Here is a 71,758-nt window from a genome sequence, read left to right as displayed (position 1 = left end):
TGACCCTCCAAACGACAGAATTAGCCCAAGCTCATCTCTGACAAACTTATAGCTCTTTTCCTTAGCTTTCTAGGGACTACTCACATACTCCACTTGGATTTCTGTAGCGTCTTGTAGGTCCTACACAAGGAAGGCAGGTCAAGTAAGCATAAAGTCCAAAAATAAGCATCAATTATCAATTAAGCTCAATTATTTTCCTAGGACCAAAAATGTATTAAGGTGAAAATAATAAGAGTCAAATAAAGGTCAAATAAGCTAAAAAGACAAGGAAAATAATAACTAAAAATGCTCTATCACGTGCCCGTTTTCGTTTGGTTCGTACTCGAACCACACTGTTTTGGGAGAGAGGTATGCTCTGATGCCAATTGTAACACTTGATTATTAACATATTGATACCTCACACTCTATAACACTTCATATGATAACACTTCACTCAACTTCCTTGTTGGTCAAAACCCTCTGTAGGTAGTCTTTTCTGAGACCTTGAAAATCTGCTTTGGTTGTTTTCAAGATCAATGACTGTCCCCACAAACCAACATGAGACATTTCAGTGTGCTTTGTCCTCACTCACATGCTTTTTGGGAAACTTCCTAAAAGGTCACCCATCCCAAAACCACTCCAAGCCAAGCATGCTTAATTGTGGAGTTCTTAAGTGATAGGCTATCAAAAAGTAAATACATCTTATTGGTATAGGTAGTACCAATTAATTCCTTTAAGTCATCCTCAACTATACAGTCATATACCAGTACATCCTCTAGATCCCTCTGAAACCAGTATGACTCGCTCGATGTATTACATGCCCACCAACTTCCACGTCCTCAAATAAAACTGTATTAGGAGAGAGGTTTACTTTGATACCATTTGTAATGCCCCAGATTATTGATGTCTTGATGACTTACACTCTACAATACTTCACACGGTGACACTTCACATGGTGACACTTCACTCAATTCCCTTGTTCGTCAAAAACCTCCACCGGTTAGAAACCTCCATAAGTATCCCTTTTGAGACCTTGACAATCTACATCAGCTACTTCCAGGATCAATGCCCCACAAACCAACACGAGATTTTTTTGTTTGCTTTATCCTCACTCACACTTTCTAAGAAACTTCCCAGAAGGTCACCCATCCCATAACCACTCCAATCCAAACACACTCAACTGTGGAGTTTTAAAGTGATAGTCTGCCAAAAAGTAGATGCATCTTGTTGGTATAGATAGTACCAATAAATTCTTTTAAGTCATCCTCAATTATATAGTCTCATACCTACACAACCTTGCATTTCTCTCATTTGGGTGTGATTTGTCTGAGGTATTGCACTCCACACCCTTAGAAGGGTGGATGTCATCATTGTAAGCTTCATCTCCCTAAGCTTCTGCATTCTGGTCTTTAGCTTCTTCATTTTGAGTAAGCTGACCACCTTCATCAGTTGCTAACACCTTATTCTAAGGCTCAGAATGGTCTTCCTCACTGTTCTTCTCTTCCTAAAAAAATTGTTTTGTGCGCCTCATGAAAAGTGCCATAGTCCAATGGCTCCTCAGAAGGATCTTCTTCTTAAACTTCCATTTCATTCTAAGGAAAAAATTCATTTTCTTCCTCATTCTGAGCTCCATGAGAATGGTTTTTAGAAAGTTTTTCCTCCTCAGTATTTTGAGCCTCCTCAAAACTTACCTTCCTTTCAGCAGTAGGCTCTACAATCTTATCAGAGATCTCCTTCTCTGATATAGAGGCATCAATAACTAGAGAGGAAACATCCTTCTCTTCCTCCTTCTTTTTTGAGGACACCCTTACCTCCTAAGACTTAGTTCGAGGGCTTCTTCTAGCCCTAACCTTCAATCTTTTCCCACATTTGATAAAACCAAGGAAAAATTCATTTTATTCCTTATTCTGAGCTCCCTAAGAATGGTCTTCAGAGAGTTTTTTCTCCCCAGTGTTCTTAGTCTCCTCAAAACTCATCTTCCCTTTAGCAGCAAGCTCTTTAATCTGATAAGAGTTCTCCTTCTTTGATATAGAGGCTTCAACAACTGGAAATGAAACATCATTCTCTTCCTCCTTCTTTTCTAAGGTCACCCTTACCTTCTAAGACTTAGTTTGAGGGCTTCTTCTAGCCCCAACCTTCAATCTTTTCTAACCTCTGATAAGATCAATGAGAAGGGGTGAAGATCTCTTTACAGACCTACTTCCTTTCTTTTCTTCCTTTTCCTTCTTCTCCTTTTTCTTCTTCTTATGATTCTCCTTATTCTGAGCATCCTCCTCATCAAAACAGGTGCAAGCTTTCTTCATCTTAGGTTGGGGCTTCAGCTTCAAAATTGCAACATTTTTCTTCCCCCAAGTCAGCATTTCTTTCTAAAAATCAGAGTCATAAGCATCCCATATGGCGCATTGGAGGTTGACTTGATGGTCTTGGTTGCCATGATCATATGGTTTATGATCAAATAGGATAGACTGAAAGGAATCTGAAGTGATCAGACTATCACAAGAAGGGGGTTGAATTATGACTTTGCCAACTTTTCATGAAACTTTAACTTTTTTTAAAATTTTACTCAAGATTACCTTGGTATTCAAAAAGTCTTGACATAAAGGTTCAAGCACTTAGAGAATTCGACTTTCTGAGTGGTTAGTCATAACACTCATTATTAAATGTTCGATATGATTATGAGAACCTAATGTCAATGTGCATTTGCTTATGTGTTAGTTGTCTTATACGACTAACTTTTGTATAGAAAACTTTTTCAAAACATGTATAGTTTCCTCAATTTATAGTTATATTGTAGGAATTTGTAAATAAATCTTGATATGTTTAGATACATATCATTAGAGTATCTTTAATTGGAATTAATGATAAAATTTGTACAATTTCAAGTCAAAAGAGGCTAAAGTCTTCAAGTGCTAAAAGGAGCAGTCGCGCTAAGCAGAACCTTTGGGCTCAGCTCGCATCTACTGCTAAGCGCAGCTACAACATGCTTAGCGTGATGAGAGAATCTAGAAGAGCACAAGAATCGAGGCCACGCCCTAAGCACGAGATCAGCTCGCTAAGCGAGACGTTTGTCTCTTGCCAACCTCAGCGCACGACTGGCGCCAAGCCCAAATCCACGTACTCACGCTAAGCGCGACATCGCGATTTTAGAGCCTATTTAAAGCCTGATTTGTCAGAATTAGGACAATAATTTTACCAGAGCTATATACTTTTGCACAAAATTCGAGAAGAGTGCTCTAGAGGCAGCAGCTAAGCAAGGAAGCTAGGGTTCATCACTTTGAGAGATTAGAGAGTGTTTGAGTGATTGTGAGGTGCCAAGAAGAGGAGGAGGGATCCCCCTTCCTATGTAAGCAATAATTGCTCTGTACTTTCTGCCTCACTTGTATTAGGGTTCCTTTTATGGCTGGCTAAAAACCCTAATTGGGGATTTCTAATGAACAGTTGATGTAGTTACTTCTCATATCTAATTAATTGTGTTTTTTGTGTTCAATGCTTCTTTCAATGCTTAATTACTGCATGCTCTTGGTCTGATCACCCACTTGTGTGTACTGTTAGGTGACTTTAGCATTGGGAAATGTATTGTTGCCTTAGAACTTGATACAAGCAGGGCTAAATAACTACATTACCAAGGATGGATTGCGGGGTTTTAGTTTTCTTATTATGCTGTGATGATAATGTTGTTTAAGTTAAGCCTAGTCCAACAAGAGGGATCTAAGGACGAAGCTTGGGTTAAATTAGTCTAAACTTACGAAGGATTGAGGTTTAGTACTTTAAGATTCAGCATAGAACACAAGAACATGATTAATTAGAGAAATATCTTCATATGCATCAACTCGTTTGTTAGAAAGACCCAACGCTTTTTACCTATTGTTGTTAACTTTTAATTACTTGCATTTACTGCTTTTTAACATAGAATCTAGTTTACTTTTGTTTATATTCTCAATTATCAATGTTGTTCACACAATGCCCTATTTCTGAATAAAACTCTGTCTAATAAGCAAGTTCCCTGAGTTCGATACTCGGATCATTCCATTTTAAATTTAAATACTTGGCGACCCGGTGCATTTGCCAGTATATCACTTTCCCTTTGATATAAGTGTTTGTAAATTTAAGAAAAAGGAACTGTGTGGGGAAGCGAACATTATGTTTAGAAGATCATTACTTAGATAAATGTATCTCTTAGTTGGTAAGAAAAATGTAATAATGATTCAACACTCAAAAAGTTGTTGTGCTGACTATCGTACTCAAAATGTTGCACTCAAAAAGACATTGTTCATAATGTTGTTTCCAGCTTTTCATGCATAAAATTGTTTTCATGTTTTATGAAAGCTTTCAAATTTGATGCATATAATAGAATTTGTTTAAAATAGATCTTGTTATCACAAACATGGTTTAGTTCATATATGCCATTTTACAAAACTGTTAAAAGCTTGTTATGAAAACTTTCTTATGTATGCATTATGATATATGTCATTCTGATGCTCAGAACATTCTAAAGCAAATGCAATATATATGAAAACAAATAAAATAATGTAAAGAGGAAGGGAATGGAGGATTCAACATAGGAATTTTTATATTGGTTCTCCCCAACTTTGGGCTACATCCAGTCCTTAACCAAACTAATAAAATTTCCATTAACACAACCAACAACATGCTGGATTTTTACAATTGTCAACCACTTATTGGACTTCACAACATCTCCCTCACCACAGCACCACACCTAGTCTTGGCTTCGAGATAACCCGCCCAACCACAACAACATGGGAGAGGCATTCCAAAGTATTCTTCACCCGTTCAGGTGGGCTTAACCCATAGAATGATTCTCCTTACTCTTAGGTAGCAAAACTCACTCAACCACGACACCCACATAGTCATGGGAAAGACAATAAAAGTATTTCTTTCACTTCTTTAGGCTATTGTTCGACCAGAATACAAGTATTTCCAAATTGGTATTACTTGCTTTTATATGGGAGTGGTCTTACCGGCAAGCGCACCGGGTCGCCAAGTAAAATAATTAAAACAGAATGAACCGAGTATCGAACACACGGAACTTGTTCATTTAGCAAAGTTTTGTTAAGTAAGCAAGCATTTGCAAACAGAAATTAATGTTTGTGAATTAAAGCAAAAGTATGTTCTATCCTAAGTAAAAGCAATAAACGAGAATAAGTAAGTGTGAAAACAGATATCTAAAGGCGTTGGGTCCTCCTACTGAATAAGTTGATGCAATTAAAGATGTTTTTCTAATTAAAGATGTTCCTGTGTTCTATGCTGAGGACAAAAATAACAAACACCGATTCCTCCAGAGATTGGACTAATTTAAATCAAACTTTGTTCGCAAATCCCTCTTGTTGAACTTATCCTAATTTAAATAGCATTATACTCACAACATAATAAAGAAAACTAAAATCCTGCACACTATCCCTAGCAATGCAGTTATTCAGTCCCTGCGCAATCAAGTTCTAAGGAAACAGTACATTTCCCAATGCTAAAGTTCCTAACAGCACACACAAATTGGTGATCAAGCCACAAGCATGCGTACAATAAGCATAGATAGAAGCAGTGAACACATAAAACAACCTTAATTAGATATGAAAAAAAGTTTACATCAACTACTCAATAAGAATCCCCAACTGAGGGTTTTAGCCTTTCATGGCAAGGAAGCTCCTTTTACAATGAAGAAGAGGAATCGAGAGAAATTGCTTACTTACAAAGGAGTGGGGATGTCTCCTCCACCTCTAGGAATCTCACAATCACTCAAAAACTCACTAATCTCCCTAAAAAATGAAAACGTGGCCCCTTGCTCTGCTTTACGCTCTATGAAATTCACACTCTTCAGGCCTCTGAATAGTGAATAGTTGTCTTCGCTCTCCTCAATTCTGCAAATCAGGCTTAAAAAGGGCTTCCTGATCTTGACATCGTGCTTAGAGTCATTCTCGCGCTTAGGGCGAGTAAGTGAATTTGAGCTTAGCGCCAATCTCGTGCTAAGCCTGGAAAGCGACAGACGACTCGCTTAGCGTGCTGGTGCTGGGCTTAGCCGTTGATGCACGCTAAGCGCATTGAGCTCGCTTAGCGCGATGACTCCTTTGGTACTTCTTCAAAATAGCTCCTTTTTGCCTGAAATTAAAGAAAATTTAACATTAATTCCATGTAAAAAGGCTTCTACTGAGCAGAGATCAAAACAAAGAAATTTTATTTACAATCCTACCAAAAAGAACCATAAATTGGGAGATTTATATATATTTTGGAAAAAATTTCTATACAAAAGTTAGTCGTAAACAACGACTAACAGCTACCCAAGTATTATTTCACTCTAGCCTCTTCAAGCTGCCATCTTAGAGACTCTCTCCATGGTACCCACCTTCCTTGGGTTCTCCCTATCACTTCTCTCACATCCAAACTTAACCCACATGGTTTATTTGGTACTCATACTAATTACATGCAAGGAAAATGTGTTTGAGGGGTTTTTAAAACTTTACAACACTCATTTAGGTGAATCTTCTTTGAAGCTCTAAGCTGTATTCACTTCTGCTGTAACCATTTTGAACTCAGAACACATCTGGAGTGGGGAGAAGAGATGAATCTTGTTCGTGCACGTTGTTGGTTGTCTCCTACCTTTTCTCTCATGTTTGTAATTGTCTTCTATCCTTTTATAGGCCTCCACATGTCAAACTAGTTGTTATCTAGCTGTTATGATAGATAGGTGACTTTTTTTTGAGGTAGACAGACTGCTTTTAACATTATAGTTGACAACTCCTTTCTGATTAATCCATTTTGATGTTTCCATTCTTATGATCAACTTCTAAGCAGCTTTCTGATGGTCACTCATAAATACATTCTGATGTTGTTGAGGAAGGACCGATTTTGATCTCGGTTCCTTTTGATGAAGATAACATGATATGACAATGTAGATAGCTTAGCTCTATCAATCCAAACACTTCATCATAACACAAATCATTCCGAAATAGCATACTTCAGCATAGGTAACTTGTGAAGGTTGTTTTTGTTATTGTGTTAGTGTTATATCCTTGGTTCAGACTTCACAAAGTCTCTTAAGTCTTTATTCTGATGTTTCATACTAGATCTCCTTAAGGACCTTTTCAGCTTTCCACTTGCACATCTTCTAATGCAACTAGCATTCACTTTCTGATGTGCCCTCAATGTGTTTGGTAGCATATGGAAAGTTAGATGCTTTCAACCATAGTCTTCTGATGTGCCCTCTATATGTGTGGCAGCATATGGAAGAACTGATGTTGTCTTTGAAGTATAATCTAAACCATTTTGAACTTCATTTTGAAGTTCAGTCTTCAAAGTCAAGATCTTCATTATTCTAATGTACACTTTGATGCAACTTCATTTTGATGCATAAATACTACATGATCTTGACGTTCTCATTCTCAAAGTCCTCAATTACACCATTTTGATGTTAACTTTGGTACAACTTCATTATGATATTGTCTTCTCGATGTAGCTTTTGATAGATCTTTTGAGTAGGGCCTTCTTGATGTCTTTGCAACATGATAAGATTGAGATCTTCATAAGGAAACACTAACTTCATTAACAAATGAGCTACTTTCAAATCTTTTGAAGCTTTTCACTTGAAAGCATAGTTGAGACATCCATTTTGAGCTTGTTTTGAACTTATCTGAATACTTGCTATGTTCTGCTTTTTGTATATGTATCATTTGCATATATGATGACTTGCATATCTTTCCTACACATGATGTTATGCTTTGAGAGAGTTATCCAATGTAGATGGAAAGTCACTAAATATTCTTCTTATAGGAATACTACGATGAGGTGGCAAGAAAAACTTATATACCATACATTTTGTTGTGAGCTTGTTGTAGCGTGTTATGCTTGCTACTATTTTTTATTTCTCTGACCCTTTGAATGGTCGAACTGGATTTTGATGTATTCATGAAAGTTGTTGAGAATTCTATCCTTGGAATTTAGGCATTGGTCTCATGTCATTGGGACTACTACAACATAAGCAATCTTCAAAGCATTGAAGTTGTTTTATATTGTGAGGACAGAATGACATCTTTATCTAGATCATTAATTTACTCCTAGATACAAGCCATATTAGCTCATGACTTCTTCATGAAAGATGTAGATCTTTCTCTTAGCTTTCCACAGACACTGATATCATCTCAAATTCAGCTCTTTAGCTTATGTTTCCCTCAAATTATTGCTCATATATCAAGTTGTCTAGGCAAATCAGTGTCCACAACTTCAGGTTCAATTTTGTCCATGATCCAGATTGTATCAGACCATGACTTGTCCATGAAAGTTGAAGATCTTTCTTCAAAATTTATGTAGCCACCAAGAACAGCTTAATTTCATATTTTTTTATTACTTCTCATGGCTTGAAAATTTCTCTTCATCTAGTAAACATGTTGACTTCTTCATTGCAGTACACAACCAATGACACTTTAAGTCTTCTTTTGAGCTTTCATGCTTATCATCCTCTCTAAGTAACTCATTTCCAAGTTTTAACAATCAAATAGTTAAAAAAATGATTGAAGTTCCTCCACTCATGACCTTCCATCTATCTTCCAGGGAAACAAATTTGACCATATAATAGCCAAAACCCACATCACATAAGTCAAAACCCTAATTAAGTTCCAGATAGCTTTCAATTTTCAAAGCATCGTCGCATAGCCAACTTTTTGTCCTAGCAATATAATGATGAGGGATTCAAATGAGTGCTCACATAGTTGGTTGAAGTGGGTACCATCTATTGAAATCTTGGGTAACAAAGGGTTTCCAACTTCATAGTCTACCCTTAGAAGGTTACAGGCAACAAGGTCTTTCGGTGCAAGGTGGGGTCTACTAGCCACTTTATCCCTAAAGGAGACATCTTTAGGGCTATTGGTGTCAGGGGGTGATAAACAACAAATTTACCATATTTTTATATGCAATTTGAGGCATTTATTTCATACTTTAGGCCTTGTTTTGAATCAAATTCGTTATGATTTTCAGTTTTTAATATATTTTAGATATGAATTACAATTCTAGAAGTTTTTAATATGATTTTGTGAGTTTTACGGAGAAATAGGGAAATTTTACAAGGAAGCCTCACTCAAGCGAGGTATAGGCCGCTCAAGCTAGCACAAACAGAGGAGAAGATTAAATTTTACAAAAGACGTCTCACTTAAGCAATACTAATTTCGCTTAAGGGAGGAATGTGCCAAACAATGTGTCAAAAAACTAAATTAATTCAAAACAAAGATAATTATGGAGATATAGCTCGAAGATAAATGGAGAAAATCACTTGGAAGATAATTGCAGCAATTAAAACTGATTATATCAGCTGAAGAGACAATTTCCTTGTATAGATTATATTATTATGTAAATTAAGGAGATTATTTGTCTCTATTAAACACATCTATGATTCTATACATAGAGAGGCATAGGCAGCAACAAAAAAATACACCATTCTTCACTGAAAAACCCTATTCTCTTCTCTCTTCTTGTATTTTCATGGGTGACTAGTTTCTTTCTTAGGTAAGAAAGAAAAGGATTGAACCCTATTTGATGTAATTTTCTCACATTAAAATATTTTTTGAGTTCATTATTTACCTTCTATACTTAATGCTTTGTGAGCTTACACACTTCATAGATGATTCTAGGAATTGACATGCATTTTGACAAGTCTCATTGAAATTCGAACTAAATTGGATACTTGGTTGGGGTTATCTCTAGGGATAGAATAATTTTGGTTAAGCCTCACTAATTCTCAAATGATAATGTTGATTGCTTGTGTTGATTTTCCAAAGGATCAAGAATCAAGGCAAATGATTTAGGGTCTATCACCTAAGGGATTAGGGATAGAATACATTATTGAATTGGGGATGAACGATATAACAATGTAGAAGTGTGAGGAATTGCAGCAAATCGGAGGATTTCGAGTACAATTTTACCATCTCAACGCTATTGTTTTTGTCTACAATTATTATCGCGTCAACAAGTAACTTCTTACATTTCTATTAACTTCTGTTATTAAATTTTCAACACATTAATCTCTCTATAAAAGTATATCTTTTATTTTTCTATTTTGATTAGTTTTAGTTTTAGTTTTAGTTTTAGGTAGTTTAAAATATAAAAACATAAAAATATCTTTATATGAAGGGTTTTAATTTGAATATTCGTCCTTGTACTATTTCCTTGGGAGACAACTTGAGTTTCGATTCAGTACTATAATTGGGATTTGATTATATTTGACTGACATAAATCCTAATATAATTAAAACATTAACAAGGGGGTCAACAAGGGGCGGGTGACATTTGGAGGACCATAGAAAACGAATGCCCTAGGGTTTTTCATAACTCCAATTCTCTTCTTCTCTGCCTTGTTCCATTAAAAAGAAAGGTGCATAGTAAACTGATCCAATCTAATAAAAAATGAAAAAATCAATCCAAAAATTAAAAAAATGAAAAAACACCAAAAATCAAACAAGCTAAAAATTAAATAAATTGATTTGTTTTGGATTAGATCAAATTTTGGATTTGAATTAAAAAATAAACTCAATTCAATCCAACTTAACTTATACATAAATGTTTTTTTAATTACAAATTTATAATATAACTCATGTTTATATTTTTTTTGTGTGTGTGTGTAAAGTTATCATATCACTTATACTTATTTATAAAAAAAAAACTTAATTTCTTAGTAGCTAAAGGTACATAAATATATCAATCTAGTTCTATAATTTTATTTTCAATAGTATATATTTTAAGAATATTATAATTAAATAATTACTTATTAATGAGATATTATGATATTTTAAATTATAATTTCTATTATATCTTTTAAAGGTAATGGTATGCTAAGTATCACAACAGGAGACCTACATCCCAACTAGGTTCATGCCTAGATGTCTATCATTCATTTGAAGCATACCAATAATTTATTAAAATATAAAAAAGGAATGAGATGGGATGCATAAACCATGAAACAAAACTAACAAAAATGATAATTAGGTAGACCTAAGCGATTTCTAAAGAAACATTCATGAATGAAAACCGAATTCGTGTCCCTCCAACTAAAGCCAGCATTTTGAACCCTAAAATTTGCAAGTTTATTCGCATAGATATTTTCTTCGCAGGATATGTGGGAAATAAAAAAAAATCAAAAGATTTGGTATGAGCACAACAATTGAACCAACAAAATTGAACATGCCACGGACTAGAGAAGGCTTATGAAAGGCAACTGCTATAAAGGTCGAATCACATTCAACCCAAAGATGCCACCAACCCTTATTATAAGCTATAAATAGAGAGCATTATCGCTTCCAATTATGCTAGAATGGAGAGGTAGACATGCCTAAATAATATGCAAAACAACCAATGACACTCTCCATATTGCATGTCCTCAAAGATTGCTTCGCAAGCAGCCAAACTTGGGCAACCCCTAGCAGCTCAAATTGAGTTGCACTTGACCCAACCACATAAAGGAGGGTGCCACAAAATCTCTTTGATTCTTGGAGCACTACCCACATGACTTCGGACTACAAAACGCTTCTGGCCTTCCAAATGTACCAGTATTTCACTACAAGCTTTTGACTATGAGAGCCACGTAAATTATGAAGAAGCCATTCAATGACATCTTGATCTCATCAAACAACATTAACCAAATCCTCCTCGCCTTTATACATTCATAAAATACATGAAGCGAAGTCTCTTGTGTTGGAACAAAGAAGCTCTTCACACACACTCACACTATGCACTCACTCACTCTATGTTAGAGAATATTAGAGAATAAGAGAAGATGAAAGAATTGATTGAGAAAATAGAGGGAACTTAGAATTCTGAATTAAAACTTCTGCACTCTCATTTATCTCATTCATGATCACTATTATTTTTATACACGCTGCATATGTAACTACAAAACCTTTCATAGCTGTCAAACTAACTAACTCCTAACTACTAACTAACTAACTGAATTACAACATACATCAACATCCCTCCTTAATTCAGATTTGTCAAGGATGTCACTCCTAACTTGTCTCTCAATTCCTTGAACTTGATAGACTTCAATGGCTTAGTTAGTATGTCTGCAACTTGATCTTCAGACCTACAAAACTCTAATTCAAGCTTCTCCTTACTCACTTGATCACGCAGGAAATGAAACTTGGTTTCAATATGTTTACTCCTGCCATGTGCCACAGGATGCTTAGCTAAATCAATTGCTGATTTGTTATCCATCAACAACCTCATTGGACTGCAATTTCTCAAGTTTAGTTCTTCCATTAAAGCTTCCAACCATAGAGCTTGACAGGCTGCCATAGCAGCAGCAATATATTTTGCTTCACATGTTGACAACGCAACTACACTCTGCTTCTTTGAGCACCAAGAGATTGGTGATGTTCCAAATTTGAAAACATAACCAGTAGTGCTTTTCCTATCATCCTTATCACCACACCAATCTGAATCACTATAACCAAACACTTCTCCTTCTATATTCTTCTGACTGTAAGGATATAAAATGTCAAGATTCAATGTTCCTTTCACATACCTTAGAATCCTCTTTGCTGCCAAGAAGTGAGGTGTCTTTGGTTTCTCCATAAACCTGCTTATCAACCCAACACAATAAGCAATGTCAGGTCTAGTGTTACATAGGTACCTCAATGAGCCTACAATTTGCTTGTACAAGGTAGGATCAACTTCTTTCTCATCCCCATCAATTTGCAGCTTAATTCCAGTTTCAGTTAGTGTGATAACAGAATTGCACTCCATCATATTGAACCTCTTCAGAATGTCTTATGCATACTTCTTTTGATGCATGAAAATCCCTTTACTGGTAGAAACAAATTCAATACCCAGGAAGTATGATAGTTCACCAAGATCAGACATCTCAAATTCATCCATTATTCTTCCTTTGAACACTCTTATATCTTCTTTATTAGTGCCAGTCACTAGCAAATCATCTACATAGAGACATATTATCAAAAACTCACCAGAATCTGTGTTTCTGACATAAACTCCATGCTTAGTAGTGCACTTGGTGAAATTCTGTTGGACTAGGAAGCTATCAATTTTCATATTCCAGGCTCTAGGAGCCTGCTTGAGGCCATATAGTGCCTTATTCAACTTGTAGACTTTATCCTCTTGTCCTGAAACTACATAACCAGGTGGTTATGTTATGTAGACTTCTTCTTCAAGTGGCCCATTCAAAAATGCTAACTTCACATCCAATTGATATAAAGACCAATTTCTGTTGCAAGCAGCTACCACAATGAGCCTAACAGTTTCAAGTCTTGCAACTGGAGCAAAAACCTCATTGTAATCCAAGCCATGTTTTTGCAAAAATCCCATTGCTACTAATCTTGCCTTATACTTGGACACATCTCCATTAGGCTTTACTTTAGTCTTATAGACCCACTTCACATCAATTGGTCTTTTTCCTTGAGGTAAATGTACTAACTCCCAAGTCTGATTCTTCTCAATTGATCTCAATTCTTCTTCCATAGCTGCTCTCCAATGTGAACTTTGTGAGGCTTCATCATGACTCATTGGTTCTGATTCAGCAAGTAGAGCAAAGTGCACAAAATCCCCTTCTGCAGTGATTGCTGTATCAGGATACAATTCATACTCTCTAAGTGTTTGTGGTACTTGTCTCTCTCTTTGTGACCTTCTGAGTTGCTCTCCACATGATGGTACATTCTCTTCATTTTGTTTGTCTTCAAGGTTCACAATCACCTTTCTTTCACCATTATCAACAACATTTATTTTCCAATTCTAGCCCTTTGTTTCATCTATCAAGATATCTCTACTAATCACAACCTTCCTCATTCTAGGATCATACAGCTTGTAGGCACCAATTGGATGATATCCAATGAGTATCATTGGTTCAGCCTTGTCATCAAGTTTCTTTTTGTTCTGCTCAAGCACATGCCTAAAACACAGTGAACCAAATATTCTGAAATGACTCACACTAGGCTTCTTTTCTGACCATGCTTCTTCAGGTGTGTATCCCTGCAATCTCTTAGTGGGACACCTGTTCAGAATATACACAGCAGTAGAAGTTGCCTCTCCCCAGAAATAATGAGGCATTCCCTTCCCTTTCATCATGCTCCTGGCCATGTTCAAAATGGTTCTGTTTCTTCTCTCAGCAACACCATTATGTTGAGGTGCATATGGAGATGTCACTTCATGAATTATCCCCTCTTTATCACAAAATACTTGAAATTTCATGTGAGTTATACTCACCACCTCCATCTGTTCTAAGCACTTTGATTACCTTATCACTTTGCTTTTCACTCAACAACTTAAACTTCTTAAAAATGTTAAACACTTCACTTTTCTGCTTAATGAAATAGATCCACATTTTTCTAGTAAATTCATCAATGAATGACACAAATTAATTGTTACCTCCTAGGGATTTCACTTTAAAAGGACCACACACATCAGAATAGATCACTTCAAGCTTTCTTTTGGATCTGATTGGAATTTCTGACTTGAAAGAATTCCTTGGTTGCTTTGACACACAACACTCAACACATAATTGTTTTGGTATCTCAATTTGGGGAAGACCATGAACCATTTTCTTATTTTTCAATTCACTTAAACTCCTGAAATTTAGATGACCAAACCTGTGATGCCACATCCAGCTTTCATCACTTATAGAAGCAGCCAAGCATTGAAATTCTGCAATCTGAATTCCAATCTTTAATGTTCTGTTTCTTGACAAAGAGGCCTTTAGAATCAACCTCCTATTGCTATCAAATATCTTCATTTGACTGTCCTCCATCTGCATTAAGTAGCCCTTTTCTAGCAACTGTCCCAAACTTAGCAAATTATTCTTCATATTGGGAACATATAGCACAACATTGATAAATGAGTGTTGTCCATCCTTCCTCTGAATCATCACCTTTCCAATGCCTTCTGGAGTTACAGAGCTGTTATCTACAAACTTGATCTTGCTCTTCACCTTATCATCAATGTTTACAAACCACTCTCTATGTCCAGTCATGTGATTGGAAAAGCTTGTGTCAAGATACCACAGATTAACATTATCTTCTTCTGAGTTTGTTGTTGCCATTAGCAACACTTTATCAGAGTCAGAATCCTCATCTTGTGTCAATTGAGCCTCATCTGCATTTCTTGGAACCTTTTTATTTTTGCATTCATCTGCAAAATGTCTTCATTTCTGACAGTTATAACACTGAATCCCTTTCTTGGTGAATTTCTTCTTGCCCACTTTGTGATTCCCTCCAATTTTCTTGTCAATTTCTTCATTCTGGTTATGATTTCCAAAACTGTTGGAGCCCTCACCTGACCCCTTCCACTTATTGTTCTTCCACTTTCCCTTTCCCTTCTTATTCTTGCCACCATCATAGTTGTTCCCTTTGGTTGTTTGGGCTTGCATAGCTTGCTCAGCTGATCTTTATGAATTTCTTTCATTGAGCCTCATCTCTTGAGCTTCAAGTATTCAAGATTCTGGCCTTGCTTAACTGCCACCACTATATGATCGAATCTTGGTGTCAAGGTTCTTAATACCTTGCCAATGATCCCCAAGTCTGATTGCTTGTCACCATAAGCATTCATTTGATTTGTAATTGCCAAGATTTGAGAAAATAACTCACCAATGCTTTCTTGATCACTCATCTGTAGAAGTTCATACTGCCTTCTCAAGGTCTGCAACTTCACCTTCTTGAGTTTGCTATCCCCTGCATAGGATTTCTCTAGAGTATCCCATGTCTTCTTTGCGGTATCAGTAGATCTAATTTTCTGAAAATTATTTGCATCTACACACTGATGAATAATGAACAATGCCTTTGCATTTCTTATCATCAAATCACGGTGAGCCACCTTCTGTGCATCAGTTGGGTTCCTGTCAGGTTCTTGAATCCCTTCTTGCACCACTTCTGTCACATCTTGAAATCGAAAGATTACCTTCATCTGAGCACACCAATCATCATAGTTCTTGCCTTTGAGAACAGGCATAGATGCTGGAAAATTTCCATTCGAGGAAGCCATCTCAATTTCAGTATCCAAGGATCTTGAACCTTTGCTCTGGATACCAGTTGTTGGAACTCTTCACACACACTCACACTATGCACTCACTCACTCTATGTTAAAGAATATTAGAGAATAAGAGAAGATGAAAGAATTGATTGAGAAAATAGAGGAAACTTAGAATTTTGAATTAAAACTTCTGCACTCTCATTTATCTCATTCATGATCACTATTATTTTTATACACACTGCATATGTAACTACAACAACTTTCATAGCTGTCAAACTAACTAACTCCTAACTACTAACTAACTAACTGAATTACAGCATGCATCAACCTCTTAAGCGATGCCACTACTATATGAAAAAATCCAAAGAAAAATGACGACTTAAGTGAAGACTATTGGTTGGAATACTTCTATGAGCCAACCACCAAATGAGGTTATAGTATTTTCTAGAATTTTGGATTTCTGGAGACAAGGCTATATTTCATTGTGGGCAAACAAAGTTGTAGGGTTAGGAATAAGTCACTGGTAAGCAAATGCGGTGTTACAAATACACGAAGGACTACCTCCCTAGACCACCTATCAACCTCCATTCTCAGAAATATACTCTCTATCTGCATACGAATATTATATGGGATATTTAGCAAGTTTGTTCCAACACCAAACTCATTCCTCATAAATATCTTTCACCAGCAACTATATATATATATATATATATATATATATATATATATATATATATATATATATATATATATATATATATATATATATATATATATATGAACATAGTCCAATGCTAGCAAACTATTTATATATAATAATAATTGAATATTTTAAAAAATAAATTATTGAAAGTTCAAAACACGAATATTGCTAATTACCTTAATTTGAATATGTTATAATTTAGAGTCAAAATATATATTAATATTAAATATATACTTGTTATTGTGTTCAACACAAGATTTTCGACTTAGGATGATCCTCATGCATTTAGTTGAGGTTTATGTTGAAATAGTTGTCCCCGAACCAATATTATGTATTATAATATATATTAGTACTATCACTCAATTAATTTGAATATATATATATATATATATATATATATATATATATATATATATATATTATACTTGTATTATTAGTTTACAATTATTTATTTTTATGAATTAAAATAAAATAAATTTTTTATGACATTTTAATGAAATAAAGAATTAGCATGGTGTTGCTACATAGCATTTGCTTATGTGGCAAAAGTTTATTTATATTATTAATTTCTTTCAATGTTTAAATCACAAATATACTACTAATAATTTATATAATTACTATAACTTTTACTTTTATGCATTAAAACAAAATTTTGATGATACTTTAGTGAGAGAAAAAAATTAAATATGGTGTTGTCATGTTACATTTGCTTATTTGAAACAACCTTTAATAATAGATAAAAGTAATAGAAGGATAGATAATAGATACTTGATAAAATAAAATATATAATATAGACAATAGCTTATTTGAAGAAGGCATAGCAGTTTTATAAGACTCAACTCGCGCGATCATTCAAATCGATCGGACCAAAAACAGGCCATATGGTTTCCAACAGGGTTTAATCGATTAAACTCACTGTCAAGTGAATAATTTTTTGGATGAGGACAAATGTTGCACGCATAGCCCAAGGCATAAAGCTGTTGTGAATTGAAGAGTGTCTTGGAAGGCTATTATACAATAGCTTATCGTTAGGCTACCATATTAGTTCAATAACTATGTACAAAATATTATATATATATATATATATATATATATATATATATATATATATATATATATATATATATAATATATACTTTATTTTTTTTATTTTACCTACATCATCAGTTCATAGATTCAACTAGAATTATAATTAAGTGCTTTGAATCTTGTTCTCATAACATTGAGGTAAAGAGACAAAAGCGTATCTTTTGTATCTTTATTTATCTAGTCCTAGGTCAACAGTGAAAAGTCCAAGGTTGCATGCAACGTCCTAGTTAAAACTTAAAACCCAAGTCACTGGTTTAGAAAGTGCAAGGTTTTATCTAGGGTGTGAGAGAGACACGTCGACATTTTTCCATGAGCAAGTGTTATAGAACAATGAATTTGGTAGCAGGTACATAGGAAAAGTCCACCAAGGCCTTCACCGTCCACCCTTAATCCCTAACCCTTAATACGAACATGCATGAGCCTATGAATTAGTGTTTGATGGATATATTATAAGTTTTAGACTCGTGAATTTCTATTGAACAGTACTGAATATTTAGTGGTTATTTTATGTCTTTATTTAGTTTCCAAAATCTCATTAAATTGTAAGATCGCATTTTTATGTTATGTTGTATCTATATATTTCTATCTTAATTAATAAATACGAAATAGGCATATATGTAGTTAATTAGTATCTATTAAGAGAGACATAAATAAAATTTGGCCTTCCAAATTGACTCATCATCCAAAGGTAAACAGTATAATATTGAAAGATCTTTCATCCATACCAAATAAAAATATTATTTTTTTATGCAATTAAAAAAATCCTTCCTTTTCTTTTCTACAAAACCTTTACCTTAAACTACAAAAAGTAGGAGGGATTCCGATTAAGAATGGGATTTTTCTTCTTATATTTATTATGCTTCATGTACACACAAACTAAAATGATGTCTCTTGAATCTGTACCTATCTGGCTCAAATTTATAGCTTCCACCTTGACAAGTTGAGCAATTAAAGAATTCTATGAAAATGAAGTGTACTAAAGAGGAAGCAATCAATGGCTAACAATAGATCCATCAACCAAATGTGTAATTTATTAATTTATGTGTCAAATATGTAGCTTCCACCTTGACAAACACTCAGATAAATATATTTCAACATGATAAAAATTCACTAAACCGCAGTGAAAGATGAAAAACATTTTTAATATAAAATTTACAAATAATTATCTAAATTTAAAATCAGTTTTGAAATTAAAAAATGCATTTTGAACCATAATTTGTTTACTTTTTTTATAAGGATAAATACAAAACGTTATTAGCAATGAATAAATTTTGAAAGGGATGAATAATATTTTTTTTAGTACTACCATAATTAGGGCCTTAAACTCCTCAATGGATAATGATACCCAAGGTATTTTAATAAATTTCAATTCTTTGGACTAGTTATAAGACTAATCGTCCATCTAATTACACTTAAAATTTCTCATTCTTCCATTAAAAATGTATTTTCGAGGATCGAATTTAAATTTTTTTTCATAAACTCAGCATGTATTGCCAAGTAACTTACTCCCATTAAGTCAAATAATATTTGATTAGGATTTAGGAGGAAATCAAGGAATTGAGTTATGCAAAATCAAAGAATTTTATATTTAATTTTCTTTATAAAAGAGTTATATGCAAAAGATAATAGTTAATGGAAAAAATTAACTGGATAAACTTATATATAAATCTTTTTTATGTATAAATATATCATATTATATAGTACGTACCAAAAAGATTGTGATACAATAATAGAATCTTTTTAAATTTGTTTATTATCTTATACCAATCAGATTCACTGTTTTTAAAGTAATTATTTGAAATCATCAATTTGAAATCATGCTCACTATTTTTAAAATTTGAAATCATTTTATCATTTATTGGATACCAATCAAATTTATTTAAAACAAAAAACTGAAAAACAAAATATTGAAGTTGAAACATTTAAAATTTAGAATTTTAAGTTTGAATTGTTTGTATTTTGAAAAGAGTATAAAAAAATGAATTTCACCATAAAAAACCATATTTAAAATTTAGTTTTATATTTAAATAGTCAATGTTATTTAAAAACTGGTTTAAACTCAAACTAATTTTAAAAAATTGGTTTTAAACTAAATTGATTTTTAATCAGATTTAAACTGATATTTTTGAAAATAAAAATTCAAATAAAAAATATCCAAGAAAAAATCAATTCGATTAACCGAAATAATTCAACAGTTTTTATAGAAATAATCCACCAAATTATTTTTATAAAATAGTACACTTTTTTTTCTTTAACTAGTTTAAAAAAAAAATCAATTCGATTTAGGTTTAATTTCCATCCGAACCTATTCGTTTCCGTCCACCGCAAACACGCCATCAACGACCTCGCCATCCACCCCTCCGGCGAGGTAGCCCTCACCATCTCACAAGACAAGTGTTTCGCCGTTGTTGATCTCATGCATGGCCTCGTCGTGGACTGCCGGAGCTTCTGCCGCCCGCTCGGCAAGGAAGAGAGTTTGAGTTTGGTGAAGTTCAATGCTGCCGGCGACAGGTTTTTCGTCGCGGCACTGGAGAAGGTCTCCGTCTACGTCACCAAGACTGAGCGGTTTTTGTTAGAATTTGAGTGCTCGAAGCGTGTTCTCTGTGCCGCATCTTCTAGGGTTTGTTTTTCGTTTTTGCTTTCTAGCTAGGAACGCATTATCAATTAGGGTTGTGGACTTATGGAACATCATGCTTTCTTTCTTTATTATTCTCTGTTTCTCAATTGCGTGCTTCTTATTATTTGTCTTGTTAATGATGTATCAGGTTTAATATTTTGATGAATAAAAGAGGAGAAAGGGAAGCATTGTTGCTGAAATTGCTGACTGGTGTTGTTATGTGATTTATTACGATCAGAGTTCTGTTACCAGTTTTTTAGGTAAATTTAGAGGTCTACATGTGTTATATGTTATGTAGCAGAGGCCGGATCCGGAATATATCGTGAACTGTAATCAAACGCTTTTGTCACATGTTTTAGTGATGAGTTAATCATGACCTGCATATGTATAATATAGACACTAGCTGTCTCTTGGAGCACAATTTTATGCTTGTAATGTGAAGGTCACTGTAATTTCTGATCTTCTATTTTGAAAATTTATTGGGATTAGGGAAGTATATGTTATGCTGGTCAATGGGACATGGTGTTTCCACCGGTATACAACTTTTCCTAGATAGCTAGTTTCACTGGTAGAGTGAACTATCTTTGGCAATTGGCATAGATGATCATTGTATGCAATTCTTATTCATAGTTAAACTATTTACTGAAATATGTTTGTTTATGGAAGTTAGGACTAAGAGTGGGAACGTTTCTAATTCAGCAACTAAACAGGGGACTGTAATTTGTGTAGTTATCAAGCAATGAACACAGATTTTTGTATTTTTGTTTTTTGACATTTACAATTGATTCTATGTTGCAGAATGCACTTCTCTACACTGATGGTGAGGACCGGAACATCACAGCATGGAACATAAAGAGTGGAAAAGTTGCATATTGTGTTAGGAAGAAAATGTTCTGCCATGGAAACCTGCCATAGGGGTAGTTATTATTCTAGAAGCAGTTATCATTCAGTTGTAGCAGTTATCATTCAGTTGTAGACATGTAATTGTGTATAAAAGCTCTATGAATCAATGAATAAGGCAGAGAAGAATATTCGATACTTAGCTTTCATAGGAGGCCTTGGTCCTCGAAACCAAGTAGTGTAGTTTTCTCCCTCCCCTCTGCTCCTAACAATTGGTCCGACCTGTCGGAGAAAACTACACTACTTGGTTTCGAGGACCAAGGCCTCCTATGAAAGCTAAGTATCGAATATTCTTCTCTGCCTTATTCATTGATTCATAGAACTTTTATACACAATTGTATGTCTACAACTGAATGATAACTGCTACAACTGAATGATAACTACCCCTATGGCAGGTTTCCATGGCAGAACATCTTCCTAACATATTGCTTGGAAGAAGGGCATAGTACTCGTGTGAAAGGTATCATTGTGACCACAGATAGTGATGGTGATGAGCCTTACCTAATGGCATTTGGGTCATCTGATGGCATTATACGTTTCTGGGATGTTCGAATGGCTGCTAGGGAGAAGCCACTAGTTGAGTGTAATACAAATTCTAGATTGACGTGCCTTGCTGGATCATATCATAAATGTAACCTGTAATTACTTCATCTTTGAACATGCTTTTTAAATAGAGAACAAACTTCTTTTATGATGTCTTCTTTATTTACAATTTCTCATGAAAGTGCACTGAACTTCATTTTTTTAAAACATTTTCATTTTCCTATTGTTCAAGAGTTACTATTTTATCAATATTTATCTTTGGTAATGATAGATGGAAACCCATTTATAATAAAATAATAAACGCCTATTTAATCCTCTTTTTCTTTATCTCTTTTCTTATCGCAAATTTATCACTTCTTTCGTTTATTTCTTCATCTCTCTAGAGGTGATAGGCATCTATATGGATGTCCATCAAACATTTTTCATGCATCTTACTCCATCTATCTCGTATTATATACGAAGCACAAATGTGTAGACTCTGGTAATGTTCAAAATATAGGACACGCGTGTGTGAGTGTGTGCATATATTCATCAACATCTCAAAACTTGTTAAGTATGACATTTTCATATGATAATGAGTCTCTATATTATAATATAATATTAATAGTGTTGTCTTTTTATTATATCAGTAAATATGAAGCAGGGGAATGAAATACAGAGGAATAAGAGGAAGGTTAAAAACTTAGGATTGGAGCCAAACGAAACCTATACCGCAAAATCACAAAGAGTGTGAAATAGAATCAAAGCAAGCCACTGGAAAGCAGTGGAAGTTGAGAAAGAGAAACAAACGAAATTGGGAGCCAAACCTTACACGAAAGACAGAGAGGAAAACAGGGGAAATAAATAAGAAGGGTTCAAATCTTACACCAAAGAAGAAGAGGAAAATAGAGGAAATGAAGAAGAAGGCGTTGGGGCAAGCCACGGGAAAGCAAAGGAAGTTGAGAAAGAGAATCAGACGAAATTGGGGAAATAAAGGGGTAAGCGAGAAGTTTTGTGTGCAACCATGTCTCTTTCTAAAAAATTGAAAGGGAAAATATACTTGGACATCGAAATGTTGTTCAACATTAGTGAGAGAGAAAAACAATGAGTATAATAAATGATATGATGTGATAAAAAGAGAGGTAGAAAGAAAAAAGAAGTGTGAATAAAATATCCAAATATCATTACTTAATTTTAAAATTTGTTTTATGGATTTTTAATATAAAATTTAAAAATTTAGTCCATATATGTGCAGTGCATTCTTAATTTTTTCACGTACTGCAGTGCATTCTTAATTTGGGAGTGCATTCTTAATTCGATCACGTACTGCCCAAATTAAGAATAAATTACAGATATAAAGTTTGAGTGAAGCAATAGATATTTTAGAGATTTTGTGGCAATATACCTGCTGGTCTTGCGCCTATTTTTTTTTTAAAAAAAGAAGGAATTAAACAAACTACTTGTTAATGGTTACAATAAATCAATAAATGGCCAAATGAGCATAGGGAAATTATGTTATCTCTTCATATATGATAATAAATACGACCTAAAAAATATCCAACGAAACCATAAAACAAAGCCTAATAAGTGAAGAGGCATAACCAATACATAATTATGATTTATGAACTTTATGTTAGGTAGATCGGGACTACGACAACTGATAAGTGAAAGTTTGCAATTTATAATTTTCAACTCCCAGGTAAAAATGGAGGTTACATGACAATTACAGTTTCCAGTGAATTTAGTTCATCAGGTATCAGGTTTTAAAGTTGGTTGAGTTGATTCATGTGCAATTCACACCCCTTAATAACAGAAGGGTCAAAGAGTTCAAGATCATCCTCCATATCCCCCGCTTCCAACTCCAGCACTTTTAATATTGAATAAATATCCTCCCATCTTGGATGAGATTGATCTGCAACACGAAACTCATGAACTTGTCCATTTAACTCAAGCCAGCTATAACCTGGTGTTTTCTTTAGACCTCTATCTCTAAGAAAACTCCTCATTTTAGCAACTTTGTCCCACTTTCCTGCTGCAGCATATATATTAGAGAGCAGTACATAGTTTCCAGCATTTTTAGGTTCCATATTTATGAGCTTCTCAGCAGCAAGTTCTGCTACACGGGTCTCTGAGTGTATCTTACAGGCACTCAACAAGGGGCCATAAACCCTGGCATCTGACTCCAATGGAACAGTTTTTATTATTTCATTGGCCTCATCAATTTGGCCAGCGCGCCCTAGTAGATCAACCATACAAGCATGGTGTTCCTGACTAGGTTGGCAACCATATATTTCCACCATTTCCTTGAAAATCTCCTTGCCTTTACTAACAAGGCCCGAGTTAACACAAGCTGTAAGCAGCCCCAGAAATGTTACTTGGTCCAGTTTAACGTTTGATAGTTTCATTTGGCTGTACAACTGAAAACATCTAAACCACTCTCCATGTTTAGAATACGCACTGATCATAGAGTTCCAAGCAATTATATCTCTATGGATACTTTTCTCTTCATCAAAAAGCTTTTTGGCCATTTCTATGCAACCACACTTAGCATAGCTAGTAAGAAACGATGTCTTCAGGGATTTGAGTGAATCAAGGCTGGTTTTCAGTGAGTAACCGTGTAAGTAACTTACATAATGCAATGCCCCTATTTTTGCAAAGGCTGGCAAGATGTTGATGACTATAATGAAGTCAACTCTAGTACCACTCAACTTCATTTTCAAGAATAGAGACAGAGCCTCAAGAGGTTGGTCATGCATTGCACATCCTTTGATCATTGCACTCCATGAAACCACGGTCTTGTCCATTATCAAGCCAAAAATCTTCTGTGCTGAATTCAAGTCATCGCACACAGAATACATGTCAACAAGAGAATTGTGAATCGATACCTGATAATCTGAGCCATTTCTTATCACATGAGCATGCATTTGCTTTCCCCATTCCTTATACTTCAATTGTGTGACCGAAGAAATTGCAGGGATTGCCGTAAACAAGTCAGGTCTAAAACCTAATCTAACCATACAGTATACAAGTTCTAAGGACTCCTTGGGGCATCCATTCCCCGCATATGCTGAAATCATTATGTTCCAGACTACAAGGTCCTTCTCAGGCATTTTCTCAAACAGCATTCTTGCATCTTCAAGACTACCCAACTTTGCATACATTGACAACAGTGCAGTATTCACAGTTAGTTCCTCACACAAGTTGCTCAAAACAACCACAGCATGGAGGGCTTGTCCTATCTTCAATGAGTTCAATTCAGCAGTGGACCTTAACAAGTTAATCACGGTAACAGAATTAGGTTGGACATTCTCTTTTCTCATCCTACAAAAGAGTTGAAAGCTTTCCACCATTTTCCCACTTTCACATGCCTCAAAAATCAAGTTATTCCAATAACTCAATTCCATCACAGACTTTCCTTCGATTGACTCATACCCATTCAGCAAACCATTCATGTCATACAACTCTATCAAAGATTTTCCAACCAAGCCAAATGCATCCAAACCCAGTTTCACTATCTGCCCATGAACCATTTTCCCATGTTCATGAGACACAGAAGAGCCAGATCTCAAAGCAAAAGAGCAACTTTCTTCATCTGGGTACATGGATTTCCCAACCATCTGTTTGTACAGCAAGAGGGTCTTCTCATATTCACCAAACTGATGCAAGTTTCTCAATATTGCACTGTAGAGAACAGAATCTGGGTTTTCAGTGAAGTGGAAAAGTCTCTGGGATGTGTTCAGGAGTCCAAACTTGGCATAGCAATCCATGAGTTTGGAGGAAAGAGATGAGTTTTGGTGGAGGCCATGGAGGAAGAACCTCGCATGGAGCTGTTGAAGGTACTGTGGTTTGGTGCAGAGATCCAATACGGAAGAGGAAGTGGTGAAAAACCTTGTTTGGAAGAGTGGTGGAAAGTTTGGGATTTTGGGAACGTTAAAGAGATGAAACCAATGGTGGTGGGTGTGGAGCATGTCTAGCTGAACCTAACAGCATCCTACGTTCGGCACTTCAGAGTTCAGAATAGACCTAGAGAATTTGAGGAAGGAATATCGTACTATGTCGTTTGAGAGAAATTCTACTAACATCCTCAAAGAATCTTTCATTAAATACACTTGGAATAGGAATACCCATCAAACTCTTACATTTATATTTTTAATTTCTTTCTTTCTTTTAGAATATGAATGATGAACATCCAAATAATAAAAAGGAAATAACATTTAAATTATTTAATTGAGAGAATGAAAAAGTACGAGCTTCAATGTGAAAAAAAAAAATTACGAGTCTTACCATCTGGTTGTATATTCAAATTTATATATTTTAGAAGTTATATTTATAATAAATTAAAAAATTTATATTTAAAATAAATTTCTAATTAGTTCATACTTCAGTGTAAAAATCTTTATATTCATATTATATGTAAATTAAAATCTTCAATGATAAGAGTTTTGAAAAAAATTATATAATATGTTTATTTATAATTTAATTTTTTAAGAATAATATTTTTTTAATTAATTATTATATAAAATTTTAATAACTTTATACTTAATTGTTAGGAAAACGTTTTATTTTCACTTATAAAGTAAGGATATTTTATTCTCAATTATTTATATATTAATAATTTTCAAAAACATGTTTATGAAAAATGTTTATTTTCTTGTATCAAATATAACAAACTTTATTTTTATATCTTTTTTCTAACAATGTTGAAAAATTTATTCTATCAAACGTCATCTAAGTAATTTCTTACTGTAACAAGTTAACTTTTGGCGGAGAATATGACATATTTATAGAAATATTTGTTTTTAGTTTCATTATTGGATAAAAAATATTAATATACAACATATTTAATTATTTTTATAACACCAAGTATATGCATCCACCACCATTACGAAAAGAACGTTCTATGTATCAAAAATGAGTTTCTACATTAGTACGTTCTAGAACTTATGTAGATTTTATCAATGTAAATTTTTACATTGTAGAGGAAGTGAAAGGGTAAAGGAGAAAAGAGTAGGGTTATAGACGAAGCAGCACAAATTGGAGAAAACATTAAAGTTTGGAGAAATGAAAGTTTTGGAAGAGGAAGGCTACAATTTTTACATCAATTCAACTTTTAACCGATGTAAAAATGTTCATATTGTTGAAGCAAAATTTTTAATGACAACAAACTTTTAAAAAACAAACTCTAAGTCATAGACTTGTGCTGCTAATGTTTTATTACCTTGAGTGTATTGAAGCATTAAATCTGAAACATCATGTTCTTTAGAGGACATGAATGATTCTGAAGCACTGAACTTGTTGAGATCATCAAGTCCTAACTAAAATAAGGCAACTAGAAGAAAGAATGATTGCTTAATAAAAGTTGCAACCATCTAGAGAAATAATTGGAATTACATTATGTAGAAGACACAATCCTACAAAGTAGCACCTTATGACAACTAAGTTGGAGAAGGTCATGAGCCACAAACACATAGCAAGCACCAATGAGCTACAAAATTCAAATTTTGAATGATGCAAGTTTTCAACAAGTTAAAGAAGCATAAATAAGCCAATTGTATGACAATGACAACTCACAACGAGTATCCTTGGTCTCCAAGCTTCTCCAGAAGTCAGCAACAGTCATCTTCATGGTCTATAAAAGGGCCATGAGTTGTTGAAGCTCATTAGTAGGTAGGAAAATAGGATAAAGAGGTTCAAATCAACAAGTCGATTGGTACATAGATATCTTTTGCTTCTGATACTAATCTTCCTTAGCTCAAGCACTTTAGGACTTAGAGCCAAATCCATACAATCCTTAGAGTGTTTGTAGACATCTTTACTTGAGAAGCCTTATTGAAAAGACTTCTTGAAGGTGTCATAGGAGTATGTCCTTAAATAAAACCCCTTAGGATCGATATGGAAAACTCAGAAGAGCTATTAGGGGATTGTTGCTTTTGGAGTTTGAGTGAACATAGAAGGTGTTGAGTGAGTCCAATAGTAGTTGTTACTATGGGTATGAAGCTTGGAAAGGCTTTTTGAAAGGATACTTTGGTAGAGCTTATAGAGGCTTAGAGAATATTGGGTGAAGAGTCTGCAAAGGCTTAGAGAATATTGGAGTGAAGCCTAGAGAGACTTTTTGAAAGAATACTGTGGTCAAGTCTAAAAGGCTTTTCAAAAGAATACTCGAGTGAAGCTTAAAGAGGATTTCTGAAAGAATATTTGGGGGAGCCTGCAAAGGCTTAGAGAATACTATGAAAGATCGAGGAGGCTTGAGGAAAAAGAGTACCTTGTTGTTGGTGCTTATGTTAGTGGAAATCCTATAGTTTTAGGGACTAGACATAATCCAAGGTATTGGGAGAACCAACATAAATTGTATGTTGTCTCTTTTCTTTTATGCTTCTCATTCACATGTTTGTAGTATTATTTAATATTTTGATAAGTCTTTAGATTTAAACTAAGCTAACATCTCAAAATAGGACTTTTCAAATAAGTTTTTCACTTCAGAAGCAACATGCTTGTTTAAACATGAAACCCAGATTCTGATGATGAAGCTCAAGTTTTGGATATTTTGAGAAGCAACATTATAACATACTTAGTATACTTTGATTTATGGTTAAGTATTTTTAACTAAAAATGGAGCACCTCCTTTAGATTTAAACTAAGCTAACATCTTAAAATAGGACTTTTCAAATAAGTTTTTCACTTTAGAAGCAACATGCATATTTAGCATAGAAAAACTAGATTTTGATAATAAAGCTCAAATTTTTTGGATATTTTGAGAAGCAACATTATAAGATACTTAGTATACTCTGATTTGTTGTTCAATATTTTTAAGGAGAAATGGAGCACCTCCTTCAAACTTATAGCATTGCCAAAATCAATGATAAAAATGTCATCATGTTTATTTTTACATCAGTTGTTAAACACATGGTGTTTGAGTTCTGATATGCAATTGCGTTAATACTCATGAGGAAAATTTTGTCATTGATAGTAATCTTATTTGATTCAAGCAGGATTGTCTCCAATGAAAATACTTACGATTTATACCAAAAACTTCATCTCACTTATTTTTTATTATATACATATTTAAAAAATACACTCCAAATATAAAAAGCCAACTTTTGTGGTCTTATTTTAATGTTTAAAAAACGTTTTCCTTTTAATTGGTTAAACTCATGAAATGGATTGTTTAAATATTGTATTAATTTGAGCTTATTTTTTCTATCATGTATAAATTATAATACTATTTTTTTATTCTAAAAATTATACTCTTTTTATTTAAGAAATGAAATGTATTAATATTATAATTTATTATAACATATTTTTAATATAAATGAATCTTTTAGTGATGAAATTAATAAGAACAAGTATTTCAAGAATTTTGGAAGACAAAATTTAGCTTTAAATATTACTACAAATTAAAAAATTTACCAAAAAATCTTTATTTCATCTTCTAAATTCTAGTAAAGATTTCAATTTTTTTATTCGTAAGAATTGAAGACAGGTATCAATAAATTTATAATAACTAATGATTATTTTAAATATTTTTTATTTAATTAGAATCCCTTAATTAATAAACGATTTCAATCTTAGGACAAATGTTACAAGCAGAAAAGTTATCCCCCAAGTTTGCTTATTTACATTAAATTGAAGTAATGTTACTAAGTACATATGTAAGAAACATTAAAGAAAAGGGAATGCAGTTTTTATAATTTTAGAAAAATAATATAGTTTAAACATTTATTAAGACAAAAGCATTAGCTTATTTTATATATCAACAACTCAAGTTTGATTTAATATTTGTCATGACACACACACATATATAAATGTCTTCCATGTTATTCCTATGTTACTCAAAATTGAATGTATTCCATTCCTATTTATTTTTTTTCCTTAAACAAAACTAAAGATTTTGATTAAAATAATAAGATAATTTTAAAGCACAAAATATGATCAAAACTTACCTAAAAATATCACATATGTCAAACTATTAAAGCCTTTCAAGTCTCACCAAAAGAAAAGAGTATTTATTCTTACTACTCATCTATGCTCATAGAGTTAATCGATTTCAAATATTAAAATGATTCAAATAGTTAAACTACTAAAATAATTTTATAATTTTGTTAAAATAATTAAATATTATATAGTAATAATAATAATATTTTTATTAAAAATATTATTGCTAAATAGGTCAGTCCCTCTGACTTAATAGATTTTTTAAGACTTATGATTTGACATATTTAATTAAAAAGATTTTTTAAAAAACTCAAACCAACCTATTTTCACCCTTACATGTAAACTAAGTTGGTGTAAGTTGGTTCATAAGTTGACTCAAATTAACACCTCCAATTTTCTATAGAAAGTATCGACTTTAACATAACACAAAATTATTATTTAAAAAATATTATTATTTATCCTTATATAATAAAATTGAGTCATTATTAATTGCATATTTTTCTTATTTTGTAACACATTTTTTTAATTTTTTTATGTCAAATAACAAAAGACAATATTTTTACCTTAAAAAGGGTTATTCAAATGAAATATTTACTTTCCTTAATTTTTAATAAATTTTCAAAAATCTTTAATTGAGATTAGATATAATAAGAAATTGGCTTAAATATAATTTTTGTTTCTCTATTTTACTCATTTCGTAATATTGATCTCTTTATTTTAAAATTGAGACATTTGATCCTCTATTTTAAATAATATGCAATTTTGTCTCCTTGCTTCAAAATACAAACATTTGACCCCTATATTTTAGAAAATCCGCAATATTGGTTCCTGTATTTTAGAAAATCTACAATTTTGGCTTAATATTTAATTTTATATATGTTTTTTTTTTACTTTGTAATAAATTAAATCATTTTTCATGATATCTTAAATGCATATAGTAGGTTTAGGGTTCAATTGAACCAAAAGAAAAGAAATAAAATGTAGATAAAATTAAAAATATGACTAAAATTATAAATTTTCTAAAATAGGAGGACTAAATGTCTCTATTTCAAAATGAAAAAACTAAAACAATGGATTTTTTTTTTAAATAGGAGAACCAAATGTCTTAATTTTAAAATGGAGGGATCAAAATTAGGGATCAAACAAAATAGGGGGACCATAATTACATTTAAGCCTAAGAAATTTATAAATATCATTATAAATTAATACTCTAAAAAATAAATTTATAAATCATTATAGAAACATCATTTTAATAATTAAATTAATTTAAAAATTCTCCAAAATTAAAAAACCAAACAATTTATATTTTTATATTTTAAACTAATGTTTGTTCTAAAAGAATTACTCTTTTTATTAGTTAAATAAAAATGATACTTTTAGTTTATTTTTACATTTGACCTCTCATTTATTTTATATTTGATCTCTGTTTAATTTATTTTTATATTTGACTCTATTTAATTTATATACTGTTTTAGGCTTGTTAATTATAATTAAAATAATAATTATAACATTATCTTTTTACTTTTAACTTAAATTTTAGGGAGAGTTTAATGATATCAAATTATTTAGAGAAAAATTTAAAAAGTATTAGATTATGAAGCAACAAAATGCATCTTAATTTTTTCCAAAAAAAATAATTAAAAAAGCATCCTAATAAAAATTAAAATTTTTTAGTGCACACTTTAGAAATTGTGCATTATAATAACAAATATATTTACCATCAATAAAATACATTATTTAAAAATTTATAAAATAATTTTTTTTTATATTTATCACTATGATATTTATGTAGAGTATTTACTAAATAAAAAATGTGATTAATAAGTATTTTAAATTTGAATTTTCTACATAAAAAACCGTGATTGAGTAAAAAATCACTAAAGATAAATTAAAACATATTTTTTATTTATTTAACCAATGTTGGTATTCAATTTATGCATGGGATTTTATATATTTGTTTTTGTTTCAATTTTTTGAATTGAGACTCTGTCCTTGTTCATTTAATCATTTTATTTCCCATAATTCTAAACATAATATCTCTGAATTTGATTTTATTCTTATAAAAGCATTAATTTATCTAGGCGCATAGCTCTACAAATATGACAAATGTAAAATTGATAAAAACAAATTAATTAATTATAAAAAATAAATAAATCTGTCTACTTTTGTAGAAATAAAAACAACGCGTCACATGTCAGTATCTCATGAATCATACATCAACTGAGTTGGCAGATTCCAGGCCTCTCAAGTCTCAATTTCCTTAAATCACTCATTCACACAAATGAATATAAAAAAAAATACCAAAAACCAAACATACATATATATATATATATATATATATATATATATATATATATATATATATATATATATATATATATATATATATATAACACAATCCTGGTCCATTCTTCACATCCCAGTACCCATAGATTCCCGAATAGATTCCAAATTTTGAATCATGCAACACAATCTCAAAATCTCATTCTCAACCTTTCAACAATTGCTGCCCCACTTACCTTGCCTCTCCAAAACCAAAGGACATGAAATCCCTCCCTTCTTAACTCCTAAACCTCAATATTAATAATAATAAAACTTAATTACTCTAAACTTAATTGTATTCTTTTTTTTTGCATGTGATTTTTTTGGGACAGTCACATTTGATGCATGATTATAAATCAAATATAGACACTTTTTCAACAAAAATGCAACCTCTAAAGTAACTCAATTACACTTTTAAATTGTATGTAATTTTATTTTTGATTTTAAATTAACTAAACTTATATTTTTAAAATTAAATAAATATGCTATATTTGTCAATTTTTTACTTAATTTTTAAATTATTTTTATTTAAGACATTCACAAAATTGTATCAATTAAATTGTTTTAAAAATTATAAAATTTTACCTAAAACTAGAATCATCATATTTTCTCTCTTCATATTCCAATATCAAATTCTATTTAATCTTTAAAAAAGATTTAAAATTTTTACTAATTTTTCTTCTTCTAAAGATTTAAAATTTTACTAATTTTTCTTCTTCTAAACTTTTGAAATGTTTTCATGCGAATAATTCTTCATATTGAAAAATTAAAAATTAGAAATGATAATAATAATAATAATTTATTTTATATATATCATTAATGTAAATTTTACATGATTAACTATTCAGAATTTATTATAAATATAAATTTTAAAATAATCATTTTAATAACCAACAACCTTACCGTAACTAATAATACATAATTATATCACATTTTTTATATAATTTTTGTATTCTAATTCAAATAATAATAACAATAATTTAATATTCCCTTCTCTTACACTATAGTATACAGTCTGCATTTGTGTTGTGCGTCACAGAATCCAAGTGTCAACAGTGAGTGAAGGATATATCCTCACTGACCCCATCATTAACAATTAACAATTAATTTTCAAACACAAGATCTCTCTCCATCTTCCCCGTCCTCTTCTACCTACTTCTCCTTTTGTGCAACTTGCCTTGTACAACAACACTTCCATATCCTTTGTGTTGTGTTGCCCACTCTAAAAAAGTGAGAGAGAGAGAGAGAGAGAGAGAGAGAGAGAGAGAGGACAACATCCCACCATTTGTGGCTGCCCTCTATTTTAGTCCCTAGCCTTAATCATGCCATCAGGTGCTAAGAAGAGGAAAGCTGCCAAGAAAAAGAAGGAAAAGGAAACTGAAATTAACACCAACCACCCTTCAACCACCAACCCTCAAGGTACTGTCTTTCACTGTGCACTACTCAACTTTATGCATGCGAAGCTTTAACCCTTTTCAATTTTTATTTTTTATTTTTGGTCTTTTTGGGCAGATGGGTACCTTTTCATTTGAGGGGAATATGCAGCTTGCTAGTCTTTTTCATTCAATAAAGATTAGATTTTACTGTGTATCTGTGAATGATTTAATGATTGATTGTGTTTTGGGGAGTTAATTCAGTTGGTTGATGAATTGTTAATGGTAGTGAAACTGATCGATTCAATGATAAATGATAGGCAATGATGAGGTGAAGTCTCAAGATGAGAAAGGGAGTGATGGTGGTTCACCAACACATGGTGAACATGATCTTGCATTCAATGAAGAGGAGGAGGAGAGGGACCCTTCAGCTGCTCAACCATCTCATGCTGCTGCTGCTTCCAAGGACTTTGAAGAAGTCCCTGGTGATGCTAATAGGATTGATGAAACAGAAGGAGGTAAAGAAGGTATTGTTGTGATAGAGTGGGATATGAAATCTGAGGGTTCTGAGAGCAAAGATGTGAGTGTTGGACATGTTGAGTCCGCCAAGGAATCTGATAATGGGAATGCGAATGGGAACTCCAGCAGTTCAAGTTCAAGTGATGAAATTGGAACCTTAAAGAACTCAAAGGATGAGTCCCATAATTCAGTAAATGAGACGGTTGCATTTGATGAGTTGGTTAAATCCATGGACTCTTTGCACGCCAAAATGGCGTCGATTACTGAAAATGTGCTGGCTGAGGAGACTGGTGATTTGGTTGCGGAATCTTCTGCTGCTCCAGTTAAAGCAGAGGCCTCTGTACCTGAGGTACAAAGCGTTGATAATGATGATAAAGAACATTCCTCCTTTGATGAGAATGTTAGAACAATAAGTTTGGAGGAACCTAAGCCAAGGGAATTTGACAGTGAAGTATCAGCATCAGTGTCTCAGAGTCCTATCCCCGAATCTATTATTGGTGCAGAACATGTTAAAGATTCTGATACTCCAGAATGCTCTGATAATCAGGTTCCTACATATTTCAAATGCATGTGTTATACATATATATATATATATATATATATATATATATATATATATATATATATAAGTTTAATTAGACACTTTTGGTAGTGATAATTTTTTTGTTTTTTTGACAATTACTTTAAATCTTTTTCTTTGCCGAATCAATCAATTGCAGCCGCCTTTAGCATCAGTTCCACCTGTGGTGCGAAAGACTTCCTGGTTGAGTTGCTGTGGACTGTTTGATGTTCTGTCAGGCTCCAACAGATAAGTTCAGGTCGGGAATTATTTTGTCTTAGAAAATCATATTTGTTTGAAACTTGAATACTCTGTCAACTTCAAAAGTTTTACTTGTCATGTGTGTGTGTGTGTGTGCTTCGTCATACTTGTTTGCAATTGTTTAAGTTGCTTGCCTTCTCACATTGTTGCTAACTGGTCAGATTTTCTTCCATTTTTTCTTTTAAGTTTTCAAAGAGTAGTTTGTTGGTTTTATTGTATTCACCAATTATTGCTCAGTTGATTATGGACTTGGCATCTTTTATTTTTTGTTTTCATGTATGATGTGTATGCTGGTTTTTATGGTTATGTGTTTTATCCATTAATGGGATATGCAATGGAACAATTAGGAGATAACACAGTTGTGCCCACTGAAAATCCATATTAGAAAATTAGAGTGAATCATAATGTATTCTGGAAACAAGGATGAATGATTTAACATTTAAATTAATTTGTGGCTGTTGGTTTGGAAAATGACGGTACATTTTGAAACCCGCAAATATGTTCACTCAGTCATAATATTGCTATTGATGTTTTGAGGTCAAAGAAGTGTAAATAGCTGTTTGAAGAATTGCTTGACCTGAAATTTTAAGTTGTTATATATAAGCCTAGCTATAGAATAGATTTTGTTATTCACTCTCACAAAAGTTCTATTGTGCTTGAAGCTGTGACAAGTTAGTGGCTTAAATTAAAGTTACTCAAGGCTCTAGATATCTGCTCGAGACTCAAGACAGTCTTGTAATAAAATTCAATTTCAAGTGTGGAGTTGGTGAAGATCGAATTTTAGGCGACTTGGTCAATGATATTTTGACATAGTCCAAGAACTGTTTGACCTTAGAGTCTAGGATTAATTTGTCTCTGGAGGCATTATCTTTGCCTTGGGAAGATATTTATTGCTTGTCAAATTCAATTAACTAGAAGATTGAAATTGCAATTTATCAGAATGCTATCACTCTGTTAAATTGTGTTTGGTGAAATGAAATCAATACTTAGTGTTAGAAATTCGTTTGCGATTTCTCTGGATTGATGAATACAGAAATATATACATAGTTGTTGCCTTGTGGATCTCTTTTATTCAGTCTTTAGTCTTGTGCTCTCGTGCTTTTAACCTGAGGATTTTGGTGTGGGCTGTAAACACTAGTGTAACTTTGATGAGTCTATCTCTTGTTGATGGGAGTACACAGCCATACAATCACAATTGTTCACACCATCGCAGCTTCCCCTTATCCTTTTCCCTTTCCAGCTTTTCCAGTCTTAAAATATGATCAATTTGAATTTTTTGTTCTGTCTACATGGTATCTGTCAAGAACCTCCAATCTCATAAGCTTAAGCTATTGGGTGAAAAAATATTCAATTCTATATTATATTTCTAGCATACCCCCTCACGCTGGAGCCCTTTGGGCTTGAAGCTTGGACAATGCATAGACCCACCTATCTTAAGTTAAAATTAAAGTTTTCTTTTTTCTCACAAAAAAAGATTTTTATTGGAAAATTGGGGCAGCAACGATTGAACTTTGACTGCTTGGTCTGTGAAGCTTTGATACCCATTTCAGGAACCAACAATCCTAAAAGCGTAACCTATTAGGTAAAGACACATCGATTTTATATTATATTTCTAATACTACCAATAGTCCAGGATTGGCAGTGTTCTTATGTTCAGCAGATGTAAAAGTCAATTTTAGGTCTTTTTAACTTCCTACACTTGGTGCCTAGAGTTCTAGCACACAAGACTCAACCCTTGGATTAATTCCACACTTTGAAATCCTAAAGTCATTAAACCAATATGTTAATGCCTTTTTTTTGGTTATCAAATTTGATGGGATGAGTTTACATACATAAATTTTGGAAATTATAATAATGGATGAAACTCTTTCTCTATGTTAGATATCCAAATAGAATAGGCTCGTTTCTGTATTGGGCTTGGTCCTGTTGGTTGGAAGTTAGAGAAGTTAGTTACCATGTGATGAAGAGAAAAAAATAAGAAGGAATTGGCTACTTCATTTACACACTTTTTTTAAATAGGAAATGAGTTAGCAGCCTTTGCTTTAGTGTTCATGAAATTGAAGAGCTCTCTGGTTTGCTATAGTTTAGCATTTTGATTACCTGCATAATATAAGGAGGCACAAAAGAAACTATCACATTTGTGTAACTTCACTTTCTGTCGTATATGTATTTTAAAATTAAACACCATTTTTCATATTCCTGTTGGATTCATGCAGCATGATATTTGATACTTGATATTCCTGCAAAATAATACTTGAGATTCTTGATTTTACCAGGATTAATTTTGCTGAACTTTTTATAGGCATTAAAATCCACGAGTTGCTTTGACTGCTGTGCTAATAATACTTTAGCATGCATTATTCTGAATCCAGAATCTTTGTTGTCTTTTGGATTACTATATGAATGTAGCACTAGGAGGGCATGATTCTTCCAGAATTAATAAAGTGTCTTCTTATTATTCGGCAGCCTGAATCTTGGTTATTCTTATTTGTGGGCCGTAAAAAGATTTAGTTACTGCATTTTCACTTGATTCTATATGTGAAAATTATGTATATTCTGTCCATTTTCTTATCTTGGATAATATGATTCTTGTAACACAAGTATGAATAGATATCCATAACTATTTCCATTTCCCTTTTTGTGATGTATACGTGTGTTGTAGAATGAATATGTAATTCTGGCTCTTTCACCAGGTACAGCTAATTTTTCTGATTGAAATTTTAGTAGTTGGATATTGTTGGTCCATTCATAGATTCCTTCTTTGCTGATGGTGCAGATATTTTGTTTGGTCTTGATAGTTTCTAGTGGCATGAGGTCAGTGGTTTTGTTCACGTATTTTGATAAAAGAATCAATTTTTCACAGAATTTGTTTATGGTATTTCTCTAACAATTTTTTATGCTAATTCAGTCGCATTTATAGCATGACTGAGTATATGTGCTGGGAGTATCAGTTGGGATTTTGTTTTTCAAAAAATATTTATTTATTGTTTTAAGCATCTGTTCTTTCTTTTCAATTCATCTGGGTAGACAGTATTTTAGAATCGAGACAACAGATTTTCTAGGTTTCAAGGTTTAAGACAGCCTCTCCACTTCTTTGTATATACCATATATCCATCAATTTTTATGAGTTGCTTTTATTCAGTCTATAATTCTGATTTTGGGGGATTATTAGGGTAGTATCAACATAGATTTTGAAATCTATATTTTATTGACAACATTGGCCATTTGCTTCTCTTGCAGAAATACAAGCACGATTGAGGATATCATCTGATGGATCAGATTTGTGTAAACGTAGGACTTCATCGAGAAAATTTTGTGATATTTTAATGTAGATTTCTTGTTAAGATTTTCCAAAGAATAATGGGCAGAGACCCAACTACATAATTCATGAGGTTTATCAAAGGTTTGTCGTTGAAGTATTTGTGTTAGCAACAGTTTCAGCTAAATATACCCGAGTCTTTAAAACTGTTCGAATTACATATTTGTTAGTCTGAAATTATTATAATTCTCTTAGTTCTGCTTATCTCCTGTAACCTTGAAATTTCTTTAAGATTTAATGTTGATAATGTTGTGAGCTTATGTAACCAGTTTAATTTGATCATGGAATCAACTTGGGCTAAAAGTAATGTATAATTTGCATTCCTAGCTGGTTTCTTTCTCAAGCTGAGTCTACTGGGTTTCATTGACCCCATGGTCCCTCTGATCTAGGTATTCTCTTGGCCTTTTGCCCCTTTATTGTCCCCAAGAAGAAAGACCCTTCTAGTGTGTTTAGATTTGCGTTAGATGATTCAAGATCAAGTTGAAAGATAAGTTAATGTGATTTTAGGTAAATGTTTATATATTTTGTTTCATATGGAAGAATTGATTTTGACTTAAAATAACTTTAAGTGGCTTAAAAAAAAACAAAATTTTCCGTTAGAAAATTTTTATATTGAATTTTGTTAACTTACTTTTAGAATAAGAACATCTAATATAAATCATATCATTTTAACTCAATTTATTTTTAACCCACATGAATTTTGCAAATTTAATTTCATTTAAAATTAATTTTGCAATTGTTCATTTAAACACGCTTAATTTTCTTTTAACTATAGTATGATAATAGCCAATAAGGATGGACTTAACTAGCCATATCGAATTGTGCATTGTGAAAGTTTTAGCTTTTGTAGTACGTTGAGTCTATTGAGCTCAGAACTCAACCACTTATCTCTGAACTTTCAATAATCAAAGAAGAAATGTGTGAGTTTAGTTGGGCCACTGCCAGGGTGTTTTTCAATTCTAGATTAATTTGAGATTTCTTATTTTTTATTTTTTTGCTTAGCGACAAGCTATTTTTTTTTCTTTCTTTCACTTGTCTTATTTCGCACGATATGTGTGGTGCCATGTGAAACGGTTCAACTCTTTTCTAAATTTCCTGACATTCACGTGACAAAGCATTAAACTTGTGCTTGTCTGTATGGGGTAACTTCTTTTATTTCTTTTTAAAAAAAAAAACAAAACTTGTCAAATTTGCCATGCTACGAGGGCACTGGCAGCATGAATTCTGTGTCTGCATCTCGTGTAACTCGTTAGTTATCTCTCAAAAGACTTGTTAACAAGTGTTTATGAATATTAATTAATAAGTTAATAAAAATAAAGTTTTTATTTAAAAAATCTCGAGAGATTAGTGATAAGAATATGTTATTAATATTTTTTTAAAATTTTGAATTTAATTTATATGCAATTCATTGAAGTTATTATTCAAGTTCATTGTCCAAAATCTTTTTTTTACTGCAAAATACTTGTATCATTTCATTTAGAATAAAGTGTTCAATACTTGGTAGAACATGATGAGACTAGGAAATAAAGGAGTTGTCCTAGCAAGCTCATGAACTACTCCATTAGTTTGTCTCCAGAATAAAAGCAACGTGATAAGTTGGGTTCTCTTCTAATAACATCTCCCAGCAACTCTGGATGATGCTTCCTAGTTCGCATTGTCCAAAATCTTAAAATCCCAAAGTCTACAAAACTATACTAATTGAGAGAGACAAAAGAAAATTAGCAGTGAAGAATTGAAAAATCTGAAAATGACGATGATGAATGATTTCAAGTTGTAGAGTTTGATGTAAATGGTAAAGGGAGAGAGAGTTAATGAGAAAACGAGCAACTGCTGGTGGGATTTAGAATTTACTACACGTGCAGCACTTCTTTTGTAAATGGGCATTGCTGTACATGAAATCTATTGCTCAAGATGGTCAATACGCTCAAGAGTTAACTCAATGTACTCTTTGCTGTTTTTTTTTTTCAGGGCAAAATGATAGTATTAATTAAAACAGTTCAAAGCACAAGAGATGCTTCAACTAACCGAAACAATGTACTCTTTTACTCTTCGTAAACAAAGAGAAAGAAGAAAAGGAAGAGAGTGCAAAAAGGTTCAATTCTATTCAACAAAAGGTAAGTCTAAACTACCCTTACAAACAACATACTATTATTTAGACTAAATTACATGTTTGGTTATTTATGTTTTAGTTTTTATTTAGTTTGGTTATTTATGTTTTAAAAGCGCCAATTTAATCCTTTATGATTCTTAAGTGAGTCAAAATGGTACTTATAAAATGAGATTTTGAACCTTTTTTTGATTAATTTGAAACGTGAAAATCATTTCAATAGATTCAGTTACATGAAAATTATGAAATTTAACTTAGGTACGAATTAAAAAGGGTCAAATGTGTGAAAATCACATGAAAATGAAAATGAGTCCCATGAACGACTTGAAAAAAAATTAATATTAAATTTTTCAATTTTTTGGTTGCTAGTTGAATTCACTTTTTGTGCAATATTTATTATGTTTATGGTCTTTTTTTATTCAAACATAAGTTGGATTTTATCATTTTTTTGTTAGTGAATCTCAGAATATTTTTCAGATCTTGAATTAGTAGAAAAAAGGATTTAAAATCGTGCACCAAAATTGAAAACAATCATTGTTTCAAAAAGATCACTTTAACTCATTTTAAAAACAAAAAAAATCATTGATTTATATTGAGCTATGAAAAAGATTCAACAAAAGATAGAAACGAATCCACTATTTATTTTACGTTCAAATAATTAGTGGATTAACTCCGGATATAACAGTAAGCAAGCCACATAAGTGGATCAACTCATCAAATTCCGTCAAAATAGGATTCACACAAGAAAAAACACTTGTCATTCCATAGTTATTGGGGGCATCCTAATATCTAGATCGAAATATGACCTTAACAAGAAAAAAGACTCATAGAATGACATAGATAAATAGAACTTTTGTACATTTTTGTTAATTCATGAACATGATCTATATAGACACATAGACCTGTGAATCCGTACTTCTCGTTGAAACTTGTAAAATATAAAGGACCAAATGAATGTAGTCAGGAAGAGTTTTACTATAGCTCCAAGTTAGGTGCTAAATGTTCTAGCCAACATGGAGCTTTAGGTAATGGGTTAGTCCCAAAATTTGATATTGTCTAATCCATTGTTATGTTTTGTCTTTTTTCATTGTGGATGAGTCTACATATAACAGATTGTTTCAGTTTAATCTCTCAAGTTCGTTTCATAGATATGCACTCATGTTTAATAACTAAAAGAAGAATTTTATTATTTATAATTATCCTACAAAATATAATTATGACTGTCTCTAATAAAAAAAATGTAATCTATGCCAGACATTTAATTGATAAGAATTTAGACTTGACGTGTGCCCAATTAGTCATGAGCTTGTGGCGTGATTGATGCTGTGTACTCAACAGGAGGTGGTGATCGTACACTAGCTAGTTGGCATGTAAAATTTTTGTGTCTCCTTTCCATCTCTCAGAATCTAATTACCATTCAATTCCTAAGAATCTAGCTTGTCTCAATTATGAAACGATCTAAGGAGACATGTAGCACCCTTGTGGGAATGCGGTGCTCAACCGCTCCTCTCGCAATCAATGTACAAGGAGACACACCTGGATAAGCAAATTTTTGTTGACATGTGCATCACCATTAAAAAAATGGTGTGCCACTTTATGTGGTGACACATGAGATGTCAGGTGAAACTGTACAATACAAGAGCTTCTGTAATGGTAAATATGGTTAGAGTCGCTTAACTATTTTTTTTATGGTCCTAGAATGTCATTATTTTTATGAATTTTAGTAATTTTCACTTTAATAGTGTGTCTCTTAAAAATTTAAAATAGGTTTCACAAATTATCCCAGCATATTTTTTTATTGTAAAAAACAGGTTCTTGTTAAAAAAAATGTTCTTACTTATGACTTTCTCCTCATGTGATTCTAATGATAAAATTGTTTAAGGTTCTTAAGTTTATGAATTACGCGAGCAATTCTCATGGGATATGTTCTTAGTATAAAAAAAAGTAAATATAGAGATGCTCTGTTACTTACTAACTAAAAACTACCCCTAATTGAAAGAAAAAAAATAATATACCTTTTGATAAATAATTTCCAAATTTGCCTTTGTTTGCTCAGAAAGCTTGTTTCATCGGATCCAAACTATTTTATCAACTCTATATAGCAATTTCCTTCGACAATTAGTAAAACTAAGGTAAAATATTTTGCTGCATTTGATGAAGGAAATGTCTAATTATATTCATCTCTGTGTTCACTTAATCTTTTCATTATTATTGTTCAAATAAATGTTTGACAAATTTGTTCTCATTCTCTTCTTCTCATATTGCGAGTCTTGTGTTGGAATGAGGTAGAATTCTATCTGGTCGCACTGATCCAAAGATGCTTGTAACAATCATATGCATGGACTGCATCTAGGAAACAAATTACGGCTTTATTACCTGAGTGAGGGTCAAAGGACCCTTAAAAGTGAGCTAAATTCTAAAGGCAACTTAATTTTACTCTGATAAAATAATATTTGTATTCATGTTTGTACGTATTGTTAAAACTTAAAAGACCGATAAGTACCCACTATGGTCAATCTAGTGGTAGAGGATTTGGATAATATGTACTAAATTCAATTCTTGTTAGCACTATTGTAAACAAAAAAAAAAAAAACTCGTGAGATTCTGTTTGGATAAGCCCGATAAAAGAAAAAAATAAAAAGGTAAAATGAATTTAGTTTGCTATCCTTGTTACGCTTTGCGATACATTGAAGAAATTAAAGTAGAAAGCAATTAAAAAAATGGTCTGTAAGATATTATTTGTTGATATTTTTGTACACAACTTATTCTTAATCAATACAAATCCAATCATATAATAAATCACACCAGTTTGTGAATGGGAAGACAAAATAAAAGAATAAATAAGAGAGGTAAGAAAAAGAAGAGAAGAGGACGAAAAATGACAATCACAGCATCACATCACTCAACAATCAAATTCATCTCCTATATGCAGCAGCACCATGAATAGCAGCTATGTAGAAAAGCTGTGTAGCTGAAAGGATAATCATAAAAGCCTCCATGGTTTTCTGCAAAAATTGCACATTCCAAAGCTCTTGTAAAGGGTACTTTGGATGAACAAATGAAAATCTAAACTCTAGCATAAGAAAATGACAGCAATTAGAATTCTTGTGTCTTACCAGGCGGGCATTTCTGACGTTAAGCTCAATCTCTTTGCAGGCAAAGCTGCACAAATTATGTTAGTCATATCAGTAACTATGATGCAACAAAAGTTGTTTTTATCAGTGCAAAGCAATTATTTTTGTGGTGGTTATATCACTAAAAAGTGTCATATCTTAATAGACAAAAATTAGCCTTTAAACTTGCCTCAATTAGTATAATTTTTGTTTATTGGACATTTATTTATTAGTAGACACTTCATGGTGCCATCAAAAACGATATACACTTCATGACTCTAGACTAATAGTACAATACTTGATGATATTGATACTAATACATAAATTTTTGTTAAATAAAATTTATATTAACTAGGACAAGTCCAATGATTAAGATTTTTTGTTTCTTAGGATATATAGCCTTTATTTCATAATGTATGAAGTTGGAGGAAGGGATTACCCCATGGCAAGAACAGTAAGAGCCCATGCAATGGAAGCAACTGAAGCTGCAGATGGCAAGCTCTCTGAAGTCCATGAACGGACATGATTGACTCCTGAAATGATTGATCCAACACCAGCAACTCCAGCAATCAAAGCAAATGTCACAAAGAATCCAGTGGCAGCATTTCCCATAGGGAAGTATATGGGTGAAAAATGAGCAGGAAGGTCAAATCCTGGACCTGCATGTATAGTTCCTCACACAATATTATTACACTTAACAAGTATTAAGAAAATGTTTCTTTAATTCACACATTATTAAAAAAATGTTAGTTTATTATAGTGTATTTCTTGTTTAAAAGCTTTGTATAAGATAAATTATTTATATACATGTACAAAATTATACAGTCGGCTAATAAGAAATTATGATAGACATTTATTATAAAAATTAACAAACTAATCATACGTAACAATTCATGATGAGATGAGTGGATATACTATTTACTCAATAGAAAACATTTTTTTTCAATGCTAAAATTACAAAGAATGGAGGGGACAAGGGAAAGATTGGACACTTTACCTATGACAAAGCCATGATCTATGGCTCTGTTCATGGCCCATCCACCAATGCCTAACACTATGACATACATGCAGAAGTTCAGCCCCAAAAGAAGGGTGGCAATGGGCTTCATTTGGTCATTCGCCATCTATGTACTATGGTTTTTTAGACAAGGGGTTAAAAGCTGCTTGGAACAAGCAGAAAGAGGTAGGGGAATTATTTCAGAACCCTAAAAAGTTGTGAAATTCAGGACATGGATATGTGTTATGTGCAAGTGAAGGCTCTTATATATGACAAGTTTAGATGAAAGGTTTGGTTCTTTACTTGCTAAGGCTGCTATTTCAAAAGGCCCATGCAGGGTTGTAAAGAAAATAATTCTCCATGCTTCAAATTCAAGGCAAGAGGAAATATGTTTGATCCTGATTCTTACTTGCCTCAAGTTTTTAGTTTACTTTGTTTATTATTTTTAGTATTAGTACCTTGTTGAAGAGCCTAGTTGTTCGTTTTCCTAGGCAAGTGATATTCTTTGCCTTCTGTGGACTCTTACTTGCAAATTGCAATAATATGGTCCCTATCCTCTTCTAAAAAGTTTACACTAATTAACATGCAAGCATCGAAACTCCTTTTACTTTTGGATCCACCAAGGCACCAACTAATTAGTTTAAGACGGAATTGTTGTTTGATATACAGGTTCATATTTTCTTTCTTACGTATAATTAAAATTGAATTATCAATGTGGACAACTTTTGCTGAGTTAGTAACATCAAAAAGCACAATAAAACTAATGAGAGAAACCATGTCCATTTGCAATTGCTGTGATGCATTAAACATTATGATCAAACTATCGGCAACTTGATTTCTGTTGATGAGATTGTACACAATCCACAACTTTCAAAGCCACGAATTCATTAAAATTTAGTATTTAGTATTTACACATTCATTAACACTTGCAAAAAAACCATGGCACGTTTGGAAGGCCACGAGTATCATGCACGAACTTTTTTCATAGGATTGTATTTGTTATAGGATTTTTTAATGTTCCCCAAAAATTAGATCAAAAGTCAGAAAGATTTTTCTTTGCATTTGTGACATCTTTGACACGAGATCTTTTACAATTACAAACGGTTGTAATACACAATTCACTGAAGTAAAAAAAATACTTACTAGCAAGTATAATTTTCCTGAGTACTTAAATACTGTGTGGATAAAATGTTTTAATAGACAAATGTATTTTTTTATGAAAATTTAAAACATTTTATCATTTAAAAAAAACTCAGGCACAAACTAACGCTGTGTCATGCATATTCATGTGGAGGCAGCTGTTGTATGCTAATAACCTCTCATTTCCATACCCATCCCCTCACATCCGTTGACTACATACATTGTATTTATCCTCAATTAATACAAAACACCTACAAAAACATTGCAATGTCTGTTTTCCTATTGCACCAATGTAATAGTTTTAGTCTTCGTTAAGATACAATAGGAAAACCAAGTTTACAATGTTTTTCTCAAAACTAGCTTTAGCCTAAAAATTAACAAGATTAACATTTTTTTTTAAAATTCTTCATGCTTACCAAACAATGGCATTTTAAAACTGGTTTCATTAGACCCTGTTTTTGTAGTGACCCGATCTGAAATATCAATTTAGCTGCCATCAACTAAAAACACGACCATCATAATTAACAATCATCACATTGCCAACGAGGTAAAGCAAAAGCAATAAACCTCAAAAAATTGCCTTCAACTAGAACAGAAGTTAAACTTAAGATGGGGGTAGAAAACTTTAGTAACAGCAAATAGACAATAAGCAACATATAAAATTGTACGGCATGCAACAAAGTTTTGGCAAGAAAATAACAAAAAATCAAAATCTACCATCAAGGGTGTCAACAGAAGCTCACTACAAAACATAAATAACTCTCCCATATATTGGATCTACTCATCCTCCTGGCTACGTAGTCTGGCCGTCTTGTTCGTCAAGACAACATCAAGCTGAGCAGCTCTCTCAACTATGTCTTTCCTCTTCCTTGTGGATACATTGTGAGCAATCTCAGCACAGTATGTCCTGGATTAGCATAAACAAAGACGATAAACACATTCAGCAACCATTAGCAGTAAATTAAATCTTAAAAAAATAGGAATGAATTAATCCAAAATCTTCACCTGTTATGCATCATGAGAAGTTCCAGGTCTTTCACATTGTGCACGACAAATTTCTTGAAACCATTTGGTAGATAATGGCGGGTTTTCTTGTCTGAGCCATAACCAATGTTGGGCATCAAAGTGCATCCTTTGAACTTTCTCCTGACACGAGAATCAATACCCTTGGGTCTGCGCCAGCTTGGCTGTAAAAAAAACACAAAACATGATTACTTTAGAACTGAAACAACCAATTTCAAATCACTTAACACTTGCATTCAACAAGTAACCTTCGCATCCAATTAGATGAATGGGCAACAACTCCACAAGCAAGCATAAGTTACTAAAGTGTCAATGAGAAAATGAAAGGAAAAGTAGAATGTTTACATTTCTTTATCATAATAAAAGGCACTCCAATGGGAAATTTAAATATAAACTAATCAGCATGGACTGAAAATTCACAAGAAAATCCAGACTGAAAGATTATATTGTAAGAAAGCATTCCGTGAATGAAATTTGTACATGAAATAGGAGTAATATTTGAAGACAGATGTTGCACATACAAAGCCTAAATAAACTCATAGAGTAGAATACTGTTTTGCAATCTCAGCCGAAAGATGGTGATTTTAGTATAATAATCACAGATTAATCAGAATATTTGGGAAAATTCATCACAGATTGCACAACAGTATTATGCTCTCACATAATAACATAAGTCATTTAGGAGGTCAAAAGAAGCAATCCAGATTGAATAACCGTGCCCTTTAAAATTATAAAAGCACCCATACGCTGGATACTATGAAAAACAGTATTAAGGATCATAATTCATAAACAACAACAACAAAAAATTAAAATATGCAAGAGATCAGATGGTAGTGCATGTTTTATGATCATCATTCATTCTATTGCAGAATTGATGGATTAAAATCATCATATCTCATTGCATTTAAAGACAAGGTGCTTCGATTAACAACACAAAAAACAACAACACTTTATCAACAGATACAAGAATGTTAAACACACTCAAATCCCCCCATTAAAACGAAGATATTCACAAACTTTGAAAATAAATCTGGACCTAGAACCTAAACCTGAAATTAAATAATAAAAAAAATTAAAATTTAATTCAGCGCAATAAAGATAATGAAAACAGGGGATCCGATAAGAATGTCATTCACCATATTACACCGTGTGGTGCAAATTAAGACTGGGGCGACGATAACAATCATCATTTCAATCTAAGCGAAACTAACAACTTGCATAAAATTTCACTCGTTGAGTTCAAATCAAAACACAAGGCAAAAAACGATATGAAATTGTTTATGGTTTCTACTAACTAACCTTGACGGAGATCTTGCGATCACTCTGGGGGCGTATAAACTTCTTGACGCGCTTCTTCACGATCCTCTTGGAGAGCAAGGGTACCGCCATTTTCACTCACCACGCAGAATTAGGGTTTCCCAACTTACGAAAGCTTCTCCTCAACCATTATATACGACACTACGGTGGGGCTAGGGTTTTTGCATAACGGGGTCCTAAACCCGACCCGGTTTCCTGCTTTGTGTTTTGGGCCATGAACCCGTCTCTGTTCATCGGGAAGCCCAGTATAACAACACGTTATTCTGCTCTTGGACTTGGATGTTTTAACAATTGTTCATGTCTTTAAGCTCTAATTTCTCTCTTTCATATGAAAATTTTAAATTGTGGTATAAGGTTTTTTTTTTTTACTTTTGAAAAATAATTTAAAAAACTATTAAATTTTAATTTAAAAATAAAAATGAAAGATGGTAGATCGAAAGTAACAGACAATTAAAATATTAGTATAAAATAAAGATAAAATTATGATAATTTAATGTAATAAAAAAGTTCTTTTTTACTAGTTGTCAAAGTAGTATATATAAAAAAGAATGTCAAATAAAATGAGTGCAAAGAGGGAAATTTTGTTCTTTAAATCATGTATTCTAATTATAGAGTAAAATGTTGTAAATATTTTGAACATGGTTTTGTCTTCATCACGTTCGAGGGATTAGATCAATAAGTGTTCTTGGAAAAGATGTGTATCTATAGTTGATGCTATAATTTCAACTTTATTGAATTATTATATTTCTAGATATGATGTTTACATCCTAGGTTAACGACACATAATATGAAATGGAGTTTGAATTTATGAGTGAGATTGGTATGAAGTCATTTAGTTTTTGGATTGTGAATAATTATATCCTTGGGAAAGAGTAGTTTTGTGTTGTTGTGCTTGTATCACCAAATGAAGTTTGGTATTGTTGCATCTACATGGAATTGTGTGTTATTATAACTCGTTTTAATAACCATACAATACTAATTCCTTTTTAGCAAATAGATGAGAAGTTTTCCCAAAATTAAATAATTAATAAATGGGGAGGGGAGTTGTTCCTAAGTTTTAGAAATGGTTTTTGAAGAAAAATAAGAAAGGTTTTTAAAGAGGATATCCCTTTAATGATGAAGAGTAGCTTCTTCCCTAGTACGAGTCATATTCAGGAGTTGCATGCTCAGCATACTATGGTGTGCAAAGGGCTAAGGTCCCCTAGGTCGCCAATGTGAGATGATGTTTTGAAAGGTTTATTAAAAGGTTTTATAAAAGAGGTTTTAAAAGAGAAAAGAGAAAGAAAAAACATTTTGAAGATAAAACTAGGCTTCCAAGAAAGAAAAAAAATTTAGGAACTCTAATGAGTCATAAGATAAGTATAAAGACCTAGATTGTTGGGATTAGAACTTAGTTATTTTGTGTTTAGACTTACAAAATAAGAAATTTAACTTTAGTTGATTAAAATACAACATTTTTCTTTTTGATTATAAACCTGCATTTTGATTTATAAAATACACAACTTGTCAAAAGAAAATTAGATAATTTGCATTTGTTTGCGTAATGGAAAATGAGATAACTTGAGACAATTCATTTTAGTTTTCGTATCTTCACAAGGTCCTTATTTTCTATTTCCCAAAGGAATCCTCTTGCCCTATTACTTGTACATCCATTGGTTGAAGTCAAGTAGGGCCACAACCAAGTAACAAACAAGGGGATGAGATACAAAGCCAATAAGTTCACAAAACATGTAACAAAAAAGACTAGAGAATGACAATTGTCTTTAGTAGTAGTTTCCTCCACATACAAACATAGTTTAAGACGAGCATATTAATTCTTTTCAATTAATCATTAGATCACAAGCAGGTAACTCACATCTCAACCATAATTAGCTTCACGTCATGCATAACATATTACATATTCATAAGAATACATAGACAATATCGATACATCAAGTACTTACACAACAAAATACGATTCAAGTATGTTTTTCACTCATCAAACACAACCACAACCATCATCATACATGAATTAGTCAAGTAAAATAATCATGCATCAAGTTCATGAATTGAAAAAAATAATACAAGAAGAAGAGGTTGAATTGTGTTTTCACAAACTTATAACACTTTTTGAAAACAATTTGTTATTATGATATTAGTTTAGGAAGTGACACTTCAGAATTAAGAACTTAATCTGAGCGTAGAACAAAACTTCAACCAATTTCTGGAAAATGATTTTAACAGCTCAGAGGTTTGTTTCAAAAAGGTTTAGTTATGAGTTCCTTTTATAAAAGAGTGTTCAACCTTAATGGCTAAAAAAAACAATGATGTGATTAAGAAATTAAAACTAGTGTAGTAAAGAAGGAAAAGGAAGAAGATGATGCACAAAGGTTTTTATACTTGTTCACTCTAACCTTGGGCTATATCCAGCCTTTACCCTTTAGGATAAAATTTTCACTAACACAACCAGCCACAGCTAGACCAATCAACCACTAGATTTCAACAACTTGCCATCAACCCCACTTGACTTTACACCTAGCACGCTATTAGACTATCAATTGTTGGAAGAAGGAGTGAATGACACTAAAAAAGGTGACTAGATGACACTGTATGTATTGTCCAGTCTAGCCCTTTGTGTTGGCATCTATTTTCTATCCAATAGCATGTCCAATCTAGTCTACCTAGCTAGTCTATTTAGATGGTTCATTAACAATGTTCTGTGTTATAATTGTTCTATCCAGTTGTAATCGTGTATCGGTTATTTTGTTATTTATACGCACCTATAAGAGGAGTTAGTTAGCAAGGTTCAAAGTGAGTTAGAGAGAGAGAGAACTTCTTAACTCAATTTCATTTTATATGTTATTGTTGTTATTCGTAATACAATTTCCATTGTTGCATGATCTCTATTCTCCTTCTATCATCTACTTTCATTATCTGTTTGCATATTTCTCAGTCTTAAACACAACAAATTAGTATCTAGAGCTTTGATTCAATCAGTTATGTATTAGTTTCATGGTGGGTCTAAGTCCTCATAGATAAACCATTATTTTCTATTTGTACTGCATCTTCAAGATTTGATCAGGAAAATGGTCAACATAATCAAGATTGAGAAATTCACAGGGAAGAATAGCTTCAACCTTTGGCACATCAAGATGTGTGCGTTGTTGAAAAAATAAGGAATCTGGACATCTCTCTTTGGTTAACTATCAAAGGCTTATTAGTCAGTTCTTGAGTTACGAGATGAAAATTCTCACTCACTGATTCTCTTGTCACTATCTAATGAAGTTCTTTATGAAGTTTCTAAAGAGAGGACCACTTCTGCAGTATGGCTCAAGCTGGAGAAACTCTTCATGACGAAATCAATCTGCAACAAGTTGCTTTTGAAATAACATTTGTTTGGTCTTTGAATAAGAGAAGGTATGCCATTGAAAGAACATATTGGTGAGCTAAACTCTATTTTAATGGAGCTATATGACATTGTTGTCAAGATAGAAGATGGAGATTTGGCAATGATTCTGTTAGCCTCTCTCCCTCTTTCCTATGAGAATTTTGTGAGTTCTCTTAGTATTGAAAATGACTCCATTACACTTGAAGAAGTCAAGTCCAGTCTCTATTCCAAAGAGCTTCGACTGAAAGCATTTGGGAATGGTGATGAAGTCTTTGTGTCTGAATTATCAATGACTGATTCTGCTAGAGGGCAGAAGAAGAAGAAAGACCAAGGTGGCAAGAAGATCAAGGTTGATCCAAATGACATCTATAGTTACTACAAAGAACCTGGTCATTGGAAGATAGATTGTACAAAGAAAGAAACTATCGTGGTTTAGAATAATTCCTCATCAGAAAATGATTTGGTTTTGGCTGTTGGTGAACAATCATAACAACATTCTGAACAATGGGTATTGGACTTAGGTTGTTCTTATCATATTTGTCCACACAGAATTTGGTTCGTAATATATAAGAAGAAGTTTGGTGGTAATGTTTTAATGGGCAACAATTCTTTTTACAAGTCAGTTGGTATAGGTTCTATACAAATCAAAATGCATGATGGGATTGTTAGAACATTAACCGAGGTTCGTCATGTTCTAAAGCTTAAGAAAAATCTAGTCTCTATGGGGCTATGGATTCAAAAGGTTTTTGTTGTTGGGTTGAAGGTGGAGTTATGCAAATTAGAAGGAAAGGGAAGTATGTAGTAATGCAATGGACCAAGCAAGGAAATTTGTACATCCTTCAAGGGTCCACTATGATAGACCCTGTCTCAACTGTTTCACAAGCTAGGAGCTATGCGTCCAATGGCTTGTCCAATGATAATTCTCTGTGACATCTGCGTTTGGGCCACATGAGTGAAAAAGGACTGGAAATTTTGAGCAAGCGAGGATTACTTGGAAATCATAAGGCGAAACCTCTTCAGTTTTGTGAGCACTGTGTCTATGGGAAGCAACATCGAACAAAATTCCCAAAGGTTGAGCACACTGCAAAAGGTCATATTGAACCACACATCCATTTTGACTGTTAGAGGCCTTTGAGAGTTCCACCATTGGGAGGCAAGGTACTTCTTTTCCACCATCAATGATTGCTCTAGGATGACATCGGAATTCATAATGAAGCAAAAATCTGAAGCTTTCAAATGTTTCAAGCATTGGACGATTCTTATGGAAAATCAAATAGGAAAGGTAGTGAAGTGTCTTAGGAATGGCAATGACTTGGAATTTTGTTCTACGGAATTAAATGAAATCTATAAAGATGAAGGCATTGCAAGACAGCGTACAATATGCTATAGTCCACAATAGAATGGAGTAGCTAAAAGAATAAACATGGCCTTGTTGGAAAGGGCTAGATGCATGTTATCCAATCCAGGGTTGAACAAAAGTTTTTAGGCTGAAGCAACTAGTACAACATGCTATCTCGTGAATTGCTCCCCGTTGATTGTCATAGATTTCATGATCCCTATTGAGGTATGGTCTAAACAAACCCGCTAAATGCTCAATGTTGAAGGTGTTTGGATTTTCAACATACTATCATGTAAGTGAAGGTAAGCTGGAGCCTAGAACCAAGAAGAATGTGTTTATGGGCTATGGAGATGGAGTTAGGATTCAAAATCTGGTCTCCATCAAAAAAGAAAGGTCATTTAGGAAGTAATTCCTTATTCTAAAGTTGAAGAGTGGATGATGACTATGAATGAAGAGAAGGAATCCCTTAAGAAAAACTAGACTTGGGATTTAGTTGAATTACCTAAATGCAGGTGAGTAGTGGGGTGCAAGTGGATCTTCAACAAGAAATCTAGGTCATCCAGTGATGAAGTCATCAGGTATAAAGCACATCTGGTAGCGAAAGGCTACAATTAGAAAGAAAGAGTGGACTACAACAAGATCTTTTCTCTAGTAGTTCAACATACTTCAATACATGTTTTACAGGCTCTTGTAGAAACTCTAGACATGGACTTAGAGCAACTCGATGTCAAAACAACCTTTCTCCATGGAAGATTGAAGGAAGATATTATGATACAACAACCTGAAGGTTTTGAGATGCAAGGGAAGAAAATTTTTGTCTAAAGGTTGAAAAGGTCTCTTTATGGGTTGAAGAAATGTCTAAAGCAGTGATACAAGAGATTCAATAAGTTCATTATGTGAATGTATGAATACATGGTTTTGATGATGCCAAAGAATAATCAAACAAGGTTGCTTTCAAGATTACTTCAACAAACATTCAAAGGTTAAGCATTGCTTCAATATTAATTCAAGATCAAGCTTTTACCTTAAAACAAAGTGTTTCCAAGAGATCAAGGCTCTGGTAATCGATTACCAGGTAGTTTAATCGATTACTAGAAGACAATTTTGAAAATAAGCTTTCAAAAAGGGTTTTGAATTTGAATTTTGAATCATGTAATCGATTAGGTACCTTAAGGGTACAACTGATATTGGACTGGTCTATCAAGGTGACACATCTTGTGCCCTTGCTGGATATTCAGATTCTGACTATGCTATAGATTTGGATGCAAGACAATCCGTGACAGGGTATGCATTCACAATTAGATATTCTCTTATTAGTTGGAAGGTTACACTTCAATCCATAATTGCCTTATCCACTACAGAGGTTGAATACATGGCTCTAGCAGAAGTAACAAAGGAAGGTATTTGGCTGAAAGGTCTTATTAGTAATCTTAGGTTTCTATAGGATAAAGATATCATTTATTGCAACAGTCTAAGTGTAATTTGTTTAGCCAAGGATCAAGTCCACTTCATCTTGTTGGATCGAGTGGCCTCAGAATAATTAAGAAGGGGGGTTGAATTAATTATTCCTAAACCTTTACTAATTAAAAATTTACTCTTCTAAGGCTTTTACTATGTTGTTAAGTAAATAAAGAGTAGAAAAGAAACTTAACCAAAAGTAAAAGCGGGAATTAAAATGCACAGCGGAAATTAAAAGAGTAGGGAAGAAGGAGATAAACACACAAGAGTTTTTATACTGGTTCGGCAACAACACGTGCCTACATCCAGTCCCCAAGCGACCTGCGGTCCTTGAGATTTCTTTTCCAACCTTGTAAAAATCCTTTTACAAGCAAAGATCCACAAAGGATGTACCCTCCCTTGTTCTCTTTGAACAACCTAGTGGATGTACCCTCCACTAGAACTGATCCACAAGAGATGTCTCTCTCTTGTTCTCAGTCAAACCCAAGTAGATGTACCCTCTACTTGTACCACAAAGGATGTACCCTCCAATGTGTTAAGACAAAGTTCTCAGGCGGTTAAACCTTTGAAACTTTGTGAATGGGGATACAAAAGAATTCTCAGGCGGTTAGTCCTTTGAAATCTTTTGTATATGGGAAAGGGAAGAATCAAAAGAATTCTCAGACTGTGTCGTTTTGAATTCTCTGACAAGGGAGAAGAGAGACACAAAAGAATTCAGGCGGTTAGTCCTTTGTTCTTTTGGAAAAGGGAGAAGAGAGACACAAAAAGAATTCAGGCGGTTAGTCCTTGGCAAATTCTTTTTGGCAAAGGGAGAAGAGATGAAAAGAATGAATAGCACAAGTTTTCAAGGTTTAGAAAACCAGAAAACTTTAGAAAGCTTTTGACAAAGAAAGAAGAAGAAGAAGTTCAAAGAGACTCAGAAATCAATATGGAAAAATTGCTTGTGTAAAGAATGAATTGGAAAAGATAGATTGTAAGAATTGATTAATTGAATGAATTTTTTGGAATGCAAAACAAAGCCTTGCTTTTATAGACTCTTCATGTCTGGTCAAGAGAACCATTAGAAGAGTTATGACTTTTAGAAAAACTTAAAACCAATTTGAAAAAGTCAAAAACTATTTGAAGAGTTACATCTTTTGATTTGTTCAGAAACTATCACTGGTAATCGATTACCAAATCAGTGTAATTGATTACACAAAGCTTTTTTGTGAAAGAATGTGACTCTTCACATTTGAATTTGAATTTCAACATTCAAACACACTGGTAATCGATTACCAAATCATTGTAATCGATTACAGTTTTTTGAAATCAATTGGAACATTGTAAATTCAGTTGAAAGCTTTTTGAAAACTATTTTGCTACAGGTAATCGATTACAACAATCTGGTAATCGATTACCAGAGAGTAAAAACTCTTTGGTAAACATGTTTTGAGAAAAATCCATGTGCTACTCAGTTTTCGAAAAAACTTTTTCATACTTATCTTGATTAATTCTTCTCTTGATTCTTGAATCTTGAGTCTTGAATCTTGATCTTGATTCTGGATTCTTGAAATCGAATTTCCTCTTGAACCTTTAAATGTTCTTGATTCAATCTTGAACATCTTGAACTCATTCTTTGATTCTTGAGATCATCATCTTTGTTATCATGAAGTTGTTCTTGATATTTGAGCTTTTTGTCATCACCTTTATTATCATCAAAACTTCTTTGAATCAATCTTGATTCATCATGAAGCTTGCTTCTACACATCTGTACTGAGAAGAGAATTGCATTTTAGAAAGTTGATATGAAGGAGAATCCAATTGATTTCTTCACAAAGCCTTTTTCCTCGAAGCAAGTTGTATCTGTCCATAGGAAGTCTTGATGTGAAGCATCATAATATAAGACTAATGATACTACATAATCAAAGCCTTAGACAAAACACTAACACACCAACAATTATACCTTTACTTAATATCTATGAAGCAATCTACTTCAGAATGCTTTGTGTTGTGAAAATGTGTTAAGGTTGATGAAGTTATGCTACTTAAGAAAGGCTTATTTGTTGAAGAAGTTGTGTTACTTCGAAATGCTCATCTAAAAGGTTCCTCAGAATGAGAACCTTAAAATGACTACCTCAGAATGGTTCTACCTTTACTTAATATCTATGAAGCAATCTACTTTAGAATGCTTTGTGTTGTGATGATGTGTTAAGGTTGATGAAGTTATGCTACTTAAGAAAGGCTTATTAGTTGATGAAGTTGTGTTACTTCGAAATGTTCATCTGAAAGGTTCCTCAGAATGAGAACCTTAAAATGACTACCTAAGAATGGTTCAACATGTTATCATTTCATGATAGTTGTCATGTCTGCCTACTTGCTCAAGAAGCCTGTCAGTTGAGTAGGGCCCATTTCAACGATTTTCTTTAGAGGTCTAAGATATTATTGAAGAGTATCTTGAAGCCAAGTTGAAGCATTCTAGTGAGAGCAACTTGAGCAAGATCTTTGTGTGACAAATCTGCATTTTTTGCTTTAACTCTTTCTATTGAGAGCACATTCAAAAAAAACTTGTAATTTGTAATAGGTCTAAGTTAGAAGTGAGAGGATGATATTTCCTGAGTGGAAACCCTCTGTGAGGTGAAAATTTGTAAATGTGCAGTTCAAACATAGAAACCCCTTTACTAATAAAAGTCCAGTAGTAGCAGGCAAGGTTGAAATCCAGTGGTGTTGCTGGTTGTTCGCTTCCGACAAGTGCACCAGATCGCACAAGTAGTATAAAACGGTAAGAACCGAGTATCGAATTCTCGGGGAACTTGTGTTATTTGGTAAGCTATTTCAGCAAATAGGTGTTTGGTGTGTAAAGATAAGTGTGAATATGAACAGGTGTGTAAACTATCTGTGCAAAAAGGAAAATCACGCGAAAGAAAAGATGTGTAAAAACAAGTAGAAAACACGTTGGCCTTCCTAATAGGTGCCTGATGCTAAAAAGATATTCTCTATCTAACAATGCTCATGTGTTCCTATGGTGTCTCCTGAGATACTAAACCCCGATTCCTCATGATAGTTTAGGCTAATCCTGATCAAGCATCGTCCGCAGATTCCTCTTGTTGGACTAAACTCAACCAGGACCACATTAAGACACACATACACAACTAAATTAGCGGCACCATCTCCTCAAGTATATGCGCTAAGCTGAACATCTGCCACAAGGATATGCGCTAAGCTCCTTAGAGGCTGCGCTTAGTGGCACCAACTCCTAAAAAATTTCACTAAGTATGGGGAGCTTAGTGAGCGAAGCTCACTTAGCTTAGTGGATGCCGCAACAAATCGCGCTTGGCATAGGAAAGCTCGGCTTAGAGCGCGGCTATCAACAAAAATTTGTCTAAGTTACCTGGGCTTAGTGATTCAGCCTCGCTTAGCCACAGGTAGTTCAACAAGAGGATGAGTGTTCATCCTCAAAGGATGAACTCGCTTAGCACGGTAAGCACACATAGCGAGTTCTTCAGAGAACGCCTATATACAATGAGTACTGATGAACTTGCTTAGCGCAGCATGCTCGCTTAGCAAGTTCATTGCGTTTTCCAGAAAACGTAGTTCGTTTTCTTGCACTTTTCAAGCGTCTAAAAGGCATATCAAACATGCAATGTGTGCATTATACTCAATATAGTATACAAGCGTATATAGTCCTAATCTTAAACTAATTCTAACAAAACATTAAAACCCTAAAAATCTAAAACTACAAGTGAAGTCTTCTATCCTAAAGTTTAGACAAGAAAAAGAGAAAAGGAACCAAGGAACTTACTTGGATGGTGAATGGTTGTTGCTTCGAAGTTGATAACGCAAAAAGAAAACACAAATGCAAAATGTGCAAATTTTTGGAGAGAGAGAATGCAGAGACGAAGTTTCCGAAATCTGGCAAGTGTGAGTGTAATTGCTGTTACACTCACTTAAGCAGTTTTCAACACTTTCGCTTAGCGGACCGCTGCACTAAGCGAGCCAGAGAGACGTTTAGTTTCTCAATGAGGCTCGCTTAGCGGATCCGCGCGCTTAGCCTACGTTTCAAATTCAAAATCAGTTTTTTTTAACAGACAAGCTTGGCTTAGCGCGAGGATAAGACCACTTAGCGAGGTTTGCAGATCAGAAAAGCTACAACTCTCGCTAAGCCAGGCTCTGGCCGGCTTAGCTAAAATGATGCATCTTAAGTACAAAGGAGCATGCGCTTAGCTGATAAGGACTCGCTTAGTGCTTACATTGCCACATGGAATTTAGCTTAGCTGCCATGAGTGGCGCTTAGCTTCATGAACCTCTGTTCTGACCGTAAGGAATTTAGCTTGGCGACAATAGGTCGCGCTTAGCCAAGGATAAGTTGTTGCTTAGCATTTTAGCTGTCGCTTAGCCAAATTGGATTAGGCTCAGCTTCGCCTTGGCTAGCTTAGCGGAATGAATCAGCCTAAGATGAAGGGGTTAGACGCTAAGTGCTTGAGACTCATGGCTTAGCGCATGAATAATTATGCGCTTAGCGTGAGGCTTGTGCTTAGCGAAAGGACTGTTTTTTTATAAAAAGTTTTCTAAGTTATTTTTCAGTCCTTTTTCCAAGAAATTGAAACCCTTATGTTTAACATTCAAAGATAGGCTGATATACTCCTATGTACAAATTATGCAGCAAGTTCCCAATGATCTAATGCATGAAAAACAAAAATTACAGAAATTAAAAATGGGTTGCCTCCTAGGAAGTGCTTCTTGAACGTCATTAGCTTGACGCTTTTACCTCACTGGGCGATCTTATGTTTTGGTTCTTACCTTCAGAACCTCTTGACCTCCTTCCATTACCTGTAAGCAGACATTGTGTTCTGGAGCAGGCTTGTCTTCAACAAACAAATCAAAATCAATTTTTTGATCTTCAAAACCTAGCTCCAGCTTTCTCTTCCCCATATCAACTATGCAGCTTGCGGTCAACATGAATGTCCTTCCCAATATTACAGGGATGTCAGTATCTTTAGAGATATCCATTACCACAAAGTCTGTCGGGAAGATAAAATGTTTCACTCTGACCATCACATCTTCAATTACTCCATATGGCCTGGTAATGGAGCGGTTAGCTAATTGTAAAGTCATTCGAGTAGGAATTATTTCCAACTCTCCCAATCTTCTGCACATGGAGAGTGGCATTAAATTGATACTTGCTCCCAGGTCAATAAGAGCTTTTCCCACATTGACTTCTCCAATTGAACAAGGAATAGTTACACTCCCAGGATCTTTATGCTTGGGTGGAAGGATCTTTTGGATCACAACACTGCAGTTTCCTTCCACTATGATGTTTTCCTGATGAATATATTTATGCTTCCTTGTTAACATATCCTTCAAGAATTTAGAGTAGAGTGGCATCTGCTGCAAAGCTTCTCCGAAGGGCATGGTTATTTCCAGTTTCCTGAAAATATCTAACAATCTCGCCAGATGACGATCTTTCTCTTTTTTGGAAGGTACCACTGGATATGGTACTTCCACACCTTCGTCCACCACTTTTTCACTTCTACCCTTCTTTGCAGCCTTATTTTTTTCTTCTTTTTCTTCTTTTTCATTTTTTTCATTTTTTATTTCTTTTTCTACTTATTTTTCTTTTTCTTGGTCCTCTATTTATTTTTTCTGGACCATTATTTGTTTCTCTTTTTCCTGATTCCCTTCACCTCTCCCATCATTTTTCTTAACTTCAGTACTTTTCTTTTCAGCCACTTTCTCATTGTACACCACAATTTCTTTATCCTCAGCTTCCACAAACCTCTTACTCCTTGTCATCACAGCTTTGCATTCCTCCTTGGGATTCTGTTCCGTATTTGCCACAAAATTGTTGGATGACTTGTCAGCTATCTGCTTAGGCAGTTGTCCCTCTTGGACCTCAATGTTTTTCAGTGTTGACTCAGTGCTTTTATGATTTGACATTGTTACCTGCATAAACTTAGTCAAAGTCTCCTCCAGCTTCGTCGTCCTCTAGAAAATATTGGGCCCTTGTTGGATTGGCCTATTCGAAGGTCCATTCTAGTCTTTGTTGAACTGGTTACCAGGGTGTGTCCTCCACTGTCCTTGTTGATTATAGGAACTCTTCCAAAAGCCTGAAAATCCTCCTTGAGTATACCCTTGTCGTTGTTGATTCCCCATAAAATGAATTTCTTGAGTGTTTTCTTCGGTGGAAATATATTGGCCTGTTTCATGAGCCTCACCACAGATGGTACAACCTGTAACCTGCAAAACCGAAGAATGTGTATGTTGACCAATGGACAATTTAGTTGGCAACTTATCGAGTGTTTCCGTTAAAATCTCAAGTTTCTTAGAAAGCAACTTGTTCTGTGCCAACAAAGCGTCTTGTGATGATAGCTCTAACAAGCTCTTCTTTGTGGGTTGATGGGTTCTGTCTCGCAGAATGGCGTGATCACTGGCTGACATATTCTCAATTAGCTCAGTTGCTTCTTCCGGGGTCTTCAGCTTTATTTTTCCCCTTGCAGAAGCATCTAGCAGTTGCTTGGTTTGTGGTCTCACCCATCTATGAACATATTCAGTTGGATTGGCTTGGAAAATCCATGAGTGGGAGTTCTTCTCAACAAGCCTCTAAACCTCTCCAAAGCTTCGCTCAAAGATTCATCAGGGAATTGATGAAATGAAGATATTGCAGCTTTCCCTTCAACAGTCTTAGACTCTAGGAAGTGTTTCTTTAGGAACTTTTCAACAACTTCTTCCCAGGTTTTCAGACTATTACCCTTGAATGAGTGGAGCCACCTCTTGGCTTCTTCAGCCAATGAGAATGAGAAAAGGCTTAGCCTAATAACTTCGTCTGGTACACTGACAATCTTAACAGTGTTGCATATTTAAATGAACATTGCCAAGTGTGCATAGGGGTCTTCATTAGGTAATCCTTGAAATAAGTTCCCCTGTATTAAATGAATTAAGAAATGTGGGTAGTTGATGTTGTTAGTTTGCACTTTAGGACGTGTAATGTTGGTGAAAAATTGTGGTACTGAACTACTTGAGTAATCCTCAAGGGTAATCCTCTGGTCATGCTCTTCTTCCATGGTAATGACTTCAGGTAATTGAGTGGCAGATTCCCTTGATGATGGTGAATCAGGTGATAATAAGTCAGAGAAATGAGTCTCTTACTCAAGAATGGATGCAATTGTTCTGTCTTGCAGAAGTTTCTTTCTCCTCTCGGCCCTGTTCCTTCGCCATGTAGCTTCAATTTCTAAGCCCAGAGGAACTAAATTGCCTGTGGGAGATCTATGCATATACAATACTAACAGAATAGCGGTTATCCAGTTCAATAAGAGAAGACAAATAGGAATTAAGAACAAGTATTCACAAAAACAATCAAAGAATAACAAATAAAGAATAAACACCTAAAAATGAACTAACTTCCCAAATAAAAAGAAGTTCCCCGATAATGGCGCCAAAAACTTGTGCGCTTCCGGCAAGTACATCGGATCGCACAAGTAGTATAAAATGGTAAGAACCGAGTATCGAATTCTCGAGGAACTTGTGTTATTTGGTAAGCTATTCAGCAAATAGGTGTCTGGTGTGTAAAGATAAGTGTGAATATAAACAGGTGTGTAAACTATCTGATGCAAGCTCCATTGGAGCTTGTAGGCCTAAGATCTTCTTCATCAATGGATTCCTTTGCTTCTTGGAAGATGAATGGCAGCGGAATGAAGAAAGGAAGAGAGAGAGGAGACGCCACTTCAAGGAGAAGATGAGTCTAGAAGAAGCTCACCACCATAGGAGGCCATGGATAAGAGCTTGGAGGAAGAAGGAGATGAATGAAGGGAGAGGGAGAGAAGAGCACGAAATTTTGTGCTCCAAATGAGCTTTGAAATCTGAAGTTTAATATTCAAATGATCAAAGTTGAAAAAAATGCACACACATAACCTCTATTTATAGCCTAAGTGTCACACAAAATTGGAGGGAAATTCAAATTTCACTTGACTTTGAAATTGAATTTGTGGAGCCAAACTTTGGAGCCAAAATTTCACTAATTATGATTAGTGAATTTTTAGTTATGGTTCAGCCCACTAATCCAAGATCAATTCCAAGATTCTCCACTAAGTGTGCTTAGGTGTCATGAGGCATGAAAAGCATGAAGGACATGCACAAAGTGTGACTATATGATGTGGCAATGGGGTGTAGTAAGCAAATGCTCACCTCCCCCTCTAAAATTTAATTGGATTGGGCTTCTACCAATTCAATTAAATTTATTTCCAACCACACACATCAAATATCCACTTAGTGCATGTGAAATTACAAAACTACCCCTAATACAAAAACTAGTCTAGGTGCCCTAAAATACAAGGGCTGAAAAATCCTATATTTCTAGGGTACCCTACCTACATTATGGAGCCCTAAATACAAGGCCCAAAAATAATGAAACCTTAATCTAATATTTACAAACATAAGTGGGCTCGTACTTAGCCCACGGGCCCGAAATCTACCCTAAGGCTCATAAGAACCCTAAGGCCTTCTCTTGCATCTCTGGCCCAATCTACTTGGAGTTTTCTATCCAATGCCCTTGCGGGGTAGGATTGCATCATTCCCTCCCCCTTGAAAAGGATTTGACCTCAAATCCCGAGGTTCTTGAAACTCTGGGCTTTTTTCCTCAACACCTGTAAAAAGAACAAAAACATATGTATTAGTGGTGTTTAGTATGTTGAAGTAAGGTAAGGTTTGAAAACTCATTTCCTGGGCATCTTCCCATGAAGGAACATGGTTCCTCACCAACTCAATGAGTGGTGCTACAAGTATAGAAAAATATGGGGCAAACCTGTTGTAAAAGTTTGTTAAGTCTTGGAAGCCCCAAATTTTTCTTACGCTTGGTGGAGCGGGCCACTCAGGAATGACCCTTATTCTCTTAGGGTTCATGGGAACCCCTTGATCACAATTTAAAAAATTAAGAAAAGTAAAGCAATAGAACATACCTTTTTCGGTATTTTCATGTTGATTATTCATACCAAAAAGTATGACAAACCTAAGGTGTCCCATATGAGTGCCTAAGTTTGTATTGAAACTAAAAATAAGAACAAACCTACCTAATGAGTCCCTATGTACACAAATCATGAAGATGTTGGGTGCACGAGTGATTTTACAAAAGAGTGTTGCACCACCCAAAGCATTCATCACACCACCTATTTTAGGGATTTGGTGCCTAATAATACCTATTTTGGGCACCAACAAAGCACAAGGATTTAATCTCTTGTGAACCAAACCCTCATCCAACAACTCCTTTACTTGAGGAATAAACTCAAGCCTAAGAGATGAGGCAATGCTAACAAGTGTCTTTTTACAAAGGAGAAAATGTGGAGGTTGTCTAAGAAGGGAAATTTCTTTAATATTTGTCTTTATTTCAAAATGTCTTTCCTTCTTAGCTAACCTCTTGGAGGAGACACTTACCTCCTTACACTCCTCCTTAACCATTAAAGGTTGTCCTTCTTCTTGGGGGTAGATCTCTTCACTAGATTCTTCCCCTTTTGCTTCTTCACTTTTACTAGAGGAAGGTGAAGTAGTAGCCTCATCTTGGCTACTATAAATGTCTTGGCCCCTCATAATCATGGTTTTCTTGGTGGGGCATTGAGAAGTAATGTGTCATCTTCCAAGACATTTAAAGCACTTCATGGAGCTAGTCTTCTCTTGCATACTAGCATTAAGGGGTTGCTTTTCTATTGTCTTCCCCTTATCATCTTTGGGCTTAGAAGGTCTCACCCCTAAGATTCCTTGACCTTGGTCTTTCTTTGGATAAGAGTGAGAGCCATAAGATTTTGAAGTAGACTTACTTTTAAGTTGTTGCTCTACCCTTATTTCCCAATCTAAATTAGCCTCTACATTGTCCTTCCCATGGAAGTATGGGAGTTTAATGTTAACCTCTTGAGGCTTTCTTTCATTTTCTCTCCTATGGGAGTGAGGTCTAAGATGTGACCTATGCCTTCTTTCATAATAGTCACGAAGTTCTTCACTTAGGCTCTTGCAAGAGTTATGACTACTATAGGAGGCATGTTTTTCTCTTTTCATTTCTTTCCTTATTTTTCTTCTTTCTTCCTCTCTTTCATCTTGACTTATTTCTGCCACTCTTTTTTTTTCCTTTTTCTTTTCTCTCTTGTTTTTCTTTCCACAACTTAAGGGATCTCAACTCATCTAATATCTTATACAAGGGGTCCTTAGGAGTAGAACCCTCACCATTAACACTAGATGAAGAATGAAGACTCATGTTGGTTCCTAAGTTATGGTTCTTTCTTGTTGGGGGTTTGAAAACAAAAGGTAAAAGAAACTATGGTTGAAACTAGCCAAAATAAACACTAAAAGAGGTGTGAAAGATAAGGTAAAAACTAATTGGTAAAAGGCAAGCTATCTAGGCGGTTTGACAATGGAGGGTAAAAGAAATAAGCTATGAAAGTAAGCAGGAAATTAAAGTGCAAGAAATGCAAACTAGGCGGATCCTAAGAGTGTTTTGATGACCTCATTTAAGGTTCCCAACAAAACACTCACTATCCTAAGGGAAAATTGCCTAAAATTATTACACACAAATGGAAGTAGGGTGACCTAGTGGAGGCTCCCAACTTACTTCCAATGAAAGACCTTTTTGTTACAAAATTTGAAAGCAAAGCAAATTGCCAATTACAAAATTACAAAGAAAAAAAAAAGTCCTCAATTATGGTGGCTATTCTCTCTTTAGTGTTTCACTCAATTTGGAGTGCTTCTTAGTCCAATAGCTCTTAAGGTGGTTGGCCCCTTTCTTCTTGACTCAAATTCTTCAAGATATGGCACCAATCCTCCTTTCCAATTCCCTATATGGCAACTCACAAACAAGGAAACAAAGAGACAAGCAATAACCAAAGACCAAAAAAAATGAAATGAAAGCTAAACCAATAGAGTTTTAACAAGACAAATTTCCAAGGATTATTCAACAATTAAAGCAATGAAAAGCACAAAAAAGCAAGCTAGGACTCAAAGAGAAACCTAGAATGGCTCTAGAGTAGAGTAGAAAAACTCTAAAAAAAAAAAGACTCAAGAAACCTATAGTTTTGACACTTGTTTTCACAATAATTTTCAATTTAAATTTCAAAACTAGGATTGGTATAAAATAGGCACCAATTATAGAACAAATTTTGAGCCAAAACAACAAGCACACTTTCCTTTCACTTTTTTTTTCCTGGACACTGATTTTTCTGCCAACTTGTGAGATTTTTCTTATTTTTTCCTTTAATCCAAATCGCTTGGTTCTTTTTTATAATTTTTGTCCAGATGTCTAGAAAATTCAGTAAAAGTTTCAGCTGAAAAAACGTAGTGATCAATTCCCAGTAATTTATACAAGTTCGTATGTTCAAGCTGCCAGCACCAGCGATTTCAACCTAGAAATCAAGAGTAGTGTTTATGTTGCTTAAGGCTTGGATAGTTACAATTTGTGTTTGCTTATGCTCAATTATCTTGAATAACACAATTCAAGAGAGCTTAAGACTTATTTGATTCAAAAATCCAGCCACAACTCAGCACCACAACTCAACTTCATCATAGGCATTATGTAGGAATCTTAGAAAACAAAAAAGAGTTCAACAACAAGACTACTTCTAGGAATTGATTTAGAACATGTTATGAACTAAATAACATGCATGAATTAGACTCAAAATTCAAAAGATAGGCTAAGAATGACAAGAATACATGAACAAATGTATCTAGAATTCAATCAACAAAATAAAAATTCAACACAAACTTAGAACATAATGTGACAATTACTATGACTAAACATGACTCTAAGACAACATGGATTAAGTGATTTACACTTAGATTTTTGTGTTTTTTTTTCTAATCAATATTTTGGAAGAAAATTTAGATCTAAGGTTCAGCACATGAATATTATGAATGAAAAATGATAGAACCTAAAATCAACACAAAAACAAGATTCAAGAGTAGATCTACAAAATTTGAACCATAGAAATGCAAGAACAAGTGTAGATCTAAGATTTAATCGGTTTATTTTTTTTTAATCTACTCTAAACAGCACCAAACCACAAGACAATGGAGGATATACATGGAGAATAAGATGAAGAACAAGGAATTAAAGAGAATTCACCGAACAAAAAGATAGAGGAAGCAAAAGAACATCACCTAGATGAAGATGCTCTTGATACCACATGATGCAAGCTCCATTGGAGCTTGTAGGCCTAGGATCTTCTTCATCAATGGATTCCTTTGCTTCTTGGAAGATGAATGACAGAGGAATGAAGAAAGGAAGAGAGAGAGGAGATGCCACTTCAAGGAGAAGATGAGTCTAGAAGAAGCTCACCACCATAGGAGGCCATGGATAAGAGCTTGGAGGAAGAAGGAGATGAATGAAGGGAGAGGGAGAGAAGAGCACGAAATTTTGTGCTCCAAATGAGCTTTGAAATCTGAAGTTTAATATTCAAATGATCAAAGTTGAAAAAAATGCACACACATGACCTCTATTTATAGCCTAAGTGTCACACAAAATTGGAGGGAAATTCAAATTTCACTAATTTGAAATTGAATTTGTGGAGCCAAACTTTGGAGCCAAAATTTCACTAATTATGATTAGTGAATTTTTAGTTATGGTTCAGCCCACTAATCCAAGATCAATTCCAAGATTCTCCACTAAGTGTGCTTAGGTGTCATGAGACATGAAAAGCATGAAGGACATGCACAAAGTGTGACTATATGATGTGGTAATGGGGTGTAGTAAGCAAATGATCACCTCCCCCTCTAAAATTTAATTGGATTGGGCTTCTACCAATTCAATTAAATTTATTTCCAACCACACACATCAAATATCCACTTAGTGCATGTGAAATTACAAAACTACCCCTAATACAAAAACTAGTCTAGGTGCCCTAAAATACAAGGGCTGAAAAATCCTATATTTCTAGGGTACCCTACCTACATTATGGAGCCCTAAATACAAGGCCCAAAAATAATGAAACCTTAATCTAATATTTACAAACATAAGTGGGCTCGTACTTAGCCCACAGGCCCGAAATCTACCCTAAGGCTCATAAGAACCCTAAGGCCTTCTCTTGCATCTCTGGCCCAATCTACTTGGAGTTTTCTATCCAATGCCCTTGCGGGGTAGGATTGCATCACTATCTGTGCAAAAAGGAAAATCACGCGAGAGAAAAGATGTGTAAAAACAAGTAGAAAACACGTTGGCCTTCCTAATAGGTGCCTGATGCTAAAAATATATTCTCTATCTAACAATGCTCATGTGTTCCTATGGTGTCTCCTGAGATACTAAACCCCGATTCCTCATGATAGTTTAGCCTAATCCTGATCAAGCATCGTCCGCAGATTCCTCTTGTTGGACTAAACTCAACCAGGACCGCATTAAGACACACATACACAACTAAATTATCGCACCCCGATTCCTCGTGATAGTACGACAACTTAGCCCTGTACTATCAAGGACTTTAGAATCAGACCAGTTTTCACTGTTGAATGACCCTAACAAAGCATGCATCTACGTGATCAAGGTAAAGGCATACTGGAGTGAAAAGCAGATAGCACAGAGAACACACAAAACATCATTAAAAAGATAGAAATATATTTGCATCAGGTACCTATAGGGAAGATCCAACAGAGGATTTAGCTTTCCATAACCAGGAAGCCTTCTTTAAAACAAAGAGAAGAACAAGATGAAAGGTTGCAAAGATACAAGTGGTGAGGATGTCTCCTTCACCTCTAGGATCTCACAATCATTCACAAATTCATCTCAAGCTCTCAGAACGTCTCCTGCTTCAAGCTCTAGTCTCTGTAGATCTTCACACAGCAAAATCTCTCAAAACTCTCTAGAACTTGGACCTTTCTCTCTCTAGAATCTCTAGACATGCAAAGCTCTGAATCCCAGCCCAAACTCCCTCTCTAAAATCTGATTTCAAGCTTAAATAGGTGGCCTTGTTCGTGCTTATGCGCTTAGTGCAATTCTGAACCGCTTAGCGCACATTAGTGAATTTCGGCTTAGGGCGTGCTCTTCTCACTTAGCTGATGGACTGAAGTGGTGCACTTAGTGAGATGAAGCGGTGCACTCAGCGAACCTGTACAACTCATCTTCTTCCATATTGTTCCTCGCGCTTAGCCAAAGAGTGTTGCGCTTAGCGAATGCTTGCTAAGCCAATAGATTGGATTAGCGAGAAGGTGAAAAACAACATTTCAAAACTTGCCTAATTAACCTAAAATTGAGAGAAAATGATTATTAAACACACCAAACAGAATTACTAAGTATTTATTACCTATCTTTAACTAAAAGAACTTATAACACTACAAAATAACCATAAATTGGAGGAGTTTGATACAATTTACACAAGTTTTATACACAAAAGTTAGTCGTATTCACCGACTAACAGCTCCCAGAAATTTACAGCTTGTCTTGTCCTCAAGCAAAAAGAGAACAACTCACTTGTCCTCAAGTGACAATAACATGCAGTGATCTTGTACAAAGGTGTATGCAGCAAAAACTACTAATTGCGTGATAAAAAAATGAAGCAAAATGCCCTCATCACTTGTCTTTCACAAGGCATGCAGTTATCCAAAGAGAAGAATAAAATGTAACTTGAACAATTAGATGGAATTAGGCATAAGACAAATATGAAAGAAAGTAGCTTAAACCATATTCTCACGGCTACTGTTTCACTCAAGCACAAGTGTTTAAGATATTCATTAATAACAACTAGCAAGAGGTCCAATCTTTGCACTTCATCTCATGCCATAAAGTAAAAAATGTATAAACAGAATCAGAAGGACTTTCTCAGGCTTGTAGTGAGGCTTGGCTACAAAAATTCATTGGTTTTTCTAGGATTCAAAGGCTTAGATTCTAAGAGAGCATAAATCCTAGATTTATCCAAGTGATCTTTTTCATGCGCTTAGCTTGCTCATTAGCTTTTCACTTTCATTTGCTTTTGACCTTGTTACATCAGCACACTTTTCCTTTTTTTTTTTGAAACAAACAACTTATGTGTTGTGTGTGCTGATGCTTTATCTCTTTCTTTGCATCCCAATTAGTTCCACTCCCCCAAATTTGGGGTAAATTTGCCTTGAACCATATGCTCTCCTAGAATCTAAACAAAGTATCTGGAGATAATTATTTAAGTTTAGGGTTCAAATTTTTGACAATATCATTCAGCTCAAAAAGGGGTGCAAAGGATATAATTATCATTCAAGGTAAGCTTTTTGGTCAAAAGGCTTGTGTATGTACAATCATGGCCTTCATCAAGTCCTCATTTATACATTTCATTCTAAAATCCAGAGATTTATGCAAAGATTATTACTCACAGCTAGTCGTTCACTCACAGTTTAAGTTCACACTCTCACCTATTTTGGTTCAAGCTTTTCTTTCTCAATCAATCTGTCTACTGACTAACAATTCTAAATGCAAGTTCACATTCTTGTTCTTTCTTTGTCTAACATACACACTTGTTTAAACTCATGAAAAGGAACACAAACTCCATCACAATCATGCATTCAATTCAAAATAAAAGCATATAACCATTTTCATAAGTCAATAAAAGTGCTTCACTGCCATATCATTAAAAACCAAGTTAAACTGTTCAAAATGCTTCAAAATAATCAAACCAACCATCCATAAATAAAACTAGCAGTGTATATAAACATAAAAGAAATACTGTATTGAAACTATAATCATAATAATAATAATAAACCAAAAAGCAAAAAGTGTCATCAGGAATCAAAATTCCTGTGACTGGTCCTTGGTGTCCTATGTCTGAACATCCTCCTCATCTGTTAGATGCAATATTGGAGTAGCTGGAGGAGAAGTGTCCATAGCCAGGACTGGTGTAGTCGAGTCCTCTGGCATCTCTAGAAGAGGAGTGGAGGGGTCTGCTGCAGGTTGAGGTGAGGGTATGTCCTCCCCTTGTGCAGAAAGCTCTGAAGTAGCCTCAAGGGATCGTTCAGGCATGGCAGCAACTACCTATCTCACTTGTGTCTCCTCTGCCTCTTCTCCTATAACAAATGGCTCTGGGATGGTGGCCTCAGATGACTCATCCTCCACATGCTGGGGTACCTGGGCTGTGGGACCTTCATCTTCCCTGTGAAGAGAAGGTTGGGTCCCGGGCCAGGCTATCATCTCCCTGAACTGCTCAACTGAAGGAATAGATCCTGGAGGCGCCACCACCTGTAAACTCTGTAATAAAATGATCTGTCCCTGATGAATGCTCTGAAGCATGGCTTTAAAGTGCTGAGAATCTGTCTGAGTTGGGACAGAAGGAGCTACTGAAGTGGATGCTGGAGTAGGAGCTGCAGAAGTAGAAGGAAGCTCAACTGGCCTTGCCCTCGCCCTCTTAGCCCCTCATATTGAAACTGTTAGATCCTCGGGGTTCCAACAGTTCTTCCTGATGTAGGCCAAGTTAATGACCTGGCTCAGGCGCTCAAAAGTGAGGCTATCAGAGACAACCCCTCTGGCTCTACATAATGTGGTGATTAGAGCAGGGAACCCAACTCTAGAAGTGTTAGACTAGGCTATAGAGGTCATCTGGCCAGAGATCAGCGCTCCTATGTTCATATCCAAGCGAGAAACTAGGCCAAAGATCAGCCTAGCTCTATCCAATGTCAAGTTAGAAGTGTGTGATGTAGGGGCCAAGTTGGAGTATGAGAGGACACTCCACACCTGAGCTAGTGTAGTCAAATCCTTCCTGAGAATCTTCCCAAGATGGCCCTCAGAGTTCAAGATGAACCCTCGGCCAGGTATGCATAAGGCAGCCTCTATCTCTCTGTAGTCTATAGGCAATCTGCAGTATCTGGAGTAAGCGAGTAAGGTCTCCCCCTCAGCTAATACCACAGGTGTCTCCAAGAATGTGTTGAGACTGTCAGCATCAATCTTCACCAAATGACCTCTGACTCTGGACTCCTTTGGTGGATGGTCCTCAGAACTGTATAAATTTGCATAGAATTCTTTCACCAAAGCTAGGTTTATGCTCCCATCAACTAAATTGGTGAGGCGTTTATGGAAATTACGCCTCTCCAATTCAGCCTTAAACTCATCTAGCTCAGAGTGATATATCTCTACTTTCCTCTCTGGTAAAATGTTTCTCCCCAGGACATTATCTATGTATCTGGTCCAAGCATCTAAGGAAGAGAATCTCCTTGTGTCATATTGCGCTGTGGGTCTTGAACCAATACTTTTACGTTTCCTAGAAGCCATCTGAAAATAAAGACACCAAACAATTAATCAAGACATAATTTATTAAAAATTAAAACTGAAAAATAAAACTGAAAAAGACACTGGCCGTTTAGCGAGACATGGTCCGCTTAGCTGGCCTTTGCAAAAAAAAAAAAAAAAACACTACCGCTTAGCGACATGTGGAGTCGCTTAGCGGAAGTTGCAAAAATTCAACTTCTGCAGAATTGGCTTAGCTGGAAAGTGCCCGCTAAGCTGAACATCTGCCGCAAGGATATGCGCTAAGCTCCTTAAAGGTTGTGCTTAGCGCGTGCTTTTCTTGCTCAGCGGATGGACTGAAGTGGTGCGCTTAGCAAACCTGTACAACTCATCTTCTTCCAGATTGTTCTTCGCGCTTAGCTAAAGAGTGTTGTGCTTAGCGAACGCTCGCTAAGCCAGCAGATTGGCTTAGCGAGAAGGTGAAAAACAACACTTTAAAACTTGCTTAATTAACCTGAAATGGAGAGAAAATGATTATTAAACACACAAAACAGAATTACTAAGTATTTATTACCTATCTTTAACTAAAAGAACTTATAAAACTACAAAATAACCATAAATTGGAGGAGTTTAATACAATTTACACAAGTTTTATACACAAAAGTTAGTCATATTCACCGACTAACAACTAGTCTACTTGAAGCTAAGAGTGAAGTCCAGT

The 71,758-nt window shown here is 34.2% G+C and overlaps 6 protein-coding genes and 3 non-coding genes across 11 annotated transcripts; 2 read left to right on the top strand and 7 right to left on the bottom strand.

Moving 5' to 3' along the window:
- Window positions 1-15,386: 15,386 nt before the first annotated feature.
- LOC114385966 lies at window positions 15,387-15,956 on the bottom strand. The gene has a single exon (XM_028345989.1). The coding sequence runs from the start codon at window positions 15,954-15,956 to the stop codon at window positions 15,387-15,389; it is 570 nt and encodes a 189-aa protein (XP_028201790.1).
- A 4,072-nt stretch (window positions 15,957-20,028) lies between these two features.
- Window positions 20,029-21,947, top strand: LOC114387024. The gene is made up of 3 exons (XM_028347127.1): window positions 20,029-20,356; window positions 21,152-21,270; window positions 21,649-21,947. Exons 1-2 carry the CDS (start codon window positions 20,153-20,155, stop codon window positions 21,266-21,268), a joined length of 321 nt encoding a protein of 106 aa, XP_028202928.1. The 5' UTR covers window positions 20,029-20,152; the 3' UTR covers window positions 21,269-21,270; window positions 21,649-21,947.
- Window positions 21,948-23,277: 1,330 nt separating this feature from the next.
- On the bottom strand, window positions 23,278-25,867 carry LOC114387143 (pentatricopeptide repeat-containing protein At1g11290, chloroplastic-like). The gene has a single exon (XM_028347275.1). It carries the CDS (start codon window positions 25,741-25,743, stop codon window positions 23,539-23,541), a length of 2,205 nt encoding a protein of 734 aa, XP_028203076.1. The 5' UTR covers window positions 25,744-25,867; the 3' UTR covers window positions 23,278-23,538.
- Window positions 25,868-33,116: 7,249 nt separating this feature from the next.
- LOC114388182 lies at window positions 33,117-38,264 on the top strand. 3 transcript variants are annotated; one of them, XR_003661458.1, is made up of 5 exons: window positions 33,117-33,448; window positions 33,723-34,468; window positions 34,641-34,739; window positions 37,435-37,555; window positions 37,982-38,264. XR_003661458.1 is itself a non-coding variant. In XM_028348522.1 (5 exons), exons 1-3 carry the CDS (start codon window positions 33,352-33,354, stop codon window positions 34,731-34,733), a joined length of 936 nt encoding a protein of 311 aa, XP_028204323.1. In that variant the 5' UTR covers window positions 33,117-33,351; the 3' UTR covers window positions 34,734-34,739; window positions 37,518-37,555; window positions 37,982-38,264. The 3 variants fall into 3 exon arrangements, 2 of the variants coding, with proteins under 2 accessions (XP_028204323.1, XP_028204322.1); XM_028348522.1 differs by having other exon boundaries at window positions 37,518-37,555; XM_028348521.1 differs by lacking the exon at window positions 37,435-37,555 and having other exon boundaries at window positions 33,146-33,448.
- A 4,615-nt stretch (window positions 38,265-42,879) lies between these two features.
- Window positions 42,880-44,530, bottom strand: LOC114388623 (membrane protein PM19L-like). The gene is made up of 4 exons (XM_028349204.1): window positions 44,278-44,530; window positions 43,720-43,939; window positions 43,284-43,329; window positions 42,880-43,172 (listed from the first exon to the last, which is right to left on the bottom strand). The coding sequence occupies exons 1-4, from the start codon at window positions 44,402-44,404 to the stop codon at window positions 43,083-43,085; spliced, it is 483 nt and encodes a 160-aa protein (XP_028205005.1). The 5' UTR covers window positions 44,405-44,530; the 3' UTR covers window positions 42,880-43,082.
- Window positions 44,531-45,938: 1,408 nt separating this feature from the next.
- Window positions 45,939-47,898, bottom strand: LOC114388624 (60S ribosomal protein L32-1-like). Its single transcript, XM_028349206.1, has 3 exons — window positions 47,740-47,898; window positions 46,423-46,604; window positions 45,939-46,324 (listed from the first exon to the last, which is right to left on the bottom strand). The coding sequence occupies exons 1-3, from the start codon at window positions 47,827-47,829 to the stop codon at window positions 46,195-46,197; spliced, it is 402 nt and encodes a 133-aa protein (XP_028205007.1). The 5' UTR covers window positions 47,830-47,898; the 3' UTR covers window positions 45,939-46,194.
- LOC114388790 lies at window positions 46,998-47,081 on the bottom strand. Its single transcript, XR_003661584.1, has one exon. It is a non-coding gene; the product is annotated as a small nucleolar RNA Z196/R39/R59 family (small nucleolar RNA).
- LOC114388789 lies at window positions 47,258-47,339 on the bottom strand. Its single transcript, XR_003661583.1, has one exon. It is a non-coding gene; the product is annotated as a small nucleolar RNA Z195/SNORD33/SNORD32 family (small nucleolar RNA).
- On the bottom strand, window positions 47,553-47,634 carry LOC114388803. The gene has a single exon (XR_003661596.1). It is a non-coding gene; the product is annotated as a small nucleolar RNA U31b (small nucleolar RNA).
- Window positions 47,899-71,758: the final 23,860 nt, after the last annotated feature.

This window comes from Glycine soja, chromosome 15 (assembly GCF_004193775.1).
Source record: "Glycine soja cultivar W05 chromosome 15, ASM419377v2, whole genome shotgun sequence".
NCBI lineage: Eukaryota > Viridiplantae > Streptophyta > Magnoliopsida > Fabales > Fabaceae > Glycine > Glycine soja.
This window is presented reverse-complemented; position numbering and strand designations above follow the sequence as displayed.

Excerpts from the sequence above, each read along its gene's own strand:
- LOC114387024 (XM_028347127.1), top strand. The coding sequence starts at position 20,153 with ATGCATGGCCTCGTCGTGGACTGCCGGAGCTTCTGCCGCCCGCTCGGC. Across the intron at positions 20,357-21,151 it reads TCTGTGCCGCATCTTCTAGG|AATGCACTTCTCTACACTGA; the intron begins GTTTGTTTTTCG and ends TCTATGTTGCAG.
- LOC114388623 (XM_028349204.1), bottom strand. The coding sequence starts at position 44,404 with ATGGCGAATGACCAAATGAAGCCCATTGCCACCCTTCTTTTGGGGCTG. Across the intron at positions 43,940-44,277 it reads AGATCATGGCTTTGTCATAG|GTCCAGGATTTGACCTTCCT; the intron begins GTAAAGTGTCCA and ends CTATACATGCAG. Across the intron at positions 43,173-43,283 it reads ACGTCAGAAATGCCCGCCTG|AAAACCATGGAGGCTTTTAT; the intron begins GTAAGACACAAG and ends CAATTTTTGCAG.
- LOC114385966 (XM_028345989.1), bottom strand. The coding sequence starts at position 15,956 with ATGGCTTCCTCGAATGGAAATTTTCCAGCATCTATGCCTGTTCTCAAA.
- LOC114388624 (XM_028349206.1), bottom strand. The coding sequence starts at position 47,829 with ATGGCGGTACCCTTGCTCTCCAAGAGGATCGTGAAGAAGCGCGTCAAG. Across the intron at positions 46,605-47,739 it reads ATCGCAAGATCTCCGTCAAG|CCAAGCTGGCGCAGACCCAA; the intron begins GTTAGTTAGTAG and ends TTTTTTTTACAG. Across the intron at positions 46,325-46,422 it reads CTTCTCATGATGCATAACAG|GACATACTGTGCTGAGATTG; the intron begins GTGAAGATTTTG and ends ATGCTAATCCAG.
- LOC114388182 (XM_028348522.1), top strand. The coding sequence starts at position 33,352 with ATGCCATCAGGTGCTAAGAAGAGGAAAGCTGCCAAGAAAAAGAAGGAA. Across the intron at positions 33,449-33,722 it reads TTCAACCACCAACCCTCAAG|GCAATGATGAGGTGAAGTCT; the intron begins GTACTGTCTTTC and ends GATAAATGATAG. Across the intron at positions 34,469-34,640 it reads CAGAATGCTCTGATAATCAG|CCGCCTTTAGCATCAGTTCC; the intron begins GTTCCTACATAT and ends AATCAATTGCAG.
- LOC114387143 (XM_028347275.1), bottom strand. The coding sequence starts at position 25,743 with ATGCTCCACACCCACCACCATTGGTTTCATCTCTTTAACGTTCCCAAA.